The 72,089-nt window shown below is 37.6% G+C and overlaps 1 protein-coding gene and 2 pseudogenes across 1 annotated transcript; 2 read left to right on the top strand and 1 right to left on the bottom strand.

The window, feature by feature from the left end:
- The first annotated feature begins 2,670 nt into the window (after positions 1-2,670).
- Positions 2,671-3,603, top strand: LOC119810130 (annotated as a pseudogene).
- Positions 3,604-17,499: 13,896 nt separating this feature from the next.
- On the bottom strand, positions 17,500-21,482 carry LOC119809326 (zinc finger protein 431-like). Its single transcript, XM_042054707.1, has 5 exons — positions 21,338-21,482; positions 21,087-21,147; positions 19,044-19,625; positions 17,947-18,875; positions 17,500-17,618 (listed from the first exon to the last, which is right to left on the bottom strand). The coding sequence occupies exons 1-5, from the start codon at positions 21,480-21,482 to the stop codon at positions 17,500-17,502; spliced, it is 1,836 nt and encodes a 611-aa protein (XP_041910641.1).
- A 16,798-nt stretch (positions 21,483-38,280) lies between these two features.
- LOC119809328 lies at positions 38,281-39,021 on the top strand (annotated as a pseudogene).
- The last annotated feature ends 33,068 nt before the right edge of the window (positions 39,022-72,089 follow it).

The raw sequence follows: 72,089 nt of genomic DNA on the forward strand, positions 1-72,089 counted from the left end.
AAGGGAGCCATTTTAGGGTTAGCAAGAGACTTGACTCTAGAGGGGTTCCCAGGTATCCATGGAGATGTCCCCAGCTAGTTCCTTGGGCAGTTGAGGAGAGGGAGCCTGAAATGGCCCTATCCTATAGCCATACTGATGAATATCTTGCATATCACCCTAGAAGCTTCATATGGCAATGGATGGAGATAGAGACAGAGACCCACATTGGAGTGCTGGACTGAGCTCCCAAGGCCCAAATGAGGAGCTAAAGCAGGGAGAACATGAGCAAGGAAGTCAGGACTGAGAGGGGTGCACCCACCCACTTAGACGGTGGGGCTGATCTAATGGGAGCTCACTAAGGCCATCTCGACTGGGACTGAAAAAGAATGGGATCAAACCAGACTCTCTGAACGTGGGGGACAATGAGGGCTGACTGAGAAGCCAAGGGCAATGGCACTGGGTTTTTATCCTACTGCATGTACTGGCTTTGAGGGAGCCTAGTCTGTTTAGATGCTCACCTTCCTGGACCTGGATGGGGTGGGGAGGACCTTGGACTTCTCACAGGGCAGGGAACCCTGACTGCTCTTTGGACTAGAGAGGGAGAGGAGTTGGGGGAGGAGGAGGGAAATGGGAGGTGGGGAGGAGGTGGAAATTTTTAATAATAAAAAATAAAAAAAGAAAGAAATGTTAAAAGGGAATACATGCAACCTGCAGAAATTGATTTTAGGGGGCTGAGAAAGTAGTTCTATGTTTGAACTCTGGGAAAATAACAATGATGAATTAGTATCCATGTGCAGATCAGCAAATAAAAATAGTACAATTAAAATGATTTGAGAAAATTATAACTGAAGGATTAATATACCTCTTGAACAACTTTTATGAAACAATAAGAACACCATTCGGGTTGCTTCTCTGAAACTGTACTGTGTCTCCGTGGGATGAGAAAAGGAATAAAATCATTGATTTCTGTGAAGAAGCTGATTAGGAGAAGGGTGTTGAATTTTGGCTAAAGTATTGAGAATACATACTCCCCAAAGACCAGGACAGTCATTTGAATCTGTTGAATCTCCAAGGCACTAAGGATTCACATTGGTCTAGCATGTACAACCTATCACTTCAGTCCTTTTTTTATACCTGTCTTGAGTCCCTTCGAGGAACTGAAGGGATTTCCTTGTATTTTCTCAGTGCATTATGACATGAAACTCATAAGAATCTGGAGTTTCAAGTGGCAGGTGTGTTAAAAAAAAGTTTGTTTTCCTGTCATTATTTTACTGGATTAGGAAGTAGTATTACAACCTGTGGACAATAATTCAGCAAAGTGTCTGAAAAATGCATAGAAATAACTTTGGTTCAGCATTCTCATAGAATCAAAACAAACAAAGACTCAGGACCGGGTATTGACAAAAAGAAAAGTAATAATGACATTGAGTCCATATTTTTTCTCTTCTAAATAGGGTAAGTTTTAAAATCTATTCACAATAATATTTTACCTTTTATTCAATATATATGTTGAAATGTTATTAATGTGCAAAATAGTATGTATGTCATATAATTATTTGTGTTTTGACAAAGATGTGCATTGTTGAAATGACCCACTGTTGAAGTTAATTCATCTATGCCCTTTTAATGTTTTTGTGATTTGTAGAGATACATGTATGTATATGAGGATAATATAATGTAATTTAAAGCAAACATAAAGTACTTGTTTATCATTGCTGAACATTTGAAATTAAGAACCTATTTTCGTTTCATAATCAAGCATTCTTTAACTTTGTCACGCCTCACCTGTTTTACATTTCTATGAGTTCTAACAAGTAACCTATGTGAATATGAGCTTTGCAAATTTCAAATGCAAGGAAGATATTCAGGCATTCCTATGGAGTGGGTTCACACAGTAGATAATAGATTTAGATTGGTCCAAGAATCCATGTTGTACCCCTTTCTCTCTGCTTAGGAAATGCTTATGACTTAAGTGAACTCCAAAGAAAAAGAACAGAGAAGGATGAAATAACACTATTCAGAGAGCCAGTGGAAATGTAACTTGCAATGTCTTATTTAGCTTCCTACCTCTCCATAGCAGATCTAAAATTCCTCCAGAGCTTAAATGTTCCTGAGTATCTTAACTATTTTTAGATTCTAATAATTTTTGTCTGTGTGGATTTGCCTTCTGCAGAGAACACACTTTGTTGTGTCCTAGGTTGCTATACCTTTTCTCTATAACCCATATGGATTTGGAAGTAAAGGATGACAACAGAGGTCATCAAATTTATCCTGTTCCATTCTACTATACTTTTTCTCTTAATTTTCTAGTAATCATTTTATAACAAGAATACTTAATACAATTGTGCAGACTACTGTGATGTTGTGTGTGTGTGTGATTTGAGTGTATATTTGTCTGTAATTTTAGATGGGGATTTGCCACTATGTAACTCAGTAGAAAAGGCTGACCTTTTTATCAGGGAGTTTTAATTGCCTTTGTTTCCAAAATTCTAGATTTAAAAGCAAGCATTGTATTTATTTACTAGGGAAGAATGCCACTTTATATCATGATAACATCAAAGGCAGGTACACTGTTTTCAAGCAGGTCAGTGCATTCCCAGTACATTCTTCAAGATCAGCAGAGAGAGTTGTCAGTTGGGTTTTTCCTTTACTTTTCTCCTTTTATGTCTCCCCAGATTTTCTTAGAGAACAATGGCTGCGGCAAATGGCACTTTGGTGATGGGATTCATTCTCTTGGGGATAACTGAAGAGCCTGGTCTCCAAGTCCCCCTCTTCTTCATCTTTCTAGTAATATATATGGTAACTACATTAGGAAATTTGACTTTGATCCTTCTAATTGTGCTGAATTCTCACCTTCACACCCCCATGTACTTTTTCCTCTTTAACTTGTCCCTCATAGACCTTTGTTATTCTTCAGTGATCACACCCAAAATGCTGATGAACTTCTTACTGGCGAAAAATGTTATATCTTACACTGGGTGCATGACCCAGCTCTACATGTTTTGCTTTTTTGGAATTTCCGAATGTTACATGCTGACAGCAATGGCCTATAATCGTTATGTGGCTATCTGTAATCCACTCTTGTATAACAATGCTATGTCCCCTAAAGTATGCTTCTATCTTATGCTTGGTTCATATTTGATGGGCCTTTCTGGAGCCATGATCCACACTGGTTGCATGCTTCGACTGACCTTCTGTGATGGAAACACCATTAGCCATTATTTCTGTGACCTCCTCCCTTTGCTATAGCTCTCTTGTACAAGTACTTATGTCAATGAGATAGAACTGTTTATTGTAGTAGGAAAGGATATTGTTGTTCCAACCTCCATCATTCTTACTTCCTATGGCTTCATTCTTTGCACCATATTCCAGGTGAGGTCCACTGAGAGCAAGTACAAGGCATTCAGTACCTGCAGTTCCCATTTATTTGCTGTTTCTCTGTTTTTTGGATCAAGCACATTTATGTATCTTCAGCCCTCCTCACCTGGGTCTATGAATGAGGGGAAAATTTCTTCCATCTTTTATACTATCATGGTTACCATGATGAATCCCTTAATCTACAGCTTTAGAAACAGAGATGTTAAATCTGCTCTGAGAAGAACCCTGAGTAGGACAATATATTGATCAAAATTTGATATAACTTTTGTCTGTAGTTAAAAAAATTATCAGTGCCTAGGGATTTTTGAGTGCAGCCTTCTTGACACATTTATATCTCCCATGGTTCATAAGTGTGAAGTTACTTTGTTTGCATGCTCTTCATTTTTAAAATTTGCTTTATTTATTATCATTATAAACCTTATCCAGTAAAATAAAGAATACTCTTACATCTTTGAAAATAATGATATATTGAGAGAATGCATTTGGTGATCAAAAGTCATGTCTGCAACCTGAAAAGAAACATTAATCTTACATTGTGCCTGCGATTTTTACTTTTACACCTGGGCTTGAATATATCAGTCTTAAACTTTGATGATTTTACATAAAGCTATCAGTCCCTTGATTCTTGCAGGTACAAAGAGTATGTTATACATTCATTCCTCATCATCTGAAAAAATTTTAAAAAGGAATTGAGCTGATTTAGTTAGCAGCTTGATATCATATATTTAGAATATTTTTCAAAAGTAGATAGCCAAGTCTGGGGCAATTCTTAGGAAGTTCATGGTACTTTAATTTATTTTCATTGTATGAATGACAATATAGAAGATATGAAGAATATACAATTATACTGAAGTTGTCACATATGAGAGGTTTTTTTTAGAATTAGAATTTACATTTGACAAGCTTATAGGGAAATAGACCCAACCCACCTAATCAGGAATATTTAAGAGGTAGATACAGAATAATTAGGAGTTTCAGGCCACCCTTTGAATGCCTTTTAAACTGACACCTGTTCCTGTCACTTTGGCAATCAGAATAGTGAAAAAAACAAGTAAATATTTATTTATCTAGGAATCACTGGCTAGGAGAAAAGATCAGAGCACTAGGGACAATTTTTCTGCCAGGAGAGAAACTTTTCTCATGAAGAAAGATGAACAACTTTTAGATCATTTTGAAGGGAAGACTGATCTTCCAGGCAAGATTCAATGTTTAAAGAGTAAAGGATAGGACAACACCTTGACCAATCTGCTAAGTTATACATAGTTTTGCCTTTTATTTAAAACTTGCAATAAAGTCAGGTTTTCCTGAAAATGGACTTGGGAAGCAAGTGTCACTGAAATTTATTCTGTATTTGCTCCATTGGGAGATTTCTATAGTCTGCTTTTCACTATTAATTTGGCCTTTATTAGATTATTTTTAGATATTATTTTTAAATATAGCATGTATTCCTTCCCTTTCCTCTCATTCAACCCTGTTTCAGACCCATCCTTGCTCCCTATCACATTCATGGACTCTTTATTCATCAATTGTTTTTACATGCATATAAGTATTTTATATACATAAATATTTACTTGACTCTTTTCGTTGACATTTGGATGACCGGTGGTTGGACCTGGCTTAGAGATAAGCTATAAGACAAATCCATTGACAGAGATAAATGCTTCCACTTTAATGGGAACATTTTGAATTCTACTTCAATAAGAATATTAATCCTAAAGATGCAAAATCAGTTTGTAAATGAAACTCTAAATTTAATTAACTGAACTTTTTAAAGTGATCTCTGCTCAGTGTTAGTATTGGGATCACCAGGTGTAGTCTGCAAGAAGGATGGTGAAGTAGGAACAGCTTTGAATGATAGACATGGGCTTTTAAGACAATGGCTGCTCTTATGAGACTGTAATCTTACAGAATTGAGCCACAGTTGGGAGAAAAAAAGAAAGAAAATAAAAGAAGAAAAAAAGGGAAAAGGTAAGGCATCTGTGGGGAAAGGAGGACCCTCATTTTCTTCCATGTTAGTCAAATTGCAAACTGACTATTGGTATAGTTAGGATACTTACAAATTTGTCAAACTTTGACATTTTAAAATTTCAGGGTTTATCGACACTAATCAGTGCATTCTAGATTATGTTGAAGTCACAGGCTATTCTTTTACTCCAGCCCACTGCCAAACTGTAGCAAAGATAAATCTTATCATGTTTTGTTTTTTTTCAATGTATTTTCTTATCGTGGAAAGCCCATAAAATTAAATGATACCAGTGGGGTTCTCTCATTATATGTAGAAATATATTTTCAAAGTTCATTCTGCCTGAACTTATTGTTTAAAGTCAGTACTTATTGTTTTAAAACCAGAATAAATTTCTTGAATATGACGATACCACAATGTGCTTATTCATTCATTATATAATGTGTACTTAGGTTAAATTTACTCTTAATGCATTGGTAATAATTGTCTTATGAAAAACATTCATTTTCATTTATATATGTCCAAATCCTTAATATATATTTATGCATAATTCTTATGTCAGGTGATACCTCAATTTTTACACTTTTACAGAACTACCTGATTATTTCAAAAAGTTCTAGAAACATTGGCTGCTTTGAAAAGTGGCTAGACCATTTTTGATTCCCATATCTTATTAACAAATAAACAACCTAAAGGACCCACAACTCATGCTGAGATGGAAGTTGTAGTTCAAAATCTACCACCTAAAAAAGCCTAGAGCAAGGCAAATTCAGTGCAGAATTACACCAAATTCAAAGAAATTCTAAATCTAAGGCTCCTACAATTATTTCACAAAAAAGACATTGAATGAACATTTCAAAATTCCTTTTCTGATTCATTTTTCTTACCCTAATATCAAAATTGCACAAACTCAAGAAAATGTAATATTATATACCAACATTCTTCATGAACATAGACACAAAAAAATTCTTAATAAAATACATTCACATCAAATTCAAGAACACATAAAAAATTATCCAATATAATCAAGTTGGCTTCATCCAAGAGATTCAGGGATGATTCCATATATTAATCAGTAATAATAATACTCCATACAAAACAAATAGACTAAAATCAAATCAAAACAAAACAACAAAACTAACAAATAAACAAGCATAATCATCTCATAAAATGTATAAATGGCTTTTGTCAAAATCTAATGTCCCTTCATTATAGAAATCCAGAGAAGAAAAAGGATATAATGCACATATCTCAGCATGATAAAGCAATGTACAAAAAGGTCACAACCAACATCATCCTAAGTGGTTTTTAAATATGAAGCAAAGAAAACCAACCTACAAACCACAATCCCAGAGAACTTAGACAATATTAAGGACACTAAGTTAGAGTTACATATATCTAATCTACATGAGAAATAGAAAGTAGAAAAAGATAAGTTCTCCTGAGTAAATTGGGAGCATGGGGACCTTTGGGGAGGCTTGGAAGACGAGGGGAGAGCCAGGAAGGAGAACAGAGAAAAATGTAGAGCTCAATAAAAATCAATAAAAAAAACAGCAAAAAATCAGCATAAAACCAGATACACTAAATCTGATAGAAGAGCAAGTGGGGGAGAGCCTTGAATGCATTGGCACCAGAGGCAGCTTCCTGACCAGAACACCAATAGGGCGGGTGCTAAGGTCAACAATTAATGGATGGGACCTTATGAAACTGAAAAGCTTCTATAAGGCAAAGGACACCATCAATGGGACAAAATGACAGTTTACTGAATGAGAAAAGATTTTAACCAACTCTACATCTGACATATGACTAATATCCAAAAAAAAAAAGAATTCAAGAAACTACACTCAACAAACAAAATAATTCAATTTTAAAATGGGGTACACATCTAAACAAATAACTTTCAACAAAGAAACTGAAATGGCTGAGAAACAGTTCACGAAATGTTCATTTTTTAGCCATTGGGGAAATGAAAATCAAAATGAAACTGATACTATATAACACCTGTCAGAATTACTAAAATCAAAACTACAAGAGACAGCTCTTGCTTAAGAAAATATGAAGCAAGTGAAACACTTCTTCACTGCTGGTAGGAATGCAAACTTATACAGTTACTTTGTTAATCAATATGGTGTTTGCTTAGAAAATTGGTAATAGATCTACTTCAAGACCTACCTATATACCTCGGCATATACTCAAAAGGTACTCAGTAATGCCACAAGGGCACTTACTCGGCTATCTTCATAGTAGCTTTATTCATCATAGGCAGAAGGTGGAAACAATATAGAAACGTTGCTCAACTGAAGAACCAATAAAGAAAATGTGGTACATTTACACAGTGAGTAAGTCTCATGATAATTCAATGATATTATGAAATTTGCAGGCAATTGAACAAAACTTGGAAATATCAGTGATAGTCACTGAGTGTTTTGCCTACTTATAGGACACATTCCCCCTTATAGGGTTACCTTATCCAGTCTTCCTTTCATAAAAAGTGACTGGCCTTATAGTAGCTTCTTATGTCTTATTTGATTGATCTCTCTGAAATGCCTGTTCTTTTCAGAGTGGGGGCATACTGTTGGTGGATGGAGGAGAGATCGAGGATGGAGTAAGATATGGAAGAGAGGGGAGGGAAGGGAAACTGCAGTTGGCAGGTAATATTTGTGTGAAAAAAATAAAACAAATCAGGGGAACAACACATTTCACAATAGCTTACTAAAATATATTGGAAAAACACTAAACAAGTGACAGACTTATATGACAAAAATGTTGATATAGGGAAGAAAGAAAATTAAGAAGTCATTAGAAGATGGAAAAGAATTCCATGTTAAAGGATCAGTAGTAAGATTAATATTGTGAAAACAGCCATCCTACCAATAAAAGTCTAGGACTCAATGTAATTCTCATGGAAATTCTAACACAAACCCTCAAAAAGTTGAAAACAAAGCTTAAACTTTAATATTTCTTCAAATCTCAATATTGTTGATAATTATTTGCATTCATCCAACTAGAACTTTTATTATAATATAAATGTGATAATTCATTTGTGAGTATTGCTGTGACAGCTAACTAAGGTGGGAAAACATGTTCTCTAGTTAGTAGTGGTACTCAGTAGCATAGATTGTAGACCTGGAAGCAATACACCCAAATGGTGTCTTATTCACATTGTTTCTGGTATGCTTTACTGGTATCAAAGAAGGTTTTTTAAAACCTGTAATTCTCCCAGTACAAGCATTTGAAAATTTCCTGAATATACAAACTTTGTGGGTCAATTACATGATTGCTGAATCAAATCCTTTCAAGTTTGCCTTATCACACTATGACTAAAGCTGGTTCCAATGTCTTCTGAAGGAGAGCAAAAAGCAGAAATGTTTGTCATAGTGACCTAGTGAATGATAATTAATATACATCAAGTCTACTAATCTATAAAGATAGCTGAAAATAGCAGAAAAAAAACTGTGATATATTCATTAATTAACTTGTGTTGAAAGAATCATTATATTCAGAAGAACAAGAACTACCAGTTCATTCCATCTCTCCAACATTCCCCTTCCAACAACTAGACCTGGTCTCACATTCAATGTCTCAGCTGTTTTGACAACCCTTGCCTGCATTGCCCCTAACCAATATTAGTCATATTATATATTTCTCTCTGACATCATATATATGCAGAGTCCATGGAGGCCAAAAGATGGCATTGGGTCGCCTGGATCTATGCTCTGCTCTGCTATGTGGGTGTGAATCCTCTGCAGAACAGTAAGTGCTCTTAACTGCTGAGTCATCCTTCCAGGTTTTATTCCTCATCCTCAAGTATTTCCTATGTAAATGAAATTGTAAGGTGTATTATTTAGATTTAGAAGTGAGTATGGTATGCTAACACAGTTAAATGCAAAGCATAGACATTCTGGCCCTAATTAAAGAGAGCTGTTGATTATTTTGTGGTTAGGTTTTTATTCATTTATTTTTCCCCCTGCAACAGGGTTTCTCTGTGTAACCACTCTGGCCGTCCTGAAACTTTCTTTGTAGACCAGTCTGGCCTCAAACTCATAGAGAGCCTCATGCCTCTCCCTCCTAATGCGGGGATTGGAGGCAAACAACCCTATCGCCTATCTTGAGTTCTTGATCATTTTGAAATTTCTCTTTGAGATAGCTTTAGAATGATGCATACTGCCTCTGCAGAAAATCCGTGTTTTATTGCTTGTGTTGAAGTTTCTTGATTCTTAGTGAGGAAAATATACCAACTAGACTGCAGGGGGCGCAGCTTCTATCCTTTGCCCTGCTCCTTAATTTCCTTGCTCTTTCTAGCCTGCCTCACTGAGAGTCCCAGTGGACAGGGGCAGACCCAAAAGGGCAGACAGAGTGCTCAGGGGCTGTGGTGGCCTGGAGTCAGCTAGCAGGAGGGCCACACTGATGTTTTTTTTTTTTTTTTTCTCATGGTTTATTTTTTTTATATTTAAAAATTTCCATCTCCTTTCCTCCTCCTCCCCCCTCCCTTCCCTCCTCCTCCCCCTTCCCTCCCCTCCTTCTCCCTCTTCCCTCCCCTCCCCTCCACCCATACCTCCCCTCCCTCCCTCTCAAGGCCAAGGAGCCATCAGGGTTCACCACTCTATGCTAAGACCAAGGTCCTCCCAACTCCCCCCAGGTCCGTTTTGTATTCAATACACTGACTGCACCTCAAGCAACTTCTGTCCCAAACAGCAATTGCAACTCCACATTTACCAGCAGCAGTTTGTCCTATGGGATAAAGTGATGAGGGAATTCTGTTCCCTCAGGCACTGGTCTCAGACTCACAGAGATATGAGATAAGGGATCCTAACAAGACGCTAAGAAAATCTATATCTAAATCTCTATCCTTCTGTGGAACTCGGGATTTAGATATTTAGGTAAATTCCTGCTAGCTCAGAGAGGTTGAATAGTGAGATCCTAATGTGTTCTTTTTGCTTGCATTTATGAACGAAGGTGTGTCCTTCTACTCAGCCTTCACTTAAAACTCCCACTACACTTAGTTTCTCCCTACAACTTTTTATCAGATGGTTGCTGATGCAGCCAGTTGACCACAGGTTAATTTTATTTATTCAAAAAATGTAAAACATGTTTGCATCATTAAAAAAAAGCATCAAAAAATGTAACACAACTTTACACAGTGAAAGTAATATTCCAGAGCAGCAGACCACTGTTGGAGGTCAGGCCTCGCTCCATATGGTGTGGATGATGTGTAAATGGAGACTGCACTTTTGTTTCCTGACCACGAGACCTGAATCATCACACAAAACTATTAATTACAACACTGTTTTGTCAACAGCTCAGGCATATTGCTATATAGTTCTTACATCTTAAATTAACCCATTTCTGTTATTTTATATTTTACTATGAGGCTCGTGGTTTGTTACCTCATATCATGATTCTCTTATTTAAACAAAAGGGGTAGGTGCTATGAAAGCTCCTTCTGGCAATAGCCTTTAAGATACCAATCCACTTGGGCATGGTCTCTTAACATTATAAATCAATCTGTAAAGTGTGTGGTCACTTTCTTGATTCTAGCACTTGATTCTGGCTGCTAGATTTATTGTATACATGATCCATTCATTTGTAGGTGCTCATCGGACCTATAAAAGACCAAGATATTCTTACACTCTAACTTGGTATTTTCTTTTCTTTTTGGGGGGGGGGGGGTGGGGGGAGTTGAGACAGGGTTTCCCTGTAGTTTCTAGAGCCTGTCCGGAACTAGCTCTTGTAGACCAGGCTGGCCTCGAACTCAGAGATCCGCCTGCCTCTGCCTCCCGAGTGCTGGGATTAAAGGCGTGCGCCACCACCACCAGGCTCTAACTTGGTGTTTTCAAAAGTCAAAGATTCAATTAGTACTCATTGAGCTTCAGGGTCTGTCACTCTGACTTGTACAGCCTTCAAAACTCATCATAAAAACATGACCTCAGTGTTGAGTGATGAATTTAGAATGAATGCAGCTTTATTAAGTAAAATCAAACACTTCTTTCTCGTGTGTGCATGTGATTATAGGTTTGGGAATATGGGGAGATATGGTACAAATCTTCAATTTTCTGTTGGAAAAATGTGTGGATTGTTTTTAATTAAATGTCAGAAATCAGTTTGCCTTAGCATGAGGAGTGATTTTATACAGCTACAAAATTAAGCAAAGTTCCATATTTCAGCTATTCATTTCTTACTATCATTTTTGATAATTAACCCATAATCTTCTATGTAGCAAGGATTTTTTAAACTGTTTTTTATTCAACTATATGTTTTTTCCACTACTCTCCCTTCCTGTCCCCTCCCCTTCTCCCATGATCCACATGCTCCCAATTTACTAAGATCTTGTCTTTCTATATGTCCTATGTAGAATAGATCCATGTATGTTTTTCTTAGGCTCCTTTTTGTTGTCTATGTTCTCTGGTATTGTGAATTTTAGGCTGGTTTTCCTTTGCTTTATATCTAAAAGCCATTTAGGAGTGATTAATTTCTCTTTTTAGATCTGGGTTAACTCACTCTTTTAAGACGTTTTCTCGATCCAGCTTTTTCCCCTAAATGTTTCCTTTTATATGAGTCCCCAGGGATCTGGTATCTCTACAGAAAATAGAACACTAAGACAAATGGATATTAAAGGGGCTAAAGATAATCTAACATAAACTATAATTATGCTCTGAAACTCTATCATCCAAACCTCTCCACAAGCACAGAAGTTCTAATCAATTGATTATTCTTGCAGAAGGCCCAGTATAGGTGTGGTGTTGTACTGGGAACAACTGTTCACAGATTTTCAGTCCCGTGCCCCTAGGCAGAAATTCACAATGACGGAAAAGGTTACTGAGAAGTTTTTTTTTTTTTTTTTTTTTTTTTTGAGAAGTTTTATTATGACATAAGGACTAGAAAGCAGAGAGAAGGAAACAGGAAAGGTCAGGGAAATATATTACTTGCAAGGCACATTTCCAGTGACCTACTTCCTCCAACTATACCATAAAGATCACACTAACCCCAAATGGTGCCACCGTCTGGGAAACCAACCAATAAGCATATAAACTGTGGGACTGCTTCATTTTCAAACTCTAACAATGGCAATGAACTCCTAAACACCAAATCTAGACTTCACAGTGGATAGCCGTTCTGTCTCATCATATATCAACCTGTTTATCTAACATCTATCCATCTGTTGACACTTTTCATAACGTGCTGTTTAGGAGATGGCAGTGGGGTATGGGGTGATGTTAAAGTCCTATATTCAAGAATTAGATACTAATTTTGGATTCCCCGCACCCACATAAAATGTCAGGTTCTGGATGCCTATGCCTGTGACCCCAAGTAAGGGAAAGAAGCAGACAAGAAGATTCATGGGATTTATTGACTAGCTAGAGTAGAATTAGAGGGCTCCACTCTGAGATACTGTCTCAAAACACAGAAAGATAGATTGATAGGTACATAGGTAGGTAGGTAGATAAGTAGCAGAGAGAGAGATTGAGCAAGACTCTTCATATCAACCTCTGGCCTTCACATACACGCTTCCCAGAACGTGGGGGCCAGTCTCAAGGCTGCATGGAATTATCTGACAAGATAAACCAAAACTAAACAGTGCTGACACAATATCTGTAGTTGAGAGGGCCAGAGAAGACAGGTGAGATTTTCCTGTGAGCTTAAGGAACTCAATATGAGCCGCAGAATCCATGCTGAATAGAAAAAGAAAAAAAAAGGTAAGGTCACAAGGCCTTTTTAACACCAGTAATGGGAAAGGGACATGGAGACAAATGAGTACCTGGGGCTTGTTGGTCAGCTATCTTATTCTAATTGGAAAGTTACAGAGCAATAGGAGACCCTATCTAAAAAGAAATAGAAAATAAAAGTTTGGTGAAATTAGAGGCCTGACATCAGAGGTTGACTTCTCTTCCAAATATATAGACACATATACAATCACATATATACGTCTCCACAAGTATATACACACTCATGCACAAACATACATACACAGATGAACACTAGTACATACAAACGTATGTACATACAATTCATTGCTTACTTTGCTTGTGTATCTTTCTATATTTATCTATGCCAGTTTATATTTGTATAGATATTTAGCAGGTTTTATGTAAAAAAGGTCATATTCTCATGAGTACCAAAGTTTTGAATATTTTACAAACCAAATCTTTCCAAGTAACATCTGTTGTGGAATGATTCTTTTGTATACTCTGAAGATTTTTCACTCCATTTGCTTTAATAAAGAAATGACTGAGCCGGGCAGTGGTGGTGCAAGCCTTTAATCCCAGCACTCGGGAGGCAGAGGCAGGTGGATCTCTGTGAGTTCGAGACCAGCCTGGTGTCTACAAGAGCTAGTTCCAGGACAGGCTCCAAAGCCACAGAGAAACCCTGTCTCAAAAAATAAAAAAATAAAAAATAAAAAAATAAAGAAAGAAATGACTGGCCAGTAAATAGGGACGAGGCACAGGGAGCATGACATGAATGTGCCTTGTTAATAAAGGTTCTACTCTGTGGTATATAGTAAATAAAGAATGTGTTAACTTAAAAATGTCACAGGTAGTAATAAGCCTGATCTATTGGTCAAGTATTTTCAATTATTAAAAACCTCGATGTAGTTACTTTGAACTGTCAGGTAGGAAAGAAGTAACTGTTTACAAATTGCATTCCAATGTGTGGACAAAAATTTTCACATAAAGTCTGAAATAACTTGGAAAAGGAATCAAAACAAAAAACTACATAGCCAACTACAGCTTCTCAGTGACTGCCTCTTTTTCTTGGTGGGCTATGCTAGCAATCAGTGATCAGAGGCTTGCCCCCTTTATCAGATGATGAGCATTTGCAGAAAAATAGGCAGTTCTTTTAAGAGACCTTAAGTTTACTGGCACTGTGTCTTCTTTCTCTTGCTGACCTGAGAGCCTAAGTTATGAACCTGCTGGCCATCCCCTCCCCCCCGGTTCTACAAATCAAAGAATGTGTGCAGCTCTGACTTGATTCTCCAGGCTGTCCTGCTCAGGTGTCACAGTCATGTGTTTGTGGCTGCAGCCCACCTTTGGTCTTTTATTTGACATGACTGAATCTTGAATAGCTCTGGACAGCATTATTGGGAATTACCTTCAACACCTTCCCAGAAGCGTCCTTTCTTTCTCACTACACTGATCTACTTTGCTACTGTGCACTATATCATATGAAAAATTAGCATAAAGTTCTCTGTTCAAAGATATGATTGCTGACTTCTACTGCGGAATAGTAATTTCCCATTTTTAATTGTGTCCAATTTCTTGATAGTTCAGAGTTTTGAGTTACTTAAATGCATGTTGATTGATTGTGGTCTACAAACATAAGGCAGTGTAAGAGAAAATTTTAAACTGTGAATACAAAAATGATGTGTTTACTGTTATTAGTAGGAGGGGCCACCAATAAATGAAAACATGATTGCTCTTTGTGGCCAACCAAGAACCACCCACAACCTTGTAGAATGAACTCAAGCAAGGGGACACCTGATAACTGAGTTTCTAAGTTCCAATTATGGCCAACTGCTTTGGTTAAATATCCAAATATCTTTTGAAGACTTTTATTGTCAGCTTGTTTCCTGATTAATTTTTTGTACTTTCCCCTTATTTGGGGAAGATTTGGCTCCGACATTCTTTAAGAACTAAGTCTAAGTTTGTTTCCAATACTATCAGTCATTTATTTCTTCTGGGCCAAGGATGAGTTAAGATGAACTCATCTTAAGATCAGCCTTTTATACCTTACTGTTATTAATGACATGTTCATGAGGCTGAAAAGAAGGCTCAGCACTTAGAACATTGGTGACTCATCCAGAGAACCTTTGATACCCAGCACCCACAAGACAGCTCACAACTGTCTGTACCTCCAGTCACAGGAGTAGACACTATCTTCTGGTCATACACTTAGTAAACTCACTGGTTAAACTCGTATATCTAAATTGAATGTTATTTCTTTTTAAGGTTAACAGACACATGAAGAAAATCTATTTAATATAGAATCAAATACAGATGCTTTCATATTTGCACATATTGTAACCTTTGAGGGCAGAAGAATGCACCCAATATTCAGTACCTCCAATTACAGGGATTTCAGACCAATCAGATATGATGCGATGAATCAAACTTGTGTACCCAAGAGGAGCAGTATGCCTGAGACAACTCTCCAGGTCCAACCTGTCATTCTAATGCTGAAGGTAGAGAGGTCACACTGTTCCTTCTGTCTCTTATCACTTGAAGAATAAAGTCCACTCTAGATGGTTGGCAAGGATTCAATGGATGGAATTGGTATATTGTTCATTTTCATTGTTAAGACAGTTCTATGTGAGGGAATATTGAAAACGTTGGTCGAAATTAGTCTGACTCCAGACAGATTTTATTAGGAAAACTTTCATAATTTGGGATAGTCTTTGTCTTTTTGAGATAGGATATGTCCATGTAGCCACTGATGACAGGTATGCATTATGTGGAACAAGCTGGCCTCAAACTCATTGAGATCGGACCCACCCACACTCCCATGTTCTGTGATTATAGCCATGCACCTCTAAGTTGAGCTGAATTGTGTGTTTTTAAAAACATAATGAAAGACTTAGAAGGGAACATCATTATTTTGATGAATAACAATATTTCTTGAAGTTCTGTAATTTAAATAGCCAAGTAATGTCAATAATAATGGGTTATTTTTATTGCAGTGTCAACTCCATCCATTTGAAAATGCTTGATGTGTATTTTTGTGAATACACATGAGCCATGCTGTGCATGTAGCACAGACAGGCAAACTCATAGTTGTCTATGACCTACTTACACTTTGTGAGTTTTAGTGCTTAAACCTAAATAGTCATTTGGCTGCAAATAACCTCAAAGACACTTTTTTGGGTTTAAAAATTATTTGTGAATGAGCTGATGTAGGACTGTGTATAAGTAATGCTGATGTGAACAAATATGACAAAATTTGTAAGAGTATTAGGGTAAACAAGATATAAAAGCCAGGTTATCATAATCAGCAGGAATGAACTTTAGTAAATTATGCAATTCACTGGCATATAATTTTGATTCTAAGAAAGTTTTACAAATACATTTTTTTCCTCGGAGTGAAAAAATTTTAAAAATCTGTGTTTCTAAGACTATTTTCACATGCAAAGAGGATTGACTATTCAAATTGTCCTATATTTTTGATTCTTGAATGGAAATGCATTTACAATCTCAATACAAAAAAGGGCTTTACTGTTGTAATATTTCTTCTAATTGAATTTGAGCAACAATGAGATGACTCAGTGGGAAAGGACACTTATTGCAAGACTAGAATCCTAACCTCGATTGCATCTCAAATTTTGCAGGAAAATGGATGGAGCTAGAAAACATCATTTTGAGTGAGGTAACCCAGACACAGAAAGACAATTATCACAGGTACTCAGTCATAAGTGGGTTTTAATCATAAAGCAAACAAAACCAGCCTACAAATCACAATCGCAGAGAACTTAGGGAACAGTGAGGACACTAAGGAGACATACATACACTGGAAAAGAAAAAGACAAGATCTCTTGAGTAAATTGGGAGCATGGGGACCTTGGGAGAGGGTTGAAGGGGAGGGGAGATGCAGGGAGGGGAGTAGAGAAAAACGTAGAGCTCAATAAAGATTGATAAAAAATTTTTAAAAAGAACATCAAGTTATAGTGTCAGATACACAACTGATTGCTGATTATACTATTTATTACATCTATAAAAGATAAATGAAAATACTTCTTTGAATACACACAAGGCATATTAAACATAATTGACAATAAGCCCCCAGTTTCTTCCTCAGGTCAAAAAAGATTATGGTAATATGCACAAGCTTTATCAGATTGATTACACACAAAGAATCTTACTACTATATGAAGCACAAAATACTATTCATTTATATAGTTTCTCTACAGTATGATTTTTCTCATTTTTTGAAGAATAGACACATTAAATTGAGAGTTTCTCTACAGGATGTCCTAGTTTATGTATTTGGAAATGATTGTGAAAATGATTTACCACATTTTCCATTCGCAGATATCTCTTCAGTATGTGTTCTTTTATGCCCTTGAAGAGTACAGGCCTTACCACACTGATTTTATTCAAAGGGTTGTTTTTAGAATGCATTCTTTTATGAATGTGAAGATTATTTTGATATGCAAAGGACTTACCACACCGATTACATTCATAGAGTTTCTCTCAAGTATGTATTCTTTTATGCATTTGAAGAACACTGTGATGAGCAAAGGCTTTACCACAATGATTACATTCATAGGGTTTCTCTCCAGTGTGTGTTCTTTGATGATACTGAAGAGCACCTTACTGTGCAAAGGCCTTACCACACTGATTACATTTATAGGGCTTCTCTCCAGTATGTGTTCATGATTTTTACGACTAGTTTTGAGCAAAGGCCTTACAAATTAATTGTATTCATAGGGTTTCTCTCCATTATGTGTTCTCTTATGCAATTGAAGAAAAAAATGACGTGTAAAAGCCTTACCACACTGACTACATATATAGGGCTTCACTCCAGTATGTGTTCTTTTATGTGTTTGAAGAACACTGTGTCTAGCAAAGGCCTTAACAGTGATTACATTCATAGGGTTTCTCCTCCAGTATGTGTTTTTTTATGCATTTCAAGGACACCATGACGTGCAAAAGCTTTACCACACTGATTACATTCATAGGGTTTCTCTCCAGTGTGTGTTCTTTGATGAGATTGAAGACCACCATACTGTGCAAAGGCCTTACCACACTGATTACATTCATGGGGTTTCTCTCCAGTATGAGTTCTTTTATGCAGTTTTAAGGTATGGTGATATGCAAAGGCCTTACCACACTGATTACATTCATAGGGTTTTTCTCCAGTATGTGTTCTTTTATGCAGTTTTAAGGTATGGTGATATGCAAAGGCCTTACCACACTGATTACATTCATAGGGTTTCTCTCCAGTATGTGTTCTTTGATGATATCGAAGACCACCATACTGTGCAAAGGCCTTACCACACTGTTTACATTCATAGGGTTTCTCTCCAGTATGTGTTCTTTCATGGTTTTGAAGAGCACTGTGAATAGCAAAGGCTTTACCACACTGATTACATTTATGGGGTTTCTTTCCAGCGTGTCTTCTTTTATGGATTTGAAGATTACTGTGCACTGCAAAGGCCTTACCACACTGATTACATTCATAGGGCTTCTCTCCAGTGTGTGTTCTTTTATGTAATTCAAGATTACCCTTAGTTGCAAAGGCTTTACCACACAGAATACATACATGGGGTTTTTCTCCAGTGTGTGTTCTTTTATGGCATTTAAGAGTACATTTCTGTGCAAAGGCCTTACCACACTGATTACATTCATAGGGTTTCTCCCCAGTATGTGTTCTTTTATGTATTTGAAGAGCACTGTTTCCAACAAAGGCCTTACCACACTGATTACATTCATAGGGTTTTTCTCCAGTATGTGTTCTTTCATGGATTCGAAGAACACTGGAATCAGCAAAGGCTTTACCACACTGATTACATTTATAGGGCTTCTCTCCAGTATGTGTTCTTTTATGTGTTTGAAGAACACTGTGCCTAGCAAAGGCCTTACTACACTGATTACATTCATAGGGTCTTTCTCCAGTATGTGTTCTTTGATGAGCTTGAAGACCACCATACTGTGCAAAGGCCTTATCACACTGATTACATTGATAGGGTTTCTCTCCAGTATGTGTTCTTTCATGCGCTCGAAGATGACCATACTGTGCAAAGGCCTTACCACACTGATTACATTCATAGGGTTTCTCTCCAGTAGGAGTTCTTTTTTGTGTTTGAAGAACACTGTGTCTAGCAAAGGCCTTACCACACTGATTATATTCATAGGGTTTCTCTCCAGTATGTGTTCTTTTATGCAGTTTTAAGGTATGGTGATATGCAAAGGCTTTACCACACTGAATACATACATAGGGTTTTTCTCCAGTATGTGTTCTTTTATGGCATTTAAGAGTACAGTTCTGTGCAAAGGCCTTACCACACTGATTACATTCATAGGGTTTCTCTCCAGTATGTGTTCTTTCATGCACTCGAAGATGACCATACTGTGCAAAGGCCTTACCACACTGATTACATTCATAGGGTTTTTCTCCAGTATGTGTTCTTTCATGGATTCGAAGAACACTGTGTTGAGCAAAGGCTTTACCACACTGATTACATTTATAGGGCTTCTCTCCAGTATGTGTTCTTTTGTGTGTTTGAAGAACACTGTGTCTAGCAAAGGCCTTACCACACTGATTATATTCACAGGGATTCTCTCTAGTATGTGTCCTTTTATTCTTTTGACAATGACTATCATCAGCAAATGTCTTACCACACAGAATATATCCATATGATTTCTCTCCAATACGTGATCTTTTATGACTTTGATGAGTTTCACAAAGAACAAAGTCTTGACCATCTTGAAGATATTCATGGGGTTTCTCTCCAGTGTGTGTCCTTTTATGCATTTGAAGATGACTGTGATAAGCAAAGGTTTTACCACATTGCTTAATTTCAAAGCATTTTTCTCTGGTGTGTGTTTTATCATTCCTTAGATAGTGAGTGTCATAAGACAAGGCTTTAGCACAATGAGAATAAACTGAAAACTTCTCTCCAGTTTGATTTCTTTCAATCCTGCAAGGATAATTGACACATGTAAAAGCTTTACCACATACAATGCACTGTTGAACATCATATCTGTATAAATTAATTTCATAATTTGTTTCAATTATAAAAAGGAATTGAAAATTAAGGTTTTATATCTTTTTTAAAAATCATGTTTTGTTCTCTCAGGGGTTATTTTGCATCTGGAAAAATACTTGTGATGTTAAATTCCTTTGTGTCATGGTTTACCTATTCATCTATACCTATATTTTTTCTAGGATATTTTTTACATTTTTGAAGAGAACTGCATACTCTGAGTGCTTTACCAACTTTAATGCATTCATAAATTTTTCTATATTGTGAATCATTATACATTTGCTAAAAAAACTAAGATACCTGGAAGTATTTGTACAGACCTAGAACTTATGGTTTTTTTGTAATGTGACTCTGTTTATGTATTAACAATGATGGTAGAAAATGAATTAACTTTGTATTCTTGGATCAAATTCAGCAAGTATACTCTATATAAGAACTACATTTTATCTTCTTAATTGTTCTTAAAGAGAGGTATGCCAAATCTTTCCATATCCCTATGCTCATACACTTATGTCAAGAGTGACAAATCACACACACACACACACACACGAAAGGAAGAATAATGAGTAAAAGATATGACATTGACTCTTCACAGTTTGACTCTCTGTTCCTCACAGTCTTGTGGTATAGATATTAAGGTTTCTCCACAACATCTGTTACTTGACCTTTGACTCTAACAGCTGCTTTCACTAAACTTAGCATAGTCACAAAAAGTATATAAGTAATACAAGACTTACTCTGGGCTACTGATATAATAGAAAGTTTTGCAGCTATATTCATCATCACTGAAATGTATACATTTCCTGTAATGAGTAGCAGGAAACAAATGGGCTGGTAGATCTATAACAGCTCTCATGGTGCTATGACTCAAATGGTGATTATCTGTTTAGGCATTGCTTCCTTGACTTTTTCATAAATGAATGACTGAGGTATATGGATTTGTGAGAATTTAATAACCATCAACGCATTTAAAGCAGTGCTTATTTACACTATTGCTTTTGTTTAACAGTTCCAGGACACATTACAAACTCATCAGAGGCACATTGTTATGAATTTGCACAAGAAAATTACCTTGCATGTCTTCTAGAACATTGACAATGCTCTTCAGTGTTACGATCTTCCCAAATGTATCCTAAAACACAGTACCCGAATTTGTATATTATTTAACACTGTACAACAATTAGCTTATTATCTTAAGTGCACCTAGGAATTATGACTGGTATTCACCTCATTGTACTTCTTTCTAAATCAAATTACAGAACATCATAAACCAAGGAAAAGTTGTCTCCATATTTTGAAACATGAAGGAATTTCATTTTTACCTATAGTAGTTAGGTTCCTGTAGGTCTCCAGCATCACATCTTTGTAGAGATTCTTCTGGGAAGGATTCAGCAAATCCCACTCTTCCTTAGTGAAGTTGATATGCACATCATCATAGGTCACTGCCTTCAAAAATATACCATACATGTGTACAACGTAAGCATGACAGTGACATCATTGGAAATGCATACTTCTTTGAAAGTATTGTATGATTCTGCTGTTACCCATTCTTATTCCATGACATAGACAGTCACTTTAGAAGAAAATAGAAAAGGAGAGTCAATTCTGTCATTTCTCTACACTTTTAATGGGATTTCACCTTAACAACATTATCTATTAACAGAGAGAGAAAACTAAAGATCAACAGTACATCGTATGCATGAGAAAATTGTATGAAAAGTTAGTGAATACAGAAAGAAAAAAAAGATGTACGATGTACAAACTAGGTTTATTGATGTGTTGTGCCTTTAACCACAATATTCAGAAAAGAGGTGGGAACATTTGTCTGAGTTGAACATCGTATGCATGAGAAAATTGTATGAAAAGTTAGTGACTACAGAAAGAAAAAAAAGATGTACGATGTACAAACTAGGTTTATTGATGTGTTGTGCCTTTAACCACAATATTCAGAAAAGAGGTGGGAACATTTGTCTCTGAGTTGAATGCCAGTCAAGTCTATGCAATCAGGTCCAGGAGAGGTGGCAGTACACATTAAGACCCTGTCTCCATTGCAAGCCTCAATGTAACAAACAATGGGATAGAAAAACTGAAAGGTTTTTATTGAAGTTCCTACAAAGAGTTGTTTTCACTCCAGTTCTGTATTCATCTTCGAGACACCTGAAGTACCCGAATATAAACTGCAATACCAATAATATTGTGTAGAAAAAGAACTGCCTGTATAAAACAGTTTCAAGTGGACAGATGAAAACAATAGAAGTACATGTTATAAATACATGGCATCTTGGGAATCAGAGTGATATTCTCTGTCAAATTTTAAAATTCAAGATAAGCATGAAGCTCAGCACAGCAGCATATACTTAACATGAAAAAAACGAGGGCCATCATCCATTAACATAAAAAAAAATAGAGCCAGGAATGATCCCTCCCTTTACTTTCAGGAATTTAGAGCCACACAGTTATTCAGATAAGCAAATGAAACAATTAAAACAGCAGGTTACCAAACTCCTTAGCACTAAATAACATCTGTTTCTACTATATCTTACATGATTTAGAGATGGATCCTATAATGATGGTAAAAACATTTCAGTATTAATAGGAAGTTGGCTGATTAATGTCAAACACAACACAGTAGATATAAATGTCAGGAAATTACTTGAGGGTATCGAGACTCATAGCATACAATGAGGGATTTCATCTAGAAAGGCTTCTCCTATGAAAGGGCCAGAGAAAATTGAAAGAAAACCACTAAGGTCAGAAACTTGTTCAAATACATATTTTCTGGGAGGTTGTTTATTCAGTCAAGTACATTGTGAACCCAGTCACTATTGATTCATGGTCAACAATAGATGCCATGCCCCCTTTTGTATAAATAAGAGAGTTCTAAGCCCACCACAAAATTATATACAATAAGAACAATATATTCATGAACTATCCTATCCTAACTAGTTTAAGTCTTGTATAATAAATAGTTTTGACAAGTGATGAGAGGAAAGTAACAACTATCTAGTCTTCCACCAAGAAGGGAAATATTACTTGAGTAAGCAGGAAGTGCAATCAAGAAATTTTCAAAATGTGCAAAAAATTACAGAGACAACTGGCTACCTGGGCAATCATGCAAAGTCTCATTTGCAATGTTGAAGCAACCAACTTTCAATAAGACCTAGAATAAATGAAAGGCCATTTTCCAGGGTAGGGAATTTGTCAAAACAATCTTACCCTGTCTTGGCAAGATTTAACAGATCTGCTTATCCATTTTTGGATACCATGTATCTTGTCGGTGGTTGAGGCATGAACATATTTTGCACAAAGGACAGTTTTGCTAAGAGGAAAACAAGCTCCAAGTCGAGTATCTTCAGATGCTCAACATTCTCTGGGGAATAAATTGATGATACCAGGAGCAATTGGGACTCACTTCAACAGAAGCCAAAGTTATTTAAATGCTATATTCTACAGCTCTTTGAAGTGGGTGAAGATTACCTACTTATGCAGAATATAATCTCTACTTATCTAAAGAACCTGACAAACATAGATGACTATTGATCTATAATTCTTAATACCTATATAATTTAAAGACTAAGACTTCATATTGGAATATTATACAATAAACAACTCTGCAACAAATGAGGACAATGACCTCAAAATGTAAACAATGTATTAGTATCTTGATCAGTGGTAGAAATGTGCATAGCAATATAATCAATATAAATATATAAAAATGTTTTAAGCAAAAGGAGAGGCATGAATGCATACAACACTCAATATAATTTAACATATCAATATACAGGAATCTATTACTCACTATTATGATTATTGTGTGTTAGCTCACACTAATCTATTATCCCATCCAATTTTGCCATTTTCTTTCAAAGAGATCCCTGAGCCTATAAAATTTCCCCTCCAACCCGCAACACTATACCAATTATAATCAACCCCTAAATGATGTCCTTAACCCTGAGGACAAACTTTGCTGGGAAGGGGAGGTAGTCTTTTATAATTACTTCCAGCTGTCATGGAGGCAATGTTCTCGCTATGGCATCCTATGGAAGAAAATGGTGGTAAAGTTTCAAGATTATCGTCTGGTATAATTGCAAATAGTCTCATTATTTGGTAAGGATTTTCTGAGCTTCCTATTAAAAGGTCTGTCCAGAATAATGTAAAAAAAAAAAAAAAAAAAAAAAAAACGGACACCATTTCAGCTAACCAAGTTGAACCATCTTGAGCAGCAGGTATGCAAAACAGGTCTTGTGCTATCATCATCATAATATAATATCAACCAGGTTGAGTTGTTGTTGTGGGGCCCCATCTTCTTCCCAGAAACTTCAAAAATAACTGCAGGAAAATTCATTGTTCAGTGTGGAAAACTTAAACATTACTTATATAGCCATATACAGACAAATATATCCAGTGTCATGTACAATAGAGACAAAAATAGATATGAAGAAAAGGAAAATTTTTCTAAATTCTTTTTACTTTCTGTCCCATGTCATGGCTCCTGACATGAGACAGAAACTCAACTTTTACTTAATCAAGATATATGGATTTATAGAGGGACAGAGCAAGTGTTCAACTCCAAAGCCAGCTCTATATATTCATGAGTCTACATCCACCTACAAAAGGCACCCAATATAATGACAGGATAAAAGTGTACATTATTGAATCTGCTCTAAAAAGAATAAAGGGGCATATATATGTATGATAAGATGAAAGGGCAGATCATTAAAAATAATTTTAATAGTAACTACTTTTATAATTTACATTGAATTAGATATGAATGCTTCCTTGTGATACTACTTTGACATTATTTTTGTTAAAAAATACTATCTATGATAATATATTCCTACTCAAGATAGTCTAATACAACTCACTTAAATATGTAATGAAAATATCTAGTCCTTGAAAGTTATTATCAAATAATTAGGATATAAAATATTGCATGTTAGTAGTTTGTTAATTATTACAATTGAAATTATACTCAAGTTAGATATGTTTTCAGCATTATAAAGAATTTTATTATCAGATTCAAGTGTACATACTTTAGAGAAAATGTTTGAAGTGAAGCAAACTTTGTCTCATTGGGGAGTACAAATTACTTCTGAAAATATAAAAAAAAGGTGATTGTATTAATTATTCAGCATATAAAATACTTGTATAAAAATTTGAGCCCAAAAGTAAGAAATTAGGAGAGATCATTTGTGAACTCTTAATGATTTTCAGAATTGTTGCAAGACATTGACCATCTATATCCCACTATTGGAGTAAAATATTGAAAAGAATAATTTTGACCAAACCATAAAAGGTGACAAGGATTAAATAGCCAAAGAGAATTATCGTCAAAAGCAGAGAAAAAAAAAAACTGTTTTGGTAGAAATTGGTTTAGTGGAAATAAAATTATAGGAGGCACATATGGATTGTTTGGATCTGAAGCTTGGTTACATTGAAGACATTTCTTTGATACAGGATTTCTCTGTATCTTTGGAACATGTACTAGAACTAGATCTTGTAGTCCAGGCTGGCCTCGAAATCCACCTGCCTCTGCCACCCAAGAGCTGGGATTTAAGGAATGAGCCACCACTTCATGGCCTTCACTCTGAACATTTTATCTTCTATGCATTCCCCCATAGGAATTTTAGTGCAGAAGAAAGATATCTTAAAATCAATATCTTTGCTATAGAAACAGACTAAAAATACTATAAACTTATGTGGAAAAAAATGTGAGTTGATTTTAAAATGAAAATTGAAACTTCATCAATTAGCAAGAATTGGCCAAGGTTAAATTGTAGCATGTTTTACTAATGTTGAAATTGAATCATTATGGACAAGAAGTGAATATTGGCAAAAAGCTTGCAGTAATTTCTTGGGAGAAATTAACAACAAATATTTCTTTTACCATAATATTAGTGATCATATAGAGAAGTAACTAATTCTGGGAAAAGGTTTCATCTAGCTTCTTGTATTTAATTTTGGGTTTGAGTCTCTATCAGGAATCTAGGCATTAAGTTGTGAACTCTGAATTTACGTAACAAATACTCATCCTTTAACTTCTTATCGATCTTGTGCATATGAGATTTAAAATGCTTAAGTTTTCTAAAATGAAGTATGAGCATGCCTTACAGTGATCTTTGAAGTCTCCAAAAGAAGCGTGAGTCTCACAAAGGTTTTAACCGCACTAGGTTAATGCTTCACCATCTAAACATCGGATTTGAACTACAAACTGCTCAGGACAATATCAAAGTGGTACATTGAGATGATTGTGACTGCTGGGAACATGTTTTAATTAAATAAAAAGTTCATTTTGGAGGTTTGAGAAAGGGAAAATGGGCAAAAAAAAAAAAATAGACAGGTTGACCAATGGAACTGAATCAAAGACCCACCCAGATAATAATCCACACACTTATGAACACCTTTTGAATATGAAGCTAGAATTATACAATGGAAAAAAGAAATCATCTGCAACAAATGGTTATGGCATAACTGGATATCAACATGTAAAGGAATGAAAATAGATCCATATCATTCCCATGCGCAATAATCAAGTACAAAGGGGATAAAGACCTTAATGTAAATGTGACCAAACTGGAACTGAGAGAAGAGAAAGTGGGAAGCAGCCTTCCAAGTATAGAACAGGAGACCACTTCCTAAACATAACACCTGCAACACACAGTCTTAGAGGAACAATAAATTAATGGGACTTTCTGAAACTGAGAAGCTTCTGTAAAGCAAAGGACACAGTCAATAACATAATAAGTCAGCCTATTAAATGGGAAAATAGATTCCCAAACCCATATAAGATAGAGGACTGATCTCCAGAATATATAAAGAACTCAAGAAATTACACATCAAAAATTCAAATGATTTCAATTAAACAATGGAGCACAGAACTAAAGGGAGAATTTTCTATAGAATAATCTCAAATGACCAAAAGACACTCAAGGAAATATTCAACATCCTTAGCCATCAGGGAAACACAAATCAAACTGAAGTTAGAGCTAATGGCCAAGCACAGTCTTAATGAATACAGTTTCAGTGTGATTATTTTGAGTGTAAGCTAGCCTGGCAGCTGGGACAAACAAGAGGCCCCCTCCTCATGTAACACTAGCCCTCCTCCTTCTATGAAGCCAGTATCACCATAATACCCAAACCAGTTACTCAACAACAAGAAAACTGCAAGCAAATGTCCCTGATGAATGTAAATTCAAAATATTCAAAAAAAATAGTACCAAAAAGGACAAATGGATACATCAAAGATTTCCCACTATGAGCAAGTTGACCTTATGCCTAAAATACAGGGACGGTTCAACACAAGCAAATCAATAAATAAATGTAATAAACCCTAGACTTAAATACAAATATCTCACAACCATTTCAATAGATGTAGAAAACGTCTTTGACAAATTCCATCATGCTTTCATGATAAAATCCTAGAGAATGCTGGCTTTAGTCTTCATGGAATTAAACGCAGAATTAATTGGTGGCTCCTGATTTGCAGCTGCTGAAGGTTTTCTTTTACTGAACGAGTGCAGAATGTAGTTTCTCTATTTTCTATAGGTACATCTTGTCTGCTGTAATTTATTTAGACATTGCAGCCTACATGTGTTCGTGTACTTCATGCATTTCTGACTAAGCCACAACATTTTTAAACTCTATGCAACATTTGGTAAATATACAGAGATATAGCCATTTACAGGGATTAAATACCTTGATGTAAGAATGAATCTGTCTTAAGTTCCTATGTGTGACTTGTGTCCAGTGACTGAATATTGTCACATTTCCAGTTTCTGATGGAAAATTTTATTAAAATTTTGACTATTAAAAAAATTAAAAGATTTGGGGGCTGGAGAGATGGCTCAGAGGTTAAGAGCATTGCCTGCTCTTCCAAAGGTCCTGAGTTCAATTCCTGGCAACCACATGGTGGCTCACAACCATCTGTAATGGGGTCTGGTACCCTCTTCTGGCCTGTGGGCATACACACAGACAGAATATTGTATACATAATAAATAAATAAATATTAAAAAAATTAAAAGTTTAGCTTTAACATCATTAAACTACATACAATAAAACAGGTATCAGGAAGAATGATATTTATAACATTCAGTACATTTGTATTTATCAAATGTAGAGAAAATACTCCATTATATATCCTATCTTAGTATTCAAAAATTTTATAAGTAACTTACTTTCCATCATAAGAAAAACTGTAACACTAATTATTTTTTCTTTAGCTCCAAAGACCCCAGTAGGATGTAACATTATCTAATATTAGAGCAATCTGGCTGCCTGGACAGTCACCCAAAGTTACTCTGAAACACAGGACCATTCATCTTTAAACTGAAGGCCTAGAATATCTGACAGACTTTTCAGTGAAGCAGGAAATTTGAAGGAAAGTTCTACTTGTATTGGCAAAGGTCTTCAGCCACTTTCCGCTCTGTCACTCTGTCTGGGAAAATATCTTGCTGACACTCCAGTGATGTAGGAAATCTGATAACCTTCCCACCTTGTTTTGATGAAATTCAGCAGTCATTTTCCTGTCACTCCTGCATATCCTGTTTAAACAACATCCTATCAAGCAGTCAAGAAAAAACAGTTTATTTCTTACCCAAATAGTTAACCTGGCCACAATGAAAAGAACTCTAAGGGCATTCCTTTGATGACCATCATTCTTTTAGAAATAAAATGATGCTACCAGAACAGGTACATCTCAGTGTCATGGAAAACCTTAGACTATTAAACACATTTATGTTATATTTTGTAAGTCTTTGAAGTGTTTTCAAATCATCTGTCTAAAATATAGCAGGGTAAGCAAGAAAAGAAAGCTAATGTGTTTACAAGTTTGATTATTAGAGATTAACTAGTAACCTCATTTCTTAACTATTGTATTTGTAAATCAGCTACATTAAGGACAATACCCCAAAGAAGAGTAGAAGCATATGGTGTACAAAAGTAACTTTAAATTTGCATTGATTTATCAAAATCCATGCCAATGCAAAATATATGAGATTAATAGTTGTATTTTTATCCTATATTCCCCTAACTTAAAAGAAACATCCACGATCCACCAAATAACCAAAAGCATTCCATACCATAACTCTTGGGAATGTGGACGCCTTTTTTTCTATAATAATTTCTGCTGTCTGTGGGTCAAGGCATCTTTATGGGTCACTGAGAAAAGTTGAGAAAATGTCCAAGACCAGGAAGGACCAGCTAGTAACTTTGTTGATATATATTACCTGTCAAGAATCAAGGGATATTCTCTGGTCAAACCTGATCCATTTTGACCTGGAACAAATTTAGTCTCTTGTTTCCAGTGGACATAAAACAAAACCTCATTTCCAAAACATTTTTTTATTTCCATTTGACAAATACAATTTTTGCTTCCTTTTTTTAAAGGGAAAAGAGACCTAAAGAATGTAGGACAATTGAAGTTTGCAGTCTTCCTACCATGAGAACACCTGTGCAACTGTGCTGTAGCAGCTTTATTCCTAATAGCCAGAAACTGGAAACAACCTAGATGTCAATGTCTCTCAACCAAAAAATAGAAATATGTGGTTCATTTACACAATAAATTATTAATCGGTTATTTAGACAGGGACATTATAAAATTTGCAGCTGAATAAAAGGAAATAGAAAAAAAATCATTCTGCGTGAGGTAACCTAGACACAAATGACAATGGTGTGAACTTCCTTATACATTAATATTAGTTGTAAAGTAAAGGATAATCATGCTACAATACACACACACAGAGTTAAGTTAAGTAACAACAAAAGCTCTATCTACATCGATCTCTTTCAAAAGGGGAACTAGAACAGGTCTTCTGGATTGAATGGAGGTAGGTGGGGATGGGAACAGGAGAAAGCAGGATCAGGGTGCTTGGATGGAGGGAGAATGACGAAAGACTACAGGAATTGGGGCACATTTGGGACTTGGTATGGTACCTAGTACAATAGATACTCCTTCGATTGTATGAAAATGGCCCTAGCAAGGACTTTTAGGAATGGGGGCTAAGAAACCTGTGGAGTCTTCTCTCACCAGGCAAAGTTTTCAACACTGGGACAGGGACACCAACCCAGCAACAGTACCTTCACTCTACAACTAGTCCTGCTTGCAAGATATGTTGAGTTATTTGTTCCCCAGAAGTTGTAGGAGTAAACAACAAATAACTTGTGAAACTTCAGGCCCATTCCATTCAAGGGAGACCATGTCCATCCTAACTGGATGACCAAGAACTTGAAGCCCATTACACTGCAGGTCTATGATAGAACCAAACAAGAAAGAAAAAAAGTCCAGGAAATGATTTCTAATGATATTCTGCTATACTCATAGAATGGTTCATCATCCAATTGTTATCAGACCGGCTTATTCCAGGAAGCCAAAGCAGCAGGAGCAGACACAGGCAGTCAAACAATAACAGGAGCTAAGGAGACCCTGCTGGCAATGGGGAGGAAGTACCATAGCAACCACCTCCCACCTTGGTTGAGGACCCTAAAATAACACAACTCACAGAACCAACTAAGTAGGAGTTATTGGTGCTCACAGAGACTATCATGATCCTCTAAGGGCCTGTGCTAAATGCTTTGCATATATGTTATCAGTTCATACTTTGGTGTTTTGTGGGACTCCTAGGACTGGGGGTATATATGTGGGGTGTACTGTAATTCATTTGACAGCTCCTGAGACCCCTTTCCTCATACTGGGTTTCTATATCCAGGCATTATATGGATTCTGCATAGTCTTAGTCTAACATGTTGTACCATGTATGGGGGCTGGTTTTCCATGTCTACTTGATAATGTCCTAGAGACATCAGAGATTTGGGAGCCTCAGGGAAAAAAATCCCTCCATGGGATTCAGAAATGAGGCATTCTCTCAATGACTGATCAATGGCAGAGGGCACAGCCCATTGAGACTTGTGCCATCCCTGGGCTGGTCCTGGCTTCTACAAGAACAGAGAATGAGTAGGTCCTGTGAAGTAAGGAAGTAAGAAGAACTCTCCCATCATATTTGCATCAATGCTTGACTCAAGGACCCTGCCCTCCTCGAGTTCCTTCCCTGGTATGCTTTAATAGTGAACAGCAATATGGAAGTGTGAGCCAAATAAATCCTGTTCACCCAATCTTGCTTTGTGGTCATGGTGTTTCATCACAACAGCAGATCCCAAATTACAACAAGACACCATGTTTTGTTGATATGTATGAAAGACCTGCTCTTTCTAAAGGTAAACAAAGAAGAGAGATTTGGGGGAAAGGTGGGACTGAGATGAATGGTGGAAGGAAGCACTCCAGTCAGGGTAATAAAAAAAAAAGAAACAAAAGACAAATGAAAGAATGAGGACAAATGAGGGAAGACTGAGTCAAGGAAAGATGAAAATTCAGCAGAGCAAATGTCAAATCCTGTGGTTCTCTCTCAGGTACATGGGGCTACATTTTTTGTTTGTTTTGCTTTTTGTTTTTGTGTTTCTTGAGACAGGGTTTCTCTTTAGCTTTGAAGCCTTTCTTGAAACAAGCTCTTGTAGACCAGGCTGGCCTTGAACTCACAGAAATCCACCTGCCTCTGTCTCCCAATTTTGAAATTAAAGGTTTGTACAACCGATGACTGGTGGGGCTTGATGTTCAAAGGACTTAATTAATTAGCTCTTTCCCTACTTAAGCATTAATCTAATTGACATTTATCAATAAAAACTCAGACCAGGCAGTGTTGGTGCACAAATTTAATCCCAGCACTCAGGAGGCAGAGGCAGGCGGATCTTGTGAGTTCGATGTCAGCCTGGTTTGCAAAAGTGAGTTCCAGGACAGGCTCAAAATCCAGAGAGAAACCCTGTCTCAGAAAAACTAAAATAAAATAAAATAAAAACTCAGGAGTCAGATGGTAGGGTAAGAACTTGAAAGATCAGAAAACCAATTGATCAGCCATTGGTGACTACTACCACTTCAATATCTCCGTTCAAGAAAATGCCCGTAACTTCTCTCATGCCTGCATTAATAATCCTGACTCCTATCTGGCCAAAGTACTTCAAATCTCTATGGCAATGTTCAGTCAGGTTGTGGTTAGCTCTGTCCTGACTCCAAGCAAGCTCTATTATGAGAACATGATCAAAATGTCATAATTTCCCCTTTCTTAATAAATAAAAAGTGAAGAATTTAACTAACAGAGTAAAGCCATATACAAAATATACAAGAGTTTTGTAAAAATATATATAGGAAACAATGACCAATCCATTTGTATTTGGTAAATTTAGAGAAAATACTTTATTTTCTATCCTATTTAGGTAAGTCCAAAGGGTTGTACCTAAATTACTTTTTATCCAAACTTGTATTATCGAACTAAAATAAACTTTTTATGTCTCTTAACCTTATATATTTCATACTAATTTATGAGTTGTTTTTTTCAATTTCACAACAGGGAGAACTACAATTATCTAGTATTTAACTCCATTAGAGACCTTAGAAGGATGTAATATTACCTGAGTGAACAGAAAGTATAGAGTTTATCTATCACCATGCAGAAATCTCAAGTCCAAATATATCAAAGACCTCAACATAAAACCAAACACATTGAACTTCATAGAAGTGAAAGTGGAAAGTACACTTGAACACATTGGTACAGGAGACCACTTTCTAAATATAACCCCAGCGATACAAACACTAATAGCAATAATTAATAGATGGGACCTCCTGAAACTGAGAAGTTTCTGTAAAGCAGAGGAAATGTTCAATAAAATAGCAGCCTACAGAGTGGGAAAAGATATTCCCCAACCCCACACTGAACAGAGGACTGATATCCAAAATATATAAAGAGCTCAAGGAACGGTCATCAGAAGAAAAAATGATCCAATAGAAAATAATTTGTACAGACCCAAGCAGAGAACTCAACAGATGACTATAAAATGAGTGAAAGACACATAGAAAATGTTCGACATCCTTAGCCATTAGAGAAATGTAACTCTGAGATTCCACCTTACACCTCTAAGAATGGCCAAGATTAAAAACACTGAGGACAGTTTATGCTGGAGAGGATATGGGGTGAAGGGAAAACTTCTCCACTGCAAACTGGTACATTCATTTTAGAAATCAGTATAGTGATTTCTCAGAAAATTAGGACAAAACCTACCTCAAGACCAAGCAATACCACTTTTGGGTATATACCCAAAGGACGTTCAATCCTGCCCCAAGAACATGTGTCCAGCTATATTCATATCAGCACTATTTGTATTAACCAGAACCTGGTAACAACCTAAGTGCTCCTTGACCAAATAATGGATGAGGAAAATGTGGTACATTTACACAATGGAGTACCACATAGCAGAAAAAATAATGACATCTTAAAATTACAGGCAAATTGATGGATCCAGAAAGCATCATATTAAGTGAGGTAGCCAAGACCCAGAAAGACAAATATACAATATACTATGTTCTCACTCATAAGTGGCTTTTAGACCTAAAGCAAAGAAAACAAGCCTACAATACACAACCCCAGAGAACCTAGATAACAAAGAGGAATCTAAGAGAGACATAAAAGGATCTAATCTACATGGAAAGTAGAAAAAGACAAAATCTCCTGAACTAAGTGGGAAAATGGGGATCATGGAACAAGGTAGAAGAGGGGAAGAATGCAGGAGAGCAGAGAAAAATATATACTTCAATAAAAACAATTAAAAAAACTAAGAAATGACAGAAACAACTGATTGCCTGGATAGTCACAAAAGATTTCACCCAAGATTCCACTGCACTGTTGGGAGTTTTAACTGTGGTCTATACACCTAGAAGATCTGACCGAGTTTCTGTGAAGCAGGGATTTTAAAAGCTTGCCCTGCTTTGCTATGGCAACGCTCAGCTGTCACTTTCTTTTGTGTCCTGCCTATCTAACTTAGACAGTATACTGTCAGTATGTAAGTCCAAGACAGTTTCTTGCCAGTGCCTAAGTCTTGCCACCAAGAAAGTTAACTCCATATAGTCATTTCTATGAGATCCATCATTTCTCTGAAGTAGATTGGTGTTGTTAGAAACAGACATATATTGTCATAAAAGCCCTATATTATCACAACATCTTAAATGCCATATTTTGAATAGGAAATGTTTGATGACTTACTTAAAATGCCTATTTAAAATATATTTTTGGCCAGGGAGTAATGGTGCATGTCTTTAATCCCAGCACTTGTGTGGCAGAAGCAGGTTCATCTACAAGGTGTTTTCCAAGACAACCAGAGCAAGACAAAAGAACCCTATCATGAAAAAAAAATGGAAAAGACGTGTATTTTTGTTTCACATTGAGAAAATACCTAACATGAGTATATAAGTATGATAATATGTAACTATTAACCTGTATATTTATTAATTTAAATAGTTTACAGTAGTAATCTTTAAAAACTAGAGATTTATTTTACACTGTTAAGTGACTTATTGGGCACAAAATCTTACATAAGAGTAGAAATGTATGTATAGTATGTTTTATCAAAAATAACATTGAATTTCCATGAACATACAAAAATATGTTAAACAAGATTAGAAACATATATAGCATAACAAAATAATTTCAAATATGTATTAATATATAAAAATCCATACTAATGTAAAATTTTAATACAAATAGTTGTTGTTTACTTAATGTCAAATTAGTAATCTATCATTTATCCTATAATTTCTATATCTTTCCTTTTTCTTTTCAGAACAAAATAACTGAATATAATCTCCTTTGTTTATACTTTTTACGATTACCCATAGTACCTTGTTACCACCTCCACCTCGATGATGACATAAATCATGACCTAATGAATGACCAAACTGCTTACCCCAACTCTTGGGAATATGCGATCCACGCGTTTAAAATTATTTTTTTGTTGTCTCTGGGTGATGGCATCTATAAGGGTCCCTGAAATAAACCTAGGATAATTTCAATTCATGCGAGAATTACCTATTATCTCTTGTCCAGTCTTTGTGTAATGGATATGTGGTGAAATTATCTCAAGTTCTGGCTAGTGTACTGCATGAGGACCATCTTGGATAGTAAAGTTGGAATTGTCCTGAATAGTTTATAGTCCAAAGCAGACCTTTTGGGGTGGGGGTGGGGGGGCGTAGTCAGTTTAGTGGATTACCATACTCTAGGAGGAATCAATCGTGTGGGGCCCTAAGCCTCTTTTTAGGATTTTAATGGTCACTGTTAAGAATGATCATGGTTTACTGTAGAAAACCTTTTAAGTGCTTTTTGTAGTACAGCTCAAAGAGGTTAAAGGACCATAGTTTGTTATTTACATACAGAATTCAAAAACTTAATTTTAAGTTACTTGATAGGGATTTAGACCCAAAATCATGAACAGGAATTAAGAAGCCTTTTTTGAAAATTAGTTTTTAGATGTAGTGCAAATTGGTCTTATTCATAAACCCTGTAGACCGATAGTAGGGCTGAAAGCTGAAAGATCAGAGAAGCACAGCATCCAGCCACTAGTTCTTAGCTCCATAAAATTCCCAGTCCAATGTGGGAGCCCACATGTGACTCAGTTTCCATCTGGAGTCATTTGAGACTTAAAGAATCCCTTTGAATTCAAGCATGCCTGCTGTGCTTCTTCCAGTAATCTTGAGGGCTGTGAATAACATCTGTGTCAGCCAACAGAAAAAGCATTTTTTTTTCAGCTGAAAGAGCCCATTTTTTTCTATTAAGATTTGGGCTAGTGTAGGCCAGCCAGAGGCACTCCTTGTTAGTGATTAGAAGCTGCTTAGCTGAATCACATAATGCACAGGTTTGAGCTGCCTCCCAGCACAGTGCAGGGAGGTGGGGAGCTCACTGTATTGCTTTTGGATCTGCCTTTTGACTGTATTTAGTATATATGCTGGATGAGAAATAAACTCAGGCTGCTTCCTATTGACCTTTCATCCTCTAGGTCTAACCTATGATTCTGTCTTCATTTCTCTTAATCTAACTTTTCCTCAGCCTCAGTATCCCCTCCAAGGGAACCTTGAGATGAATTCTGCTAGACAGACCAAATGGGGTATCCTGTCTCTATACTTCCTCAGACTGAATGCTGTTTCTACAAAATACTCAATCCTCAGCTCCTCTCTTATACCACCTTATATTCTTCTCTCTGCCCAGGCATACCACTTCCTATCTGCAACTTCTTAGTGATAGGATTAAAGATGTGAGACACCAGCACTTGACACTACAACAAACTTGTGTGACTACTGAGATTAAAGATGTGTGTCAGTATATGCCTGGCCATGGCATGTTTTACTTTATGATCTTCAGGCAAGCTTTATTATTAAAATATAAATGAAAAAATAAAACTAAATAATTAGAAGCAAGCATCCGACATCAAGAAGAGAAATGTAAAACTGTTTATCACCAAAGAGTATAAGACATATTCTGAGTACAAACTGGGGAAGGTCCATCATTTTCAAAAACAATGAATGATATAATTAAATTATGGTTCACAAAATCAGTAATATAGATGACACCATTGACAAAACAAGACACAAACACAAATCTACACACACACACACACACACACACACACACAATTGTTTCTTAAAGAAGAACAAGAAGGTTCTATTCAAAATTAATTCCTAAGAAATCACTGGCCATCACGCATCCTGTACACTCCTGTTCTCTCCTTTACCAATAACAGAAAATGGGTTGGGTGAGAAGGGCTGTTTCACCAAAATTTACAATATTCACTTGAAGTATTCTGATGCTTTTACTTTACAGAAAATAGTTTTGATTACGGAAAGCATTTCATTCTCTTATGATGAAGAAAATGATGTCTGTTAGGATCACTTACCATGTTGTTTCCTACAGTTGGTGATTGAATACAAATCTGCATCACAGTGAGGAAACGAAAACTTTTTAAATGAAATTTCAAGAGAACAGATTTTTAAAGAGTCCATGTACATGTAAAGCAACTTGCTTTACTTCGACTGCTTTAAAAGTCGCAAGCACTTCTGAAAACAAAGTTACTGCTATTTTTTGTGTATGCTTGTGCATGATAGAGAATATCATACGTGTGTGTGTGTGTGTGTGTGTGTGAGTGAGAGAGAGAGAGAGAGAGAGAGAGAGAGAGAGAGAGAGAGAGAGAGAGAGAGAAGAGAGAGAGAGAGAGAGAGAAAGGTTGTCAGATCCGCTGGATTGGGAATAGTGGAGATTTATTAACCTCCCAACTTGCATGTAGGTGTCTGAACTCAGGTCATCCACAAAAAGAATTTGTGCTGAGCCACCTGCCCAGACACATAAAACCTTTTATCCAATAAGTCAAGTCTTTCTCAGATTAATAAAAACAAGAAAAACAAAACATAAAAAAGAAGAAAAGAATGATCCTAAGAAGATGATCCATAAAAATTATGATTTTTGTGTATGGTAAATTTCCACCATTAAATGAATACAAATTGCTTTGCCCAACAATTTATAACTGGACAGCTGATAGCAAACCAATACTCACAGTGGAAACACTCAGAACGCTCAAGGGATTATGTATTGATCATACCAACACTTAAGTAGCAAAGATTCAAATATGAAGAGGGCAACAACTAAAAGACACAGATATGCCAGGAAATGGAAAGAGGCAGGCATCTAAGAAGAAAAAAGCAGTCTTTGAAGAGAAACTTTCCAAAAAACAATAATGACCTAATAATATTAGAACTTTCCTAAATAAAATTGAGGAAGCTCCATCATTTTCAAGATAATCAATAATATATTTCGATTACAGCTAGATTATGGAAAAGTAGGATACCCATTTATGTAATATGACTTCTATACTTTCCCCGATGATCCATAAATCAAAAATGTGCACAATATTTGTGTAAGAATTAAGGGGAAGGAAATAAAAAGGCAAAAGCAGAGGCAGAAATATATAGTCAACTTTTAATCAAAGACCAAAGAAAACTTAAGCAAGGAAAAGTGTGATCTTGACCAATGTTACCCAGCTACCTTTGATTATGTGTGTACAGAAATGAAATAAACACAAACCGCACAACTTTCACAAAGTTATCTTGAAATGCCCCTTAAACTGTTGTTCCTGACATCCAGTTGCAGATCTGTCTTCCAAAGACAGAAGCCTTATGATATAGATGTTCTTCTTCCAAACATGGAAGATCTTTTGTGATGGCTCCCCATCCCCTTGTGCTTTCTTCTGGTTTCAGATCAATGCTGCTCCACTGATTCCCAATCCCAAACAACCTAGAAAAATGATTTAAGGAGCAATAGGGGAAGCAGGTGGTTGGAGATTCGTGCCTCAGCAGTGGGCCTAGGGCTTTAGGGTAAGCTGGGAGGGAGACCCAGGGGTGCAGAGGACTATGGAACAGTCTGCACAAAGAGCCCCAGTCCTGTGCCACCTCCACCCTCCCAACCCCCACACTACAAGTTCTGGGCCCCCCTGGGGAGTCCCTGGCAGCCAGGAGGAGGAGGAAGAGCCAGGACTGGTTGAGGTGAACCCCAGAAAAATCATCATTGAGGACCCAGAGCTAGAAGTGATCAAAGCTTCAGGGAGTCAGGGAGATAGAGGAAGAGGATGAGAAGTTAAAGGAGCTAGCTACAAAAGGAGGTAGAGAACCAGAGGAATAAGAGAACAACCCCAGGTAATGCTGGCTCAGTGATCATGTCTCTTGAAGAGAAGATGCAGGCTGATGCCAGTTCCATCTATGTTGGCAATGTGGACTATGGTGCAACAGCAGAAGAGCTGGAAGCTCACTTTCATGACTGTGGGTTAGTCAACCGTGTTTCTACAGTCTGTGACAAATTCAGTGACCTTGCCAAAGGGCCACTGAATATATGCAAAGGGTTTGCATGTATAGAACTCTTAGACAAAGAGCCAGTTTGGACTTCTCTGGCTTTAGATGAGTCCCTGTTTAGAGGGAGACAAATAAAAATGATTCCCATCAGTACATCAGAAGGGATTCCCACGTGCCCAATACCTTGCCCAGACTACCAATTACAACAGCTCCCAGTCTTGATTCTACAGTGGTTTTAACAGCAGGCCCTGGGACCAACTCTTCAGGGACTAGGCTAGAGCAACATCATGGTATTCCACTTACTAAAAAGAGTATTAGAAGGAGAAAGGAAAAAAAAAGAGGAAAGAAGAGAGAAAAATTAAAAGAAAAACACAAAATAACCTTGATGGAAGAAGTATATTTAAAAAGGATAAACTGCCCATCAAAATCCCAGCAAAAGTCTTCAAAGACCTTGAAAGAATGGTACTCAACCTCCTTTGGAAAAGCAAAAAACCTAGGATAGCCAAAACAAAACTATGCAATAAAAGGACAATAAAAGGACTTTTCAAGTCATCACAATCCTTGACTTCAAACTCTACTACAGAGCTACAGTAACAGCCTGGTACTGGCAAAAGAGCAGACAGGAGGACAAATGGAACGGAATAGAAGACCCAGATATCAAACCCAAAAACTTCGAACACCTGATCTTTGCGAAAGAAGGAAAAAAAAATATCAAATGGCAAAAAGAAAGCACATTTAACAAATAGTACTGGCATAACTGGATATCAACATGTAGAAAAATGAAAATAGACCCATATCTATCACCATGCACAAAATTCAAGTCCAAATGGATAAAAGACCTCAGCATAAATCCAGCCACACTGAACCTTATAGAAAAGAAAGTGGGAAGTACACTTGAATGCATTGGCACAGGGAACCACTTCCTAAATAGAACCCCAGCAGCACAGACACTGAGAGAAATAATTAATAAATGGGACCTCCCAAAACTGAAAAACTTCTGTAAAGCAAAGGACACAGACAACAAGACAAAACAACAGCCCACAAATGGGAAGAGATCTTGACTAACACGACATCAGACAGAGGTCTGATCTCCAAAATATACAAAGAACTAAAGAAATTGAACACCAAAAGATCATATAATCCAATAAAAAAATGGAGTACAGACCTAAGCAGAGAATTTTCAACAGAGGAATCTAAAATGGCTAAAAGACACTTAAGGAACTGTTAAACATTCTCATTCATCAGAGAAATGCAAATCAAAACAACTGAGATTCCATCTTACACCTGTAAGAATGGCCAAGATCAAAAACACTGATGACAGCTTATGCTGGAGAGGTTGTGGGGAAAAGGAAACACTTCTGCATTGCTGGTGGCAATTCAAGCTGGTACAACCTCTTTGGATGTCAGTGTGGTGATTTCACAGAAAATTAGGAAACAACCTTCCTCAAGACCCAGTAATACCACTTTTAGGTATATATCCAAAGGATGCTCAATCGTGACACAAGGACATGTGCTCAACTATGTTCATAACAGCTTTGTTTGTCACAGCCATAACCTGAGAAACAACCTAAGTGCCCCCCGATCAAAGAATGGATTTTAAAAATGTGGTACATTTACACAATAGAGTACTACACAGCAGGAAAAAATAGTAACATCTTGAATTTTGCAGGAAAATGGATGGAACTAGAAAACATTATTTTGAGTGAAGTAACCCAGACACAGAAAGACAATTATCACATGTGCTTACTCATAGGTGGTTTTTTAACATAAAGCAAAGAAAGCCAGCCTAAAAACACAATTTCAGGGAACTTAGACAACAATACAGACACTAAGAAGGACTTACTCGATATAATCTACATGGGAAGTAGAAAGTATAAAAAGACAAGATCTCCAAGTAAATTGGGAGCATGGATACTTTGTGGGAGGGTTGAAGGGAGGAGGGAAGAGCCAGGGAGGGGAGCAGAGAAAAATGTAGAGCTCAATAAATATCATGGAAAAAAAGAAATAAAAAAAGATGTGCTGTGGAAGGGGGAGAATCCCATAACTAACGAGGAGGGACCTGCTCTGGGCAGTAGGGGGGGCCCTGGGATTGGGGCAGGGGTGACATGTTCCCTCTGGAGATTCACCATGGACACTTCTCAAATGCCCAACCTGCTCCCTATTTCCCTCCTCCACTTCACTCTCTTTGTGCCTTTCTCAGGGGAAGGTGGGCATGGGTGGTAGGAGGGCGATTTTTTTTTTTTTTATCCAGAGCTCTGGAAGGGCACCAATCTGTTCAGTTTGTTTCCTTTGCTCATCTTCTCCCTGCCTTTTTCAGTCCCTGCCTGATTTACCAGGTCTAGGGACACCTTACCCTTCTTTCCTTGGGGCCCCTGCCCCTCCAGTTTGCCTGGTGAACAAGTTTGTTTCCTTTTTTGCTTATTTTTCTGTCTTTGCAGGTTTCTGTAAGAGGAACATCTCACTCCCAGTGGATTCAGTGTAAATTCCACTTACCCCTGCTGAAATACACTACTTTGTTTTGGGAAGTTTTTGCAGTGTTTTTGTTTATCTCGTGTTCTTGTTTTTTTTTTTTTTTTTTTTACTTTACTATTTTCCCTTTTATTTGGAGGGAATAGTGAAAGACACCCCCACCCCATCTCAGCCTGTCACAATGAGTGACCCCCGCCCCAGCCTATAGCAGGGTTTAAATCAGGTCACCTACATAAGCTTAGAAAAACAAACTTTAAAGAAAAAAGTGGGGCTCAGCTGAACAGAATATCTGTGGATAGCTAGCTCTGTAGAGACTGGGCCAAAAGGAAGACAGCAAACCACTGCGACAGTCTGTCAAAACCCAGAGTGCTGAACTTAGCCTTATCTAGATCTTATGGTTTTTCTTATGAAACTGCAGATGGACAAACAGCCCTGTCCTAAGCTCGACCCTAGCCAACCATGCAAAAACCAATGAAATGCTTGTTGCTATGCAGCCTATTATGTAACTCCTGAACCCCCTATAAATGCATGATGTATCCCTAGCCGGGCATGCTCATTCAGCTAGCTGTTCACCCAGCTGGGCTGTTTTGCAGCATCCACAGACACCTGTGTAAATAATAAACTGCCTCTTGCTTTTGCATACAGTGGACTGGTCTCAGTTCTTGGGTAGGGGGATCCCCAAAGGTGAGACACCCGTCTTTGGGGTCTTTTAATAGGAAGAAGTGGGAATAAGGAGGTGGGAGCTGGATTTTTTTTTAAACTCATTTACAGGGGATGGGATTTTTTAAAATAAATGTATCATGAAGAAAGTTGTTAATTAAAAAAAGAAAAATGATTTAAAATGTATTTTCTGCTACATGGATTATGGCCCAAGATGTGAATTGTGCTCTACCTCCCTGCCCAACACAATGCACATCTGAAAAATCTCTGCAGATCAAAAACTCCTTTGTCTCTGCAAGTTTCACTGGATCACACCATTGCAGCTACTGGCAGGATCACATTAAAAGCATTCTGAACATGCATTGCTAGAAGATCAATATCACCATTTTCCTACCAGTTCCTAAGCTATTTGTAATCTTACAACACAAACCTGAAATTGGAATGCAATATTTAGAAGTTCTAGAATCCAGACCTTCAGTTTTCTAATCTCTCTTCCCACTTCACACCAAGAGCAGTGCCCACGTGTGTTCTCTGCTGGACGATCAGCATCATATCCTCCAGTTCCAGAGTCGACCCTGCCCCAGGAAATTCATACATAGGGAGGCTCAGAGGACATGGGCCACTGCCAACATGAGCCACATGGACCAACAAAACTACAGTCTGGCTCATGATCAGTCTAAGTCACAGCAGAAATGACAGTTCAACAGACCTCAACACCCAACACTCACTACGGTATAGCTTGTGATCTTCCTTACTACTACTACAGCAGAGGCAGAATAGAATCATGGAAAGAACCCACAAACTGTCTGCCACTAGTACTCCCCATTGCTAACCCTTCCCAGAATTCCTCACTGGCTAGGGACACCCAGCTGGGCCTCACAATATTAGCAGCTCCTCTATAGGAGGATCAGAGATCAAATGACTCAGACAGCACAGCCCTTCCAATTCTGCCTTTCCAGCCCAGCAGACCAGGCTCTAGTTTAGATAGTTTGTATTTAGTACACATTATTCGACTCTCCTAGAGCACATCCTGTTCCTCACAGAAAGTACAGGTTCATCTGTGTGCACATTCCATTACACACTCACTTTCCAGTGCAGACATCCCATAGACTCAGAGATGCAAAATCCTGAAGACAAACACAAGGCCCATTCATAAAGTATCTACTGTTACTGTGTAAGTGTTGATAAAGAAATACAGACCATGAATTAGAAAAAATCAGGATCATGTTATGGCTCAGAGGGAACAAAGACAATGTAAATATGATGTAGCTTCCATCTCCAAAATTATTTTTGAAAAGTTGAAACAGGCTTTGTGGCCATGTGCTCCAGAGAATAGGGATTTGTATTAGAGCACAATAAATATATTTTATATATTTTCTCTAATGATGAAGATCTTAATCCAGAAAAGTAGCAGTCTTATTAAGCAGGGACACAACATTTAACCCAGATCTTCTATTTTGGATGAACTATTGTAAACATAGCAATTAGGTTTCAGGATAAGGTCAGTCCCTTACCCAGACTCTTGATGGCCCAGGTCCATTGACTGCAAACACTGGTCGATCAGGACAATCATACAGCCTCTACAATAAACTACCTGATTCCAGAAAAGTAATCTCAGTTGAAGGAGGAAAGCTCTCACCCTCAGGCCAACCTCTCACTTCCTGCACTGTGTCTCCACCAGCTTCAAAGTTGGTCAATGAGTTCAATTCTCATACCAATCCCTCTTCATTTCTAAGTCCCCAATAAAAGCCAGATAGATTAGCAGACACTCATTAACTGCTCTATTTTTCTTTCTCTCTGACTACTCAAGGCCAAACCTGGAAGGAGTTGCAGGACTCTTTCCAACACTGGGCAGCAGAGGCAGGATTAGGTGTTGAAAATAGTTCTCAATTACACAGCACGAGGCGAGCCTAAACTACAGGAGACATTGCTCTACACAGAAATCAACATAACTTGAAAGAAATGAAATATTAATGACTTAGAAACATTGGCGAACAGAAACAGAGACAACAGCAGCAATACACTTAGTATTTGAAACTAATACCAAAAAGTGATTTTTAAAGGGATGATAATAATGCACTTTTAAGATAAAATAAAATTTTCTATACTGACTTTGAAAAAAGAGTAGGGCCTTCCCTGAGAGTCAGGATATCATTAATAAGAGATACACTGATGTTGCCCATATACATATGTTGGCTGCTGAGATCTGTAATCTCTCACATGGAGTTAGTCAATGGCATGTTTTTCAACAACAGTTTTTGAGCCAACATAACTGTATCAAGCAAGACTGATCATATCTGCAGAGGATAGTTGCCTAATTGCTTATTCAATGTTCCTTGACTCAAGAAAGCTTCCCAATCTGGACACCCAAGTACTCTGGTCTGTATTCATTCGCATGACAATAATTTAAACATGCTGGGAAATTATAAACCACTCCCACTACCACAATTGGACCTTTTTTATAATACTGGCTCCAACAGCTGATTGCCTATGCTGTATCCCCTGCAGTGCACATAATAAACTATTTTCCCTATTGTGGTCTGAAGATAGAAGGGATGCTCCATATGCAAATCCTTTCCCTGTGAGTGCATTGGATAGTCAACTACATGACTCAAATGCATAATTTTAAAACTGTGAGGTGGTGCAGTCATTTAAGAATTTTGAAGGTTTAATGTAGAGGACACTCAAGATCATTGCCCTGGAAAGCAACAGCCAGGGACTGAGTCAACATAAGAGAAGTTGTCTGGGAAATAATTTTTGTATCTGGATGGAAATGCAGCAGTTCTAGAATTTATATGCCTTTCCACTGAGAAATAACTTCACACCCTTAGGAGATTAATAAAGGAATGTCTCTTTGATGATGGCATACATCAATCTCTGGCCAATGCTCAAGGGGAAACCAGGGTGGACAAATTTTACATTTAATATTTGCTATTATCCTTAAGTATCCCTTAGGTTCATGGTCCAGATTACACTTTGAACAACCGAAACAGAAACAGGCAACTTTATAGTCTAGACATTTAGGAAAATGGCAGAATTACACAGCAAAAATATTCCAAGAATATTTTAAGTACACCAGTGAGCTGTTACATCAGTTCGTTCTTCACTGACAATGTTCTAAGGTGAAGGTCACAGGGAATGAGACAGATAGGACAACTAAAAGGTAAAACACACAGGGTGGGAGGTCCTGCAGAAGATACGTCCCATGCCTACTAAGCTTCTAAAGAAAAATAGCATTTTGCCACGTGGTGGTGGCACGCACCATTAATCCCAAGACACAGGGGAAAGAGCCACGAGCTTCTCTATGAGTTCAAGGCCTGCCTGGTCTACAGAGTTCCAGGATAGTCAGAACTGTCCCAGAGGATCTCTGTCTCAGAAAACCAAAAAAAAAAAAAAAAAAAAAAACCAGAAGACATCAGATAGCATTTTCTATACTACTTCCAGAGGAAAAATGAAAAAATTTCATGAAGTCATTAGAAACTATCATCCAATGAGACAAATTTAGGAGGAGGCTAGCCCACAATTCTACACAAGGGGAACACAGGGTATTTCAAAAACTTTGTTTAGTGAAGAGTGATCTTGGTACTGATATCCATGCTCTGAGTTGGGTTCTCCAGAGCTGAGGCAACCCCTCCACAAAGTCCTTGGCACCAGACCATTACCAGCTCCAAAGCATATTTCTGCTTTTAGAGAAGGATCTATGTTTGATTATCAATACATCAGGTCATTAGGGAAACTCACATGGCTTAGGTCTCGGGCTGTTTCTAGAACTTCCAAAAATATCCCTCCTCCCAGTCTGAGGTCCTAAATTAAAGTTTTGATTGATCAGGCCAATCATTCACACAACAGTGTTTTACATTTCAAATATGAGTCACCTGGTGTCATATTGCCCATTTGGCAGAAATGTGCTTTTCTCAAAAAGAAAACTGGAACTTTTCGGCACACCAGGCCTTAAGGTTGGTTGTGACCTAGTAATGCCTCCGTGAACAGCTTGTTAAGAGGCCTGTTATTTGATATTTGGATGGGCCTAGTGAATTTTTTTCAAATCACTGATGGTTTCTTTGAAACGGTTTCGAGCCAAGTATCTGGGCAATCCTGGTGATCAATGTATACCCAAGCATTCTAATCTCTACCAGCCCTGATTAGCATATTCTTAGCTTTTGGGTGTTTTAGACCAGTCCTCCCTCTGCTAAATTCTACTTTGTGAGACTTAATTACTCACTAAGCATTGGTAAATCCTTTGGATCACCAATTCTCCTCTTCTACATTATGGTATAGTAGTGGATTGCCACCCACCATGTGAGATGGCCTTTGATAACCTCCAAAAATTTAAATATACATTCATATTATTATTAAGTTGGGGGCATAGCCCCAGCCCGTGGCCTGGGAGTTGCTTTGCTCTGGACTCCAAATCCCAGCTTGCAAGGTCCTGACCCCACCGACCCCCCCACAAGGGAGGGGTCAGGACTAGTCCCACAGGGTATTTAAGGGGCCTCCTAGAGGAGGAACATGTGGTTTGGGGGTCTCCATGAGCTCCTTGCTGTCCTGTCTCCCCACCATGTGCTCGGCTACCTCAGGTGATCTTACTTAATAAAACAATGGGCATTTTGATTTGGTTTGATTTGACCAAATTGGGTTTCTTGCACCAGCAGGGCTTCTCTTATTCTTAACACACACACACATACACACACACACACACACACACACACACACACACACACACACATATACATATATATATATACGTATACATACATACATATATACGTATATACATATATACATATATGCATACACATATATATGGTTTTTTCTAGACAGAGTTTCTCTGCAGCTTTAGAGCCTGTCCTGGAGCTAGCTCTTGTAGACCAGGCTGGTCTCGAACTCACAGAGATCTGCCTGCCTCTGCCTCCCTAGTACTGGGATTAAAGGCGTGGCCACCACCACCCGGCAACAGCTATATTTAAAGGCTAAATGCAAAGTGCTCAATATTGAAAAGATACTGGGGAATCTAGGCCTGAGTTTGGCAACTTGTTTCCATAAATGCAACAAGCCTGTTGAAGTTGACTAGGAAGGTATTTGTACACACAGCTTCCTGTTCCCAATACTTTAAGCAGATTAAGACATAGAACGAAGTTATTCAGAGGCTTGCCCCTAAGCCCATGAGTTAGCAGGGAACACGTGGGACTTCACAGTACAGGGAATATGGCGGCAGGTTCCCACCCAGATCCCGGGAGGACACACCATACCGTCTCCCGCACCGCATCCTCTGCTAGTCCCCACCAGGAGACAGCATTTCCCTGCTCACCATGTTGTAGTTCTGCAGGTCGCCAAAGCTCTCAGTTTACCACCGCCCAGCAGCAGCAAATGCTCCACACGACAGGAAACCACTGCCGCCAGCTCCTCTTCAAAGTCAAGCCTGAAGGCGCCTGACCGGAAGAGGCCTGCCCTGCTTTGACTGGCAGGTCACCTGGAGGGTATGATTGGCTAGTGAGGCTTAAGTGGCGGAAATACCTCCCATTGGGCTATAGTGTGCTTAAAGAGACAGCACATTGGTTCCTGGTCATTCCTCCCACCCCATCAAAAATTCTTTTCTAGATCTGAGAACATATGCATACACTTGCCTCTCCCTACAAAAGCAGTCAGTCTCATCTTCTTGCACTCCGTAGGAACTTCCCCCTTTTCCTCCTGGACGCAAAGTAGCTAGCTAGTTTGTACAGTTTAACAAGCTAGCTGGGTGGAGTAATTTCCTGTCCCACAGGGGAAAGGATGCCCAGAATATTAACAACTAGAGAGAGTTTTAAAGTTACAAAAGGAGATGCTTGTTCTGTGGATTCATGCTGAGGTCAGATGAACTGAAGGTACTTTTAACATGGCTTTCACAGGGATTTCCAACAGAAAAAAAGAAAAGCAGAGTCTGGCGATGGTGGCGCACGCCTTTAATCCCAGCACTCGGAAGGCACAGGCAGGCAGATCTCTGTGAGTTAGAGACCAGCCTGGTCTACAGAGCTAGTTCCAGGACAGGCTCCAAAGCCACAGAGAAACCCTGTCTCGAAACGCCCCCCCACCCCCCCCCCCAAAAAAAGAAAAGCAGGAACCAGATCACAAACAAGATGATAGGTCTTGTCAGGTGGTGGTGGTGCATGCCTTTATTCCCAGTTCTCAAGGGGGGTGGAGTGGGAAGGAGGCAGATGCAGGCAGATCTCTGTGAGTTCGAGTCCAGCCTGTTCTACAAGAGCTAGTTCCAGGGCAAGCTTCAAAGCTATGGAGAAACCCTGTTTCAAAAAAAAAAAAAAATTATAGGTCTTTCCCACATTGAAAAGCTGGATGATAGCTCCATTGCTTTATGGGTTTTTTTCCTAAAATTCAAAGCAAGCTCCAGGCAAATGAATAATAATAAAGAGGGTACTATTCATGAAAATCTGAATACATAGAGAATAATGGAGCTAGGAAAAATGTCTTCATGAGCACTATTGTTAGCTAGCAGGTCTCCCTCCAAGATCAGGTGAATAAAATATACAACTGCAGTTTTCAAGATTCTCTATATGAACAGGATTGATAGAATGAATCTCACCACTTAAGTAGGAAGTGGGCTTATTAGAATGTCTCAAAAGCTGTGGTCCTGGTCACCTAAAAATAGCTGCCTACCAATGGCAATTGAAGAATCCAGTTGATTACTACTCAGCCTCGTGTCTAAGATCAAGTGAAGAATTTAGTTGTTTTCAGTCCATGAGGCTCGATGTCTAAGCTGGTTTTCAGTATACACCAAAATTCCAAAGAAGTGGACTCTAAAGCTAGTAAAGGAATGAGCTTGGTAGGCAGAGGTAGAGCAAGAAGCCAAAAATAAGAGAATTTTCTTCTTCAGTATACTTTATATGTGACTGCTGATACGAGATTGTGAGATCCTGGTTAAATTTCGATCATAGTCTTTGTATTATTTGGGTATTTATTTATTTATGTGATTTTTATGGCAGGATTTATCTGTGTAGTTCTGAAACTCATTCTGTAGGCCAGACTGGTCTCAAACTCAGAAAATCCCACTGCTCTGCCTCTTGAGTGATGGTGTTTAAGTGTGCACTGACAAGAAGCAGCTAAAGGTGGGTCCTATCATCTCAAGTTTTCCAGATTAATGGAGGGTTTCTGCCATTTCAACACCTTTAAGTAAAATCTCTTAAGTAAAAACGCCTTTAGGTAAAATCAGTTCTTTGTCTATTAGTTAATCCCAAATATAGTCAGTTTGACTACCAAAAATAGACATCTCAAAAGCCAAGACAGAAGAATTGAGGGGAAAAAAAATCTAGCCTGCATGAGGCAGGAAGAGCAAGGGAGTAATTTTCAAAACAGCAGTTTTCCTCAACAAAGGAAGCATTGGGATTTTACTTAGTGAGTCGGAACATGCTCATGTAACGTTCTCCCTACAAATCCACTTCTAAACATGATCACAGCATAAAAGCAGAGACATTTAGGGACATTCTTAACTCAAAGTCATGTAAGAACAAATGCAAATTAGACAAACGATAGAAAGAAATGCCTCTGGCATGTTCATATTGTATCATAAGTTCTTAACTGAAAATCAAGAAAATGACACTTTGAAAAGTCAATTGTCAGTCTTGATATTTCAACTAAAAGATAGCTGTATCAACACCATAATTCTCAGAAACAAAAAAGACACGGAACACAGAACAAGAAAACTTTAAAGAAGAGTCACCTAACAGCCCTATATGCCGTCCTTCTGCAAGAACAGTTACGATGATCTTTATTAATATCAGAGCAAAGCTGCTTTTGCTCTGAGAAGGCTGACTAGGCAAAAGGCCACAGCTGCTCTCATACAAGAAAAATAAGAGTCCATTTTAATGAGCCCTGGCTTGTTGTCTCAGGGTTTTATTTACCTGACAGTAGACAATTTCATTCATTCTTTCTTCTATCTTTACAACATATTTAGTTATATGATGTTTTGCCTGCATGTGCCTATGCACAATATTTACAGAGTGCAGAAGAAGGGAGGAGATGCCTGGGACTAAAATTAGAGCAAAGGCTTAGCTAGCTTGCAGGGTCCTGGAATAGAATCAAGGTCCTCTGTAAAAGCACCCAGCACTCTAACTGTTGAGTCATCTATCTAGCTCCTCTTTTTAATTTAAAATTAATCCTCAAAAATTATTAATAAAAAGACATTACATCACTTTTTCTTTTTATCTGTTCATTCCTTCCATGCCACAAATCCCTTCCAACTTTATTCTTGTTAAGAATGGGTGAATAAATACTGAGCCTATAGTTGATGTGCCTAGAGACGCTGACCTCGAACTCACAGAGATCTGCCTGCCTCTGCCTCTCAAGTGTTGGGATTAAAGGTGTGTGCCACAACCGCCCATTTTTTTTAGGGGCTTTAGAGACAGAGTTTTTCTGTGTTACAGTCCTAGCTATCCTGGAACTTGGTTTGTTGACCAGGCTGATTTTAAACTCACAGATATCTGCCTGCCTGTGCCTCCCAAGTGCTGGAATTAAAGATGAAGTTGAAGAATCTACTGAACTCAGTGCAACTGCATCTGGATTTGATCCACTTTTGAAAAGTTCATCTGACAGCAACAAGTTGGCCTCTGAATCAAGAAGAAGTCTAACAGAAGAACAGCAACAGAGGATTGAGAGAAATAATCAACTTGCCTAGAAAGAAGGCAGGCAAAGCTACTGAGTCATCGCCAGTCCCCAGAAAAGGATGTGGTAGTGAGTACACCCTGGGTACAGACAATCGAAGAGAGACGTACTGGTGAGGATCAAGAAGACTCAGTGGATTAAACACAGATACTGCAGATGGTCCACATGTTCCTTCTGCCAGTACAAATGAAAAGGAACAGTTCAAACCAGAGGAAAATCAGCTGGAACATGCTAACATAGATTGATCCAGAAATGTTCCAAGTAACCAGAATTCCACAACAGAATCTTGCAAAGTTTGGGGTTATTTGTAAATTTTTCTACTTTGTATAAATTTAAGTCATAAAACTTCTATGAGTTCCTGCTTAAAATACAATGACTATTCATAATGTGAAAACCAAAGAAAATAAAAAGACACTTGTAACATAAAAATTATTTTTCAAGCTGTATGTGATAGTACATTCTTTCAGTACCAGTAATCTGGACACAGAGGCCGGGACATCAATGTGCATTTTGTAGCTTGTGCTAAATAGTCTGTACACAAACACACATACACTCAGAGAGAGAGAGGGAGAGACAGAGAGAGAGAGAGAGGGAGAGACAGAGAGAGAGAGAGGGAGAGACAGAGAGAGAGAGAGAGGAAGAAAACTAAATAACATACAAGAAAAGGAGCACTGCAGAGTTGTAATAATATAGTACCTCTTAAATTCATTTAAAGTATCTGCCACTTTTGCCCATGTAATCAGTTTCAAACATAAATATAGTGAATCATATGAGCTTATGCCATTAATTCCAGTCACTGGGAGAAACTGAATATTTGACAGAGGGTTGGTCACTAGCTTACTATGTGACCTGAATTGCCCATCATGAGCTGGGTATTATTGGCTCCATCAAGTTATAAATTAGAATATGCACAGCTGCAATCTGTTATCAAATGAAAGTGGTATATAAGAAATCAGGACCAAGCAAGTCTTGAAGGCACAAAGAAGCTCTATGAAAAAGTGGCCAAATGCCAATGGTTTCTACTCCTGTTACAATGCCTTCCGATGCCAAGCATACATCTATAGTCTCATGAGGTATTTAATCCCTAAGATTGGTTGAATGAAGAAGAGAAGACTAAGGCCAGGCTGATGGTTCTATACATCATGCTGGAATTCAGCAGAAAAGTACAATACTCAAGTAGACAGGATGACTCTGCTGATTTACTCAGCCTCTTTTACCAACTCTTCATGTCAGAATCCAATGGGCCCACGAGGAATAGGGATGTAGTGCCAAAGACGAGAGATAGGTATGGGTTCAACAACATAGACTTAAACTCATCATGGCCGACTTGGCTACAGCTGGTGGTGAGTTGAGATGTCGCACATCAACAGAGACCAAAACTGAGCCCCAGATATGAAGCCATTCCTGGAGTGACTAGCCATCAACCTACAAGCAGGTTGACTACATGGGACAACATCATCCATGGAAAGGACAAGTCTTTGTCCTTATTGGACTATACGCTTATTCTGGTTATGGATATACCTTTCCTACATGCAATGCTTCAATCCACTTGCAGAACTTATTGTTCATTTGCATTATATTTTACACAGTATTGCTTCTGACCAGGGAACTCTCATCACAGGCAGAGAAACATGAGAATGGGCCACAGTCATGAAATCCACTAGTACTAACATGTTCTCCAGCATCCTTAAGAAGCTGCCCTGATTATAAGATTAATGGACTTTGTCCTTTAGAAGATAAAGTTTCAAAACCAATTAGGTTTCAGCATCTTGACAGCTGGGGCAAGGTTCTCCAGAAAGCCCTATATGCTCTGAATCAGCACCCAATATATGGTATGATTTCTCCTATTGCCAGTGTTGATGGGTTCAGGAATCAAGGGCTGAGAAAAGGTATAATGCCACTCACTATACCTACTACTGACACTCTAAGAAATTTTTGTGTCCTATTTCTGCCACCCTAAGTTCTGTTAACCTAGAAGGTTTGGTACCAAAGAGGAAGGCTTCCTGTTAAAAACAGCAAATATTCTATTAAACATTAAATGCAGACTTTCCCCTGGCCATTTAGGCTTCAAAGGCTCTTAAAAAGAAAGATTAAGAAAGAAATAACAACCTTATGCAGGGTGATACATCCAGATTAGCATGGAGAAATTCGATTGTCTCTGCACAATAGAGATAAGAAGGATTATGTCTGAAATGCAAGAGAGCCTTTAGGAGCCTGGTCTACAAGAGCTAGTTCCAGGACAGGCTCTAAAAAAGCTGCAGAGAAACCCTGTCTCGAAAAACCAGAAAAAAAGAAAAAAAAGAGAGAGCCTTTAGGGCATCTCTTTGTGATAGTATGCCTTGTGACTAAAACTAATCAGAAACAAGAACACTATAATCCAATAAGTATGACAAAGGTCACATGTCTCTCAGGAATGAAGGTATGGGCCACTTCTCTAGGAAAAGATGAAAAACCTTTGTGAAGTGCTGGCAGATGTTGGAAGAAATACAGAATGTGTAGCAGAGGGTGGCAGTTCTAAATACCATCTAAGGCCATGTGATCATCGCGGAAATGAGAGTTTTAACTGATGTGAGTGCTTGTATTGTATTTTGTTGATAATGCATTTGTAATGTTATTTATATAATCTTTGAATTTCCCTATTATATGTTGCAACATCAGTAAGAGAATATCTGTGGTTATCAAAAGTAAGATTGAGATACTAAAAAGATGTCCTCCAAGGAACATTACCACTATTATAAATTTATAACACGTTTGTATTTTATTTAGTTACGTTTAGCAATAATTACATCCAGTTCATTGATTTTCATTTGGAAATTAATATGGTAATATGATTGTATGCCAATTGACAAGGTGTGGATTATGATAGCTATTCCTGTTTGTCGAATTTACTATATCTGGAATAAACTACAATTCAGAAATGGAGGTCACAGTTGTGATCTGGAGCTTAAGGTAAGAAGATAACGTAACTTTGATCCAAATACTGAGGAAAGATGACACACGTCCTTAATCTAGATCTGGAAGCTGGCAGACACACCTGTAATATGTGTCACACTTTCTGCTGGAAGGACAATTGAAGAAGAAAAGTGGGGTGTTATTTTTCTCTCTATTGGGTGCTTGTGTATCAGCCTCAGTACCCCCTTGGGTCTCAGAACTGGATGTCTATGGCAGGATCTGAGTGTAAAAATTAACCTTAAGTTCATTAACTCAGCATCTTCTTTATTTTTTATTCAAGGGGAAAATGAAGTGAAAGGGGCCCAGTGGAGAAAAACAATAAGCAGAAAAAAAGGGAAGACTAAGGAGAAGAAAGGAGAGTAAGGGGAAGAAGTAGAAGTAGTGAGAAGAAGCAGAGTGAGAGTGAGGGCTCACCTCCATGAGGTTTTCAGTTATTACAGGTGGAGTATTTCACAGGTAAGCACAATGATAATATGCATATCAAAATCACAAAAGGGACAGGTAGAACCTGACAAAGCAGTACTCCAGGACAAAGCAGTGACCCATACCAGGAAAGAGCCTGCATTCCAGGGGAAGTACCTGACATTCCAAACAATTAGATAAAGTTAATAAACACACCTGAATCCTGGATTCACCCATTCTCCTTATCTAATCTCTTTGGTGATAACCAGATTTGAGAATGCCAAGATTCTTTTGTTAGCAAAAGTGGGACGTGCTGCTTCCTGCTAGGGCCTGTCTTCTATAAAAATTTCTGTATTCGGTTAGTGGGTAACTTTGTGGGATTGACTCCCTGTAAATTTGAGTGTTAGAACAAAGAATGAAAGTTATCCGTCTAAGGCCTCCTGGTATGGGGTTATGGAGCAAGTTTTGTCCAGCATAAGTCACACTGCTGAGGTGCTTTAAGAAAAATCTCATTTTAAAATGAAGAATTATGCTTCCCAATGTTTCCACAGATATGACAGTGATGTTTCCAAAAGACAAGTGTTCCCACAGCTCTGCAAAGTCATTGCTCCATATGAACATGTATTTATACCCTACCTGTGGAACTGCCTTTTGGTCTCTCAGCTGTGCATTCACTGAATAGTCTTGTGGACTTCAACATCTCTCTGTGTTCCCTCACCTTGTCAGCACAGGTATTACTTCATTGTCATTGAAGTTTTACTTCTTTGGGATTCTAGCATATACACAAAGCAGCTGAGACATCCATTCTTGTGGTTCTGGGCATCTACTATATTCATGAATTTTCCATTCACTAACAGCCCTTGTTGGACTGCATTCTGTAAGTTTTTCCAATAAATCCCCATATACACATAGATAGATAGATAGATAGATAGATAGATAGATAGATAGATAGATAGATGGAGAGAGGGTTTTGGTTAATAAGTTCTGTGACTCTAGCGAACCCTGACTAATATATTGTGATTTTCTTTTTTTCTCTTTTCTTTTTTACCTTTTCTTATTATTATCAAAAATTTCCATCTCCTTCCCTCCTCCTCCCCCTTCCCTCTTCCTTCCACCCATACCCCCACTCCCTCCCTCTCCAGGCCAAAGAGCCATCAGGGTTCCCTACACTATGTTAAGTCCAAGGTCGTCCCAACACCCGCAGGTCCAGGAAGGTGAGCAACCAAACTGACAAGGCTCACACAGAGCCCATCTTTGGCGTAGAGACAAAGCCCATCGCCATTGTCCTTGGCTTCTCAGTCGGCCTCCACCGTCAGCCACATTCAGAGAGTCCGGTTTGGTCACATGTTCCATCAGTCCCATTCCAACTGGACTTGGTGATCACCCGTTAGTTCTGTCCCACTGTCTCAGTGGGTGAACGCACCCTTCACGGTCCTCTTTTAGTTTCTAATTTTTCTATTTATACTCTAACTACACATCTGAACAATCATAGCAAACACTTTAGTTTCACATTATATACATTTGAAAAAAATAACCTTTCATACTATAATAAGATAAAGAATATGGGAAATAGTAAAGCTTAGGGTTGAGTGATATTTATAATGATGTCATTACAACCATGGCAAATTTGTTTATTTGTTTTGATCCAGTTGGTAGGTACTTGTTAGTGGAAATCTATTTATCTACTAATTATATCTTGCAGTCATTTATTCAAGTCTATTAAAATTCAAAACAAAGAGAAAGGAGGAGTCACAGGGAAGTGGGAGGGAGGAAAGTAGTTAAGAAGGGAGGAAAGAAGGATGATAAAAGAAAATGAGAGGAGAACTGAAAAGGAAGGAAGACACATAGGCAGAAAGATAAAAAAGGAAGGAAAGAAAAAGATAGAGATAGAGAGGGGGTATGTGTTCAGCAGGTAAGCTTCTTGCTGTAGGCAATTACTGATTTCCATTGCTGGCACCCACATCGTGGACAAAGTTTAGGATGTGCTCTAACCTTCCCACATAACACAAGCTGTGTTATGCTTGGCTAAACTGTGGAGAAGAATTTTAGGATATGCTCTGTTTGACCGATTGGACATTAGTTTGGACAGTGTCTGTCTTTGAGTCATTATGAAAAACACTGCCAAAACCAATAAACAACAATAAAAAACCCAATATTTCTGCTTGATGTGTTTAATCATGTTTCCGTTTTTTGGCCTTTCTAGAAATAGAGCTGCACAGAAACTATGGCATATCTCTGGTTTATATGTTGAGGAACTACTAGGCTCTTTTCCAAAGCAGCTGCCTAATTTTCCAACACAGCAGCTGTGTATAAATTTTCGGGAGCCTTTGAATTCTCAGCATGATCTGCTCTTTTTTTAATTATAGCAGTGGTAAAACAGAGGATGAATTCATATCTCCTGAATTTCATTTTCTTCCCAATGAGTAAGGACATTGGACATCTCTTCATGTACTTACTGATAGTTTTTGTCTTTGAAAAAATTGTCCTAAATCCTTGTGTGAAAATTGTACTACCTATCTTTCTGCAAGATCTTTGCAAGTTCTAAGTGGAAGGCCTTGTCAGATGGATTCTTTGAAAGCACCTTCTTCCATCCTTCATGTTGTTCTGAGCTGCCTTTTTACTTGTGAAGATGGCTTTAAATGTCCCTTGGAACCTTTCTTCCTAATATTATGAGGGATTGTTTTTGTTTAATTGTTGGGTAAATTGACTAGATGGGCTTCTCCTTTTTCTATTGCCAAGTCACCCTTTTTATTGAGGATAAGTTAGCCTGGTTTGCCCCCCACTGCTGTGAAACAGCATGCCCACAAAGTACATGGGGAAGACAGAAGTTATTCCAAGTACTAGAGGCAAAAGATGCAGAGGTCATGGGGGTGCTGCTTCTTGGGTTGCTCCTCAGGGCTTGTTGAATCTCATTTCTTATAGCACCCAGGGAGACCAGACTTTTTTTCATGAGAAAAAAACTATCCTGACTTGATGGGGTGTCATGCTATACCTGAATCTGGGGTCCTATATTCCCATACATATTTTGTGGTCAATCAAAAATAAGGCAACCGTGCTTTTCTCTGAGAGAGAGCCATTACAGCTGATTTCCTCTCTGCTTCTAATTGAGATTCACAGCAGAAATATCCTTTTAATCTCAACTACTGCCCATGTTGTTATTACTTCTGCTTCATTCTGGTAAGGAGAAACCCTGCAGAAATGGACCAATCTGCTGTTTATGAAAATAAGTTATTACTTTGACTATGCTACCCTGTTGGAGCTTCCAAGAATAGACTCAGATATGTGTCAGCAAAAGACCTTGACACAAAATTCTTTCAAGATACATTACAGAAGGAGGAATCCAGGAGAGTGGCTGGCTCAGAATGTGTGGAAGTGACACTTCCAGGGCTTCTTAGGAATGCAGTTTTCCAGGAAGATTTTCAGGGAGGGAATTGGTCAAGTTTCAAGCCCCTTGAGTTTAGATAACCTGATTGGTTAGATTCATGATTGGGAATTAGTTGGTTTTATACTCAACTATTGATTGGTTTTTCTAAAAAGGGATTGTTTAGTTTTATGTTCAGTTGATCAGAGGCCAATTTGGTTCTGGTTCCAGGAACAAAGTGTATTCTTTTGCTCTGGTTTTATGTCAGGTTGTGTTCCTTTTGTTTTGCTTTCAGGGTTAGGGTGTGTTTCTTTCTCTGAATCAGTTATTCTCCCCCCTTCTACCTTCTCTCATCATCTGTGTGCTCCCAATTTACTCATGAGATTTGGTCTTTTTCTACATACCACAGAGATTAGATCCATGAATATATCCATTAGGGCCCTCTTTGTTGTCTATGTTCCCTGGGATTTTGCATTGTAGGTTGGTTGTCCATTGCTTTATGTCTAAAAGTCATTTAGGAGTTAGTACATTATTTGTTTTTCTTTGTCTAGGTTAACTTATTTTATAAGGTGTTTTATAGATCCAGCCATTTGCCTGGTAATTTCAAGAGGTCATTATTTTTCTTCCTGTGTACTACTCCATTGTATAAATGCACAATTTCTTTATCCATTCTTCAGTTGAGGGGATGTTTTCAGGTTCTGGCTATGAGAAATAATGCTGCTATAGATATAGATGAGCACTTGTACTTGTGGTATGATTGAGCATCCTTTGGGTATATATAAACGTGTTATTTATAGATACTGAAGTAGGTTGTTTCTTTTTTTTTTTTTTTGCTTTTCTTTTTTGATTTTTCAAGAAAGAGGTTCTCTGTAGCTTTGGAGCCTGTCCTGAAACTATCTCTTGTATAGCAAGCTGTTGTCAAAATTACAGAGATCCACCTGTCTTTGCCTAAAAGTGCTAGGATTAAATACATGCTCCACTACCACCCAGTTTGCTTCCTAATTTTCTGAGAAATCACCATATTGATATCCAAAGCAGCAGTAATGGTGTGCACTCCCATCAGAAATGGAGGAGTGTTCCCTTTATCCCACAACCTTTCCAGCTTAAATTATCATCAGTGATTTTGATATTGGCTATACTTACAGATGTAAAATGGAATCTCAGAATTGTTTTGATTTGCATTTCTCTAATGACTAAAAATGTTAGGCATTTCCCCAAGTGTCTCTTAGTCATTTTAGATTCATTTGTTGAGAGTTCCCTGCTTAGTTCTGTACCCCATTTGTTATTGGACTTTTTGAGGAACAATTTCTTGAGTTCTTTATAAGTTTTGGAGATCAATCCTCCATCCAATGTGGGGTTGGTGAAGATCTATTTCAATTCTATAGGCTGCCGTTTTCTCTTGATGACAGTGTTCTTTGCTTTACAGAAGCTTCTCAGTTTCAGGAGGTACGATTTATTAATTGTTTCTCTCAGTGTCTGTCCTACCGGCATTATATTTAGCAAGTGGTCTCCTGTGCCAAAGCATTCAAGTGGTCTTCCTACTTTGTATTCTATGAGGTTCGGGGTATTTTTTTATGTTGAGGTCTTTGATATATTTGGACTTAAGTTTAAGTGGCCAAATCATTTCATATGTTCTCAGTAATGGGTTATTTTCATTGTGTTGTTAATTCCATCCACTTAAAAAATGTTTGAAGTATGTTTGTGTGTATACACCTGTGCCATGCTGTGTATGTAGCACTGACAGGAAAACTGACAGGGGTCTATGATCTACTTCCACTTTGTGAGTTCTAGTGATTAAACCTATGGAGACATTTGACTACAATTGACCAAAATGGCACTTCTTTGGGTTTAAATATTATTCACGAATGAGCTGTTGGAGAAGTGTCTATGTGTCACTGCTGAAGTGAAGAATATGAGAAAATTTGTTGAAATATTGTACATACCCCAGAGATAGATTCCAGGTCATCAGATTTAGCAGCAATGAACTTTACTAAAGGAGGCAATTTTCTAGTGAATAATTTTGGTCCTGGGAAAGTGTTACAAATAAATCTCTACTCCTCAAAATGAACAAATTTTACTGTTGTGGCATTTCTTCAAGTTGAATTTGAGCACCAGTGAAATGGCTCAGTGGGAAAGCACTGTTGTGAGCAAGACTAGAAACCTTACCTCAATTCCTATAGAACATCAAGCTATGGTATTACATACAAAGTTGTTTGCTGATTCTCATAAATTATTACATCCATATCAGATAAATGAAAATATTTCTTTGAATACACACATGAGGTATTTAAAGTTTCTTATAATTTTTATCAGTCATTTTAACATTAACATTGTTAAATTCTCTCAAAAACACAGCACATTTGAGTTCATCATCTACCCTTGGACTTGTACTCAAGAGTAAGACAAATGAGCATCATGAATTCAAATGTATCCCTGAATCATTTACTGACATCCAAGGTAAGACGAATATCAAACAACAAAATTTCAATGAAATTTGTCAAAAGATGAAAATCAAAACCAGAAACAGAATCCACCACCCTTATGAGAAAAGTATGATCAAACATGGCCTGATATTACAATAACCAATGGGAAAATTATATTATAGGGGCTCCATTATATACATTACATAAGAAAAATACCTATCAAAAGCAACAGGCACAACAGAATATGAACAAAAGACATGGAAGGAATATAAGGTCTACAAAATAAACTTCACTAAATAGATTTGCCACACATACAACACACTCAAGTGACTCCCTCAAATATTTCAAAATAGACACCACAATACAATTATCTTCTCTATCAGCCTTGACTAAACATGATACATAATTTACTTCCTGCAAAATTATGATGAAAAATAATTTTTCTTAAACCTGAAGAAATCTGTGATGTTTAAAGTCATTAACATTTTTTTCATGAATAGGAATTTCTTCTTTATGAGTTTGTTCCAATTTCAGACTTAAAAGTGATCTACATAGAATTTAAAACATTTACAACACTAGAGTAATGGCTACATGACTAAGTAATGTTCATTCCCAAGAATAAGGTCAGATTTTTAACAGCTTGCTCTAATTCCTGGAAGAAGAAGATCAAAAGTCTTAATTTTCTCAGAATACAGAATGAACATTCAAATATCCACACACACACCCCACATAATTACAATTAAAACAACATAATTTTTCACTCATGGACATTTTTCTCCTGCAAGCATTCATCACTGTAAAAGAGGAGACAAGGCATCTGACAGCTCACTTACAAAGTTTTTCTTCATAAATTACTTCATGTAAAGAGACAGCAAATTTAGGCTTGAAGTAAAATAAATTACTCCTTCTAAGTTGGTGGTATCATTTAGAAAGATTTAGGACATGCTGTTCTGCTGAAGAAAATATGTCATTGAGAGTAGGTTATGAGAATTTACATCCATGTACCAGTTCCAGTTCCCACTCTCTGCTTCATGCGGGAGATTAAGGATGTGAGTTCTTAAGCTCATGCTTCATGTGCCATGTCTGACAATTTTTGCCATGGAACTTTCATGGTGATCCTTTTATCTTCTAGAACCAAGGACCAAATTAAATGCATTTATAATTTGAAGTAGAGATGATATCACAACAAAAAAGGAGTGATTACACACTTCAAAATATTTATACCTGAGTTACTTATGCCTTGCAATTGAAGAGAAGTATAAAATCTAATAGGGTTTCATTATCATTCAAATTCATAGCACAAGAGTTACAGTTCTGGAGGGAAAGGTACCCTTACTGCCTGAAGTCAGGAAACACCTACAGTTGTGAAGAGAAGAGCACCACACTAGATGAAGCAATAATGTTCCTCTCTGAGAGAGAGCCATCACAGCTGGGATCTGCTCCATTCTTCTAAGAGAGTTTCCCAGCAGAAATGTCTGGTACTGATCTGCTCCAATCTGCTAACGGAGTGCCTCAAAAGAGGTGTCCATTGCTTCTGTGCCCCTCTGGGTTAAATGAGTTTCCAAGTAGAAGTATCAATTATATCTCAATTCAAGTCCACTAGGGAGTTTCTGATCCATTCCAGTGAAAGAAGGTCTTCACAGAAATCTCAATCAAGAGCTTTGTTTGGGAGGGAAGAGAGTGACTGCCTCTGCCAGGGTTGAAAAGAACATCTGCCAACTCAATGCGCATATAGGGCTTCTTAAAACCAGATCTCTTCCAAGGAGATTTTTTTTAAATCATATTTTCTTTTTATTTGATAGTAATAAGGTATATACAATCTATGATGTGAGAGATAATGGATACAAAATTTGAAAACAGGACAATAATTGGCTCAGTATTCCATTTGACATGTGATGGCAATGAACAGAGAAGGCTTTTAGATTTAGAAGCTTCCTTGTCAGTACACTATATTTTTTTATGGAAAGATTTTCAGTTTTTATTTGGGCTTATTTTCTTTTTTTTCTCAGTTTTTTATTAAAAATTTCCATCTCCTCCCCTCCTCCTCCCCCTTCCCTCCCCTCCTTTCCGCCCATACCCCCATTCCCTCCCTATCCAAGCCAAAGAGCCATCAAGGTTCCCTTCACTATGTTAAGTCCAAGGTCCTCCCAACTCCCCCTAAGTCCAGGAAGGTGAGCAACCAAACTGACAAGGCTCACACTGAGCCTGTCCATGCTGTAGAATTCAAGCTCATCACCGTTGTCCTTGGTTTCTCAGTCCTCCTCCACCGTCAGCAACATTCAGAGAGTCCGGTTTGGTCCCCTGTTCCATCAGTCCCATTCCAACTGGACTTGGTGGTCTCCCGTTAGATCTGTCCCACCATCTCAAACTGGTCAGATTTCAATCCCTGAGTTGAACAAGCTAAGACATGGGCTGGATTTTGTGCTCAGAGACTGGTTGGTTTTGTACTCAGTTGGACAAGGGTAGAGTGTGTTTCTTGGCTCCGGTTTGAGAGCCAAAGTGTGTTTCCTTCACTGGCTGTTTTTAACTTTTTGGCTGTCTTCAGGGTGATGTTGTCTCTATAACTAGCTCTAGATTCAGGGACAAAGTGCTTTCCTTTGGATCTCATTTCAGTACCAGGGTGTGATTCTTTGACTGGCTCTTTCTCCTACCCATAGGTCTTCATAAATTCAATAATTATGTTTTGTCCATTAGTTTGCTTGTGCACAAAATGTATCATATTAAACAGATTATTGACACTATCAATTTTTCTACATAATGAATGCTTTTAGTTATCTGACTGTAAGTGTATTTGTTTATGATCTTGAAAAATAATTTAGAATAAGCCCTCAGGTTGTTCTTCAGGTACACAAAGGCTATTGTAATTTGCAAAAGCTTTATTAGATTGATTACACAAAAACATTTATATATAAAGTTTCAACGAAGTATGATTTTTGTCATGTTTTTGAAGACTACATTTATTAAATTTATAGTTTCCTTCCTGGATGGTTTATTTAATGTATTTTTAAATTATTGTGACAAAGGATTTACCACATACATTCTATCGATGGTTTTTCTCCTGTATGTGTACATTTATGCAATTGAAGATGAATAAGACATGAAAAGGCATTATCACACTGATTTCACTTATACTCTTTCTTATTCTTTTAAGCCTTTGAAGATTACTGTGATCTGCAAAGGTTTTACTATACTGAATACATCCATGGGGTTTCTCTCTTTTGTATGTTCTTTTATGCCTCTGAAGATCATTGTGCTGTGCTCTTACCACACTGATAACTTTCAAAGAGTTTCTATCTAGGGTGAGATCTTTTATGCCTTTTAAGATCACAGGAAGCTGCAAATGCCTTACCACACTCATTACATTCATATGGTTTCTCTCCAGTGTATGTTCTTTTATGCACTTGAAGAGTACTGTGCACTGCAAAGGCCTTACCACACTGATTACATTCATAGGGTTTCTCTCCAGTATGTATTCTTTTATGCCTTTGAAGATGAACGTGCTGGGCAAAGGCCTTACAACACTGATTACACACATATGGTTTTTCTCCAGTGTGTGTTCTTTTATGCACTTGAAGACTACTGTGCACTGCAAAGGACTTTCCACACTGATCACATTCATAGGGTTTTTCTCCAGTGTGTGTTCTTTTATGTCTTTGAAGATTACTGTGATATGCAAAGGCCTTACCACACTGATTACATTCATAGGGTTTTTCTCCAGTGTGTGTCCTTTTATGTCTTTGAAGATTACTGTGATATGCAAAGGCCTTACCACACTGATTACATTCATAGGGTTTTTCTTCAGTGTGTGTTCTTTTATGGCATTGAAGATTACTGTACTGTGCAAAGGCCTTTCCACACTGATAACATTTATAGGGCTTCTCTCCAGTATGTGTTCTTTCCTTCCATTTAAGGTGACTGTCATATGTCAAGGGTTCACCATGTTGAATATATCCTGAAAGGTTCTCTCCAGTTTGAATTCTTTATATCCTACAAGGATAATTGGCACATATAAAAGTTTTACTACATTCAATACACTGTTGTGCCTACACATTTGTATGAATTAATTTTATAAAATGTTCCAACTATAAAGAGGAATCAGATACTAAGTTTTTATTACTGTGTCAAAACTCATGTTTTGCTCTTTAATTAGGCGCTGTTTTGCAACTTGGAAGATACCTCCAATGGTAAATTCTTTTCTTTTACGACTTACCATTTTACCTGCACAGAAACTTTTTTTATATGATATTTTACACATATGTGAAGAGAACTGGAGAAACCCAGAGTTTTAGCATTCATAAATTCTCCTATACTGTGAATCATATTGCATATGCTATGTGAACTAGGACACCCAAAGGTATTTGCACAGTTCTAGAACTCATAGAGATTTTTTTTGCAGTGTGAGTTTGTTCATGTATTAACAATAATGGTGGAAAACTAGTTACTTGTATACTTGAATCAAATTCAACAAGTATACTCAACATGGGGACTATGGGTTATCTAATTTTTCTTAGAGAGTGGTATCCTACATCTCTCTATATCCCTATGCTCGTATACTAGTATCAAGAATAACATATGGGCCAGGCGGTGGTGGCGCACACCTTTAATCCCAGCACTCAGGAGGCAGAGGCAGGAGGATCTCAGAGTTCGAGACCAGCCTGGTATACAAGAGCTAGCTCCAGGACAGGCTCTAGAGACTACAGGGAAACCCTGTCTCGGAAAACCAAAACAAAAAAGAATAACATATGGTATACATACTAAAGAAGAATAACAAATAAAAGATTTCCACATTGAATCTCAGGGTTTGACTTGCTGTTCCTCACAGACTTGTGGTACAGGTATCAAGGCTTCTGCAAAACAACTGCCACTCTGACTGCCTCTCTCACTAAACTTAGCACAGTCATAAGAAGTGTATGAGTAATACAAGATTTACTATGGGCTATTTGTTTAGTACAAAGTTTTGCAGATATACTTATCATTGCTTCAATGTGTATACCTTTTGTATTATGAGTAGCAAGAAAGAAATTTATTTGCAGATCTACAACAAAGCTCTCATGGTGCTATGCCTCAAAAGACGATATCTTTCTACCCATTTTCTTTCTTGACTTCTTTCTTAAAAGATTGTCATTCAAATACAACTCACATATATGAAATATGGATTTGTAAGAATTTGATAACCATTAGTGCACTTAAAACTGTGCTTATTTATTTTGCTTTGGACTAAAACTTTCAGGACACAAAAATTTCAACAGAGGCACATTGTTATCAGCATGCACATAAAAATTACCTTTCATGACTTCCAGAAAAGGGACAGTGTTCTTTAGTGTTATGGTCTTCCCAAATGCATCCTAAAATATAACACCAGAAAATGTATGCTATATTATTGAAAATTGTGCAGCAGTTAAAATCTCTGCCAACCCTAGAATGGCTCCCTTAACTAAGATATATAATTCCTTGTTCCCATATCCACCCTTCCTATATCCCAACTACCCTATTCCCCCAAGCTCTTCCCATCCTCCACTTCACACTTTTCTCTCCCCATTCCCCCATACCCCCATCCCACCCCACCCCCATGTTCCCATTTTTTGTCCGGCAATCTGTTATATTTCCAGTATCCAGGAGGATAACTATATGTTTTTCTTTGGGTTCACCTTCTTATATAGCTTCTCTAGGATTTTTTACGAATTATAGGCCCGATGTCTTTTATTTATGGCTAGAAACCAATTATGAGTGAGTACATCCCATGTTCATCTTTTTGGGCCTGGGTTACCTCACTCAGGATGGTGTTTTCTATTTCCATCCATTTCCATGCAAAATTCAAGATGTCATTGTTTTTTACCGCCGAGTAGTACTCTAATATGTATATATTCCACACTTTCTTCATCCATTCTTCCACTGAAGGGCATCTAGGTTGTTTCCAGGTTATGGCTATTACAAATAATGCTGCTATAAACATAGTTGAACAAATGCTTTTGTAATATGATTGGGCATCTCTTGGGTAAATTCCCAAGAGTGGGATTGCTGGGTCCTGGGGTAGGTTGTGATCATCTCATTAGATTCAGAAAAAGCATTTGACAAAATTCAGCACCCCTTTATGAAAAAGGTCTTGGAGAGATTAGGGATACAGGGGTCATTCCTAAATATAATAAAAGCTATTTACAGCAAGCCGACAGCTAACATCAAATTAAATGGAGAGAAACTCAAGGCCATCCCACTAAATTCAGGAATGTGACAAGCCTGTCCACTCTCTCCTTATCTCTTCAATATAGTGCTTGAAGTTCTAGCAATAGCAATAAGACAAAACAAGGAGATCAAGGGGATTCGAATTGGAAAGGAAGAAGTTAAACTTTCGTTATTTGCAGATGATATGATAGTGTACATAAGCGACCCCAAAAACTCCACCAAAGAACTCCTACAGTGATAAACTCCTTTAGTATCGTGGCAGGATACAAGATCAACTCCAAAAAATCAGTCGCCCTCCTATATACAAAGGATAAGGAAGCAGAGAAAGAAATCAGAGAAGAGTCACCTTTCACGATAGCCACAAATACCATAAAATATCTTGGGGTAACTCTAACCAAGGAAGTGAAAGACCTATTTGACAAGAACTTTAAGTCTTTGAAGAAAGAAATTGAAGAGGATACCAGAAAATGGAAGGATCTCCCTTGCTCTTGGATTGGGAGGATCAACATAGTAAAAATAGCAATACTACCAAAGGCAATCTATAGATGTAATTCAATCCCCTTAAAGATCCCATCAAAATTCTTCACAGATCTTGAGAGGACAATAATCAACTTTATATGGAACAACAAGAAACCCAGGATAGCCAAAACAGTCTTATACAATAAAGGAACTTCTGGAGGCATTACCATCCCTGACTTCAAACTCTATTACAGAGCTACAGTATTGAAAACACCTTGGTATTGGCATAAAAATAGAGAAATCGACCAATGGAATCGAATAGAAGACCCAGATCTTAACCGACAAACCTATGAATACCTGATTTTTGATAAAGGAGCCAAAAGTACACAATGGAAGAAAGAAAGCATCTTCAACAAATGTTGCTGGCATAACTGGATGTCAACCTGTAGAATAATGAATGTAGATCCGTGTCTATCACCATGCACAAAACTCAAGTCCAAATGGATTAAAGACCTCAATTTCAATCTGAACACACTGAACCTGTTAGAAGAAAAAGTGGGAAGTACACTACAACATTTGGGCACAGGAGACCGCTTCCTACGTATAGCCCCAGCAGCACAGACATTAAGGGCAACATTGAATAAATGGGACTTCCTGAAGCTGAGAAGCTTCTGTAAAGCAAAGGACACTGTCACTAAGACAAAAAGGCAGGCTACTGACTGGGAAAAGATCTTCACCAACCCCGCAACAGACAAAGGTCTGATCTCTAAAATATATAAGGATGTCAAGAGACTAGACTTTAAAATACTAATTAACCCAATTAAAAAATGGGGCACTGAACTGAACAGAGAATTCTCAACAGAAGAAGTTCGAATGGCCAAAAGACACTTAAGGGCATGCTCAACCTCCTTAGCAATCAGGGAAATGCAAATCAAAACAACGTTGAGATACCATCTTACACCTGTCAGAATGGCTAAAATCAAAAACACCAATGATAGCCTTTGCTGGAGAGGATGTGGAGTAAGGGGTACACTCATCCATTGCTGGTGGGAATGCAAACTTGTGCAACCACTTTAGAAAGCAGGGTGGAGGTTTCTCAGGAAATTTGGGATCCTACCCCAGTAGTTAAAGTGTTATCTTAAGGAACCCTTAGGACTATGACTGCTTTATTCAACTCGTTCTTATTATTTTTAAACCAAATTACAGAAGAACATCATTAACCAAGAAAAAGTTGTCCCCTTATTTTGAAACATGAAGGAAATTCATTTTTACCTATAGTAGTAAGGTTCCTGTAGGTCTCCAGCATCACATCTTTGTAGAGATTCTTCTGGGAAGGATTCAGCAAATTCTACTCTTCCCGACTGAAGTTGATATGCACATCATCATAGGTTACTGCCATCTAAAATATTTCATTCATGTACATAACAGAAGCATATGGTGACAACATTGTAAATGTATACTTCTTTGACAGTATAGTCATAAAATTCTGGTGTTCAACACTAATATTCCATGACAAGGACAGTCACTTTTGAAGGAAATTTGAGAGCCACCTCTGTCATTTCTGTACCCTTTGAATGGGATATCACCTTACAAAAGAACTGTCTATTAATAGTGACAGCCAAGGAAACACATCAACAGGACATAGTACATTGAGAAAATTGTTTGAAGAAATACTAATTGCAAAATAGAAAAATACAGTGGACAAACTGGGTTATTGACTCATGCCTTTAAGCACAGCACTCAGAAAGCACAGGTGTGTATATTTGTCTCTGAGTTGAGTGCCAGCCAAGTCTATGAAATCATGTCCATGATAGGTGGAAGTACACATTAAGACCCTGTCTCCATAGCAAAAATCACTGAAACAAATCACATTGAAAGAATTCAGAGATGTTTACTGAAGTTCCTAGAAAGAATTTTGCATTCATTCCAGTTCTGTATTCATATTCCAGACAGCTGAAGTGTCCTATTTTCAACAGCAATACCAAGAACATTTTATGAAAAGGTATTTCATGTTTAAAATAATTACAAATGGACAGATGAAAACATTAGCAATATAAATGTTGGGCATAACAAATTAACACAGTTCTGGAAATAAGGTTGAGTACTACTGAGCTCTTCCTGGTCTTGAAAAGAGGTGGGCACAATTGTCAGTACTTATATGGGGATCACAACTATTTATTATTCCAAGTTCAGGATTTCTGAGAAGCTTTGATCACTCTGATGACCAAGTACCCATATGGTGCATATCCATGCACACACATAAAATATTCAAATTGATTGAAAAAATAAAAGCAAGCACAACAAGCAGAAAGAATTTCATGCACCTGTAATTCAGTGACTCAGAATGCTCAGGCAGTATTGTCATGAATACATGGCATCCTGGGAATCAGTGAAACCCTCTGTCAAATTTAAAATTCAAGATATGTATGAAGCTGAGCACAGCAGCATATGCTTGACATGTAAAAGCCTACATTCCAGGGTCATCACCCAACAACATAAAAGACAAATAAAGCTATGAATGAAGGCCCCCTCACTTTACTTTAAGGAATTTGGGGCAAATGTTACTCAGACAAACAAACAAAACAATTAAAACTGCAGGCTTCCAAACTCCTTAGCACTGAACAGCAACTGTTTCTTCTATATTTTGTGATTTACAGATCAAACCTATAACGATGGTAAAAGCATTTCCATATGAGTGGGAAGTTGGCTGATTAATTCCAACCACAACACAGTAGACATAAAAGTCAGAAAATTCGTTAAGTATATTGAGACTCATCACATACAATGAGGAATTTCATCTAAAAAGGCCTTTCCTACTAAAGGTTCATAGGAAAATGAAAGGCCACCAAGGAGAGAAACATGGTCTTTGGTGGAAGATTATTCATTCAATGAACTGCACAGACTGGACCAAGAGAGTGACCCAGGAGAGCAGACCAAAAGAGCAGGCCAAGACAGAGGGCAAAGACAGACTTTGTGGTGTTGTTATCTGAAATACAGAGTAGTCCAAGAACAGGTCTCAAAAACAAAAACAGTGACTTTAAAGATTGGACCAAGAGGCGAAGACAGTGCTGTCACCAATTGAAGGATGAGATGGGTAGGCACTAATAAAAGAATTAATCCAACAACACAGAAAGCAACATTTAGTATAGTGTAGAAAAATGCTTCATGATATTTTCAGATAAGGTTATATAACTTTTCATATATAAACATGAAATTTGTTGTAGAAAATTCTTTAAATGAAACAATTAATCTAGGACTTCATTTTAATCTGTTTCTTGAATCTAATTTTATGTGGCCCTTGAGAATATATCCCCAAAAAATCCATTGCTAATACAGCAATAAAAATAATTTGAGTACTGACAAACTTCTTAGAGTATTTATATATAAAATTACAAACTTGTATTCATACTCTTTCTGTGATATGTTGTTTTATACTCCAGAATGGCTTTTGCAAATTTTTTTAAACCAGTTTTCCCCTTTGATGTTGGTACCAGAGTTGCTATAAATGACTGCTGCTTTAGGGGTTAGATATTTTGTTAGTAGATATACAACCAATAGACTAAATTATGATGAAACTTTCTGACTGGATAATAGGTAAATATAGTTGGGCTATATTCAAAATTATTTTAATACCCTAATTATATCATTTGTTTTACTGGAAAAAGAAAAATGGTTTGTTGAGAAAAAAAGAAATGAACAATTTTCTGAGTAGGTATCACGTACCATAATTGAATCAAGACCAAGTGAATAATTTAAATCAACCTATAACCTGCAAGGAAAGAGAAGTCATTCCAACCAAAAAAAGCCTAGGGCCAGAGAGTGTCAGTGCAGAATTCCATCAGAACTAAGATCTAATAGCAATACTCCTCAAAGGGGTCCACATAATAAAAACAGAAGGAACATTGCCAAATCCCTTTTATGATGCTACAGTTACCCCTATACCAAAACCATGCAAAGATTCAACCAAGAAAGAGAATTACAGACCCATCTCACTGATGAACATAGATAAAAAATACTCAATAAAATACTAGCAAATAAAATCCAAGAACACATCAAAAAATCATCTACCATGATGAAGTTAGCTTCATCTCAGATGAAGTTAGCTTCATCTCAGAGATGCAAGAATGGTTCAACATACAAAAATCTATTAAGAATCCCACCCTCTTTAAGTTCCTTTCCTGACATCCTTTAGTAGTGAACAACAATATGACAGTATAAGCCAAATTACCCCCTTTCTCCCACTAGTACTTTTGATTGCTAATGCATCCCAGAATCCATCATTGGCTAGGGCCACCCAGCTGGGACTCACAATATTAGCAGCTTCTCTACTGGAGGATCAGAGATCAAATGACTCAGACAGTACAATCATTTCAGTTCTTCCCTTCCAGCCCAGCAGACAGGGCCCCAGTTTAGAAAGGTTGTATTTAGTACACATTATTCCACTCCCCTAGAGCACATCCAGTTCCTCATCCAAAGTATAAGGTCCTTTGTGTGCACATTCCATTGCACACTCACTTCCCAGTGCATCCATCCCATTGACTCAGAGATGGGAAATCCTGCTGACAAACAGGTACAAAACACGTGTTGATGAAAAGCTGAACTCCTGCTTTTCAGTTTTCAGCCATAGCAGGAAAAAAGCTGTGCCGTTTTAAAATGCCAGTTTTCTGGGCCGTCCTGCCAGGGCAAACTCTGACTCAGGCAGGCAGTCCGACTGAGTGTGGTCTGTGAGCAGAATGCAGCAGCTTGCTTACTGGCAAATACCTTGAAATTCCATAGAGTTGTGGCAATAAAAATGGCTACAGCTGGTACCTCTGCAATGAGGCTGGAAAGCTAAGGAATGAGCTGGATCCAGCTGCCAAAGTCACGGCTTTAGTCCTACCAATATTGTTTGGTAAATTAAAGACTCATGTGATCACAAAAAGAGAGATATACAGTAAAAGAAAGATTCAAAGTTGAAGTAAACATTTAAATGTTTTACAGTGTGTTAAAAATATATGCAGGCTAAAGGTTAAAGTTCTTAAAAGTAAAAAAAAAAAACAAAGAAAAAAGAGAGAAGTTGGGTGTGGTGCTACACACCTTGAATCCCAATGCCTAGAAGGCAGAGACAGACAGATCTCTGTGAGTTCAAGGTGTTTTAGCACACACCTTTAATCCCTGCACTGGGGAGGCAGAGACGGACGGATCTCTGTGAGTTCAATGACAGCCTGGTCTACAAGAGTTATCCCAGGACATATATATATACAGAGAACCTGTCTCAAAAAATAAAAAGTAAAAATAAATGAAATAGAGGTTAAAATAAAGCCGCACAAAGATGGAAAATACACAGAGAATCTTGATGCTGTTTGTTATTATGTTCTCTTTGAATTGTTTGAATGCTGAGGAAGGAGCAACAGCTGCAAAAAGATATTTGTTTATAAATGCTGCTAAACTATTCCAGAATAGATATTTTGAAAATACCTTGACTTTAAAATTTGGATCTAAGGACATGATGCTTTGGAAAGGAGTTTCTTCTTTTAGTTTCACAGAGGATGAGACCCTGTGGATTGCGTCTATCCCAATATGGTATGACAGACCATGCCCTCCTGAACGGTTGCTGTGATTACTTTAACCAACTGATGACTGAGATGAACCTGGCACACAGGTTATAACACAAAAGATCTGATTAACAGCGGCCCCACTCAGCAGGAAGCAGTTTGGAGAGAAATAACTGCGCCCATGTTTGAAGGCATAGGTCACAAACAATCCCACACCAGTTTGGAATTATAATTAATAGAATGGTTATTTATTTAAAAGGGAAAAACTTACAGATCACCGTCCCA

The sequence above is a fragment of the Arvicola amphibius genome, chromosome 3 (genome assembly GCF_903992535.2).
Source record: "Arvicola amphibius chromosome 3, mArvAmp1.2, whole genome shotgun sequence".
Taxonomy (NCBI): Eukaryota; Metazoa; Chordata; class Mammalia; order Rodentia; family Cricetidae; genus Arvicola; species Arvicola amphibius.

Bases quoted from the DNA above. Each gene is read 5' to 3' on its own strand.
- LOC119809326 (XM_042054707.1), bottom strand. From the start codon at position 21,482: ATGTATGGTATATTTTTGAAGGCAGTGACCTATGATGATGTGCATATC. The intron at 21,148-21,337 runs GTAAAAATGAAA...ACTGTGTTTTAG, and splicing joins CAGGAACCTAACTACTATAG to GATACATTTGGGAAGATCGT. The intron at 18,876-19,043 runs GTATGGTCATCT...GGCCTTTGCTAG, and splicing joins TGTGGTAAGGCCTTTGCACA to GCACAGTGTTCTTCAAACAC.